Source organism: Cucumis melo, chromosome 11 (assembly GCF_025177605.1).
Source record: "Cucumis melo cultivar AY chromosome 11, USDA_Cmelo_AY_1.0, whole genome shotgun sequence".
Lineage (NCBI taxonomy): Eukaryota > Viridiplantae > Streptophyta > Magnoliopsida > Cucurbitales > Cucurbitaceae > Cucumis > Cucumis melo.
This window is the reverse complement of record NC_066867.1, coordinates 9,710,723-9,776,016: the sequence shown is the minus strand read 5'-3', so window position 1 is coordinate 9,776,016 and position 65,294 is coordinate 9,710,723. Positions and strand designations below refer to the sequence as shown.

The 65,294-nt window shown below is 36.3% G+C and overlaps 2 protein-coding genes and 1 long non-coding RNA gene across 3 annotated transcripts; all 3 read left to right on the top strand.

The window, feature by feature from the left end:
- Nucleotides 1-4,690: 4,690 nt before the first annotated feature.
- On the top strand, nucleotides 4,691-11,376 carry LOC127143910 (uncharacterized). The gene is made up of 4 exons (XM_051079204.1): nucleotides 4,691-5,015; nucleotides 5,097-5,168; nucleotides 6,467-7,953; nucleotides 11,320-11,376. The coding sequence occupies exons 3-4, from the start codon at nucleotides 6,472-6,474 to the stop codon at nucleotides 11,374-11,376; spliced, it is 1,539 nt and encodes a 512-aa protein (XP_050935161.1). The 5' UTR covers nucleotides 4,691-5,015; nucleotides 5,097-5,168; nucleotides 6,467-6,471.
- Nucleotides 11,377-11,792: 416 nt separating this feature from the next.
- On the top strand, nucleotides 11,793-13,270 carry LOC127151682 (uncharacterized). The gene is made up of 2 exons (XR_007824764.1): nucleotides 11,793-12,270; nucleotides 13,019-13,270. It is a non-coding gene; the product is annotated as an uncharacterized LOC127151682 (long non-coding RNA).
- A 6,746-nt stretch (nucleotides 13,271-20,016) lies between these two features.
- LOC103495933 (zinc finger protein CONSTANS-LIKE 12) lies at nucleotides 20,017-25,340 on the top strand. Its single transcript, XM_017046357.2, has 7 exons — nucleotides 20,017-20,149; nucleotides 21,718-22,337; nucleotides 22,424-22,690; nucleotides 22,794-23,146; nucleotides 23,407-23,588; nucleotides 24,065-24,172; nucleotides 24,292-25,340. The coding sequence occupies exons 2-5, from the start codon at nucleotides 21,729-21,731 to the stop codon at nucleotides 23,531-23,533; spliced, it is 1,356 nt and encodes a 451-aa protein (XP_016901846.2). The 5' UTR covers nucleotides 20,017-20,149; nucleotides 21,718-21,728; the 3' UTR covers nucleotides 23,534-23,588; nucleotides 24,065-24,172; nucleotides 24,292-25,340.
- Nucleotides 25,341-65,294: the final 39,954 nt, after the last annotated feature.

The following is a 65,294-nucleotide window of genomic DNA, read 5'->3' as shown; positions in this document are numbered from 1 at the left end:
GAGTTTTGGATGCATTAATGAGAGTGTAGTTATGGAACAACAACAATAATCAATTAGGTAATTGATCCTTTTCAGAGCAAAACATGGGATAGACCTATACAAAACACCTAATATCTATAAATTAAGTTGTGGGTTTCCTAATCTTATGGATCAATTTCGCCACTTTTAGGTATATATTTTTTCTTTTTTTTTTCTGGGATGGAATATTTGGAATATAAGTCCAACTCTATTATTGTCTTTTGATTTAATTATATTGAATTGGATACTTTAACACTTTTTTTAGCCTAATTCATTGAACATATAACAATACTTTAGAATAAGGCACGTTTGCAAAAATAGTAAACTTTTTTTTTTTTTTTTTTTTTTTTATAATAAGGTTCATGTTACTATATTTTCTAAAATTACAAAAGTAGTAAATTTAAAAGTGGATAATCCTCCAATAGCCCTATGATAACCCAATGATAGTCCTTCGATAGCCGTATGATATCATTAATTAGTTGTCATATTTGTTATATTCGCAATATGCAAAAATGAGGTGTTATGTGCTGTTTTTTCTAAATTTTTTTGTCATCTGATACAATTCCCTTAAAAAATTAATTGTAAACATTTATTTAGAATGTGTTATTTGTACTAGCGTAGGGGAATTTAAGTTCTATTTGTAAGAATTTATTATTTCATTTTCTAGTTTTGTTATTTTTACGAAGTAAACTTGAAATTTTGCCATTTATCTCATCACTGTATCAGGTACCCATCAAAAGCTTACCACGTCATAATATATCACCGCCACACAATATTGAGAAACATTTTTTTCTCTCAACACACCATAACTAACAATCATCTATGAATTATCCATAAATCTGAAAACCACAACCACAATCTAAACAAACCTGACGATGAAGGGATAACACAATCCTCAACCAGCCAAAACAAACTCAATAGTCCAATCGAAGCTAAAGAAAAATATAATAAATAAATATAATAAAGGAAGTGGGACCATTTAACTAATAAACTCCCTTTGAGAAGTACTTCCTTTATTTGAGCAACCAAAGCACAAAAAGAACCAACAAACCAAGCAATCAACAAACTACCAATAACCATAAACGACCAAGAGATATATATTGAATTTCAAATCAGTAGTCACAGGAAGAGTAGATCACCAATAGCCATATAAAAAAAAACAGATCTAGAACCAACAAAATAATCAAAATAACAAAACAAATCCATATTTAAATACCATTCACAAGAGCAGAACCAACCAACAAAATAACCCATTACAGTTTCAAATATATACTCTCCCTTCTTTCTTGACAAATAAAGCTAGGAATGAGGCACAAAAGAAGTAGCAGAAGCAGACAACACCAACTGTTGAAGATCTTTTAGTAATGAATCCATAGCAAACCGATGGGCAGATGAATCTCTTATAGTACTAGCAAGCGCACGTGACTCATCAGAAAGCACTTGAAGAACCCAAGATAGTGGAGGTAAGAAGTAACAAACTAGTCGGGGGAACAGGAACATCAAAGAGTGAGGAGCTGAACCCACTAGAAGCAGGGAAATAGTCTGAAACTCAGGGCCATAGTCTTTAATTCTAGGTCGACCACATCAATAGCAGATAGGATGGAAGGGTGCTGAGCCAACAGAAAAGTAGATAGGAGACAGGAAAAATAGATAGGACTTATGTGACATCCGATTTAGCTTATTTGTTCTATTCCAACTTTTTTTTAAAGAAAAATAGATAAGCAAGTCATCTAATATTTTTAAACTGAAGAATAAACTACTCCTCGTTTAAAACTAAAAGAAAAATAAATATATAAAAGACAAAATCTTAGAAAATTTTGATTTTTTTTTAGATTCAAGATTTTGACAAAAAAAAAATGGAACCTATTGTTAAGGCCAGAATAGATCGATTATATAATACCTAATTGTATCCCTATGCATGTATATATTTATTATTTTCATATTTTGTTAGAGATTATGAAACTTACTCATGAACAACGCAACAAAAACCAGCTAAACGAAGCTCAAACAAAGAAAAATGGGTAAATTGAAGATTGATGGTAAAATCTTAATTAATTTGAACTTTTCAAACTTTTACACCTCCATCTCTGTTTGAAAATCCATACAATCCACCTCGACGTCTCGAGTATGAATCTCAGCCGCAACACAAATTTTTTCCAAGTTTTTGAGTTCAAGCGCACCGGTTCGAACCTCAGCACCTGTGAAACAATTATTCAAGCATATTTTCTACGGCATTATCATAAATAAACCAAAACTTTTCGTAAAGTTGCATCAAACTTTTACGAGTGTGCCTTTTTAACATCGTGGATTCAAATCCCAACTGTCGTCATATGTTCGAGATGATGTGGATCGGCCAACGTCCTCAAAATGGTTAGTTTTAAAACAAAATAGAAGTTGACAAAATTTTTTTACGGTGTGATTGGACATCACAATTTTAAATAAATCATAAAAAATATGGTTTCCAAAAACTAGAGTTGAGTTTGGAAGTCATCTGTGTATGAGAAATGTGTTAGCACCCCACAATACCAGTTTAGAAAACGATGGCCAAATTTTAAATTTTGAATTAAAAATATTCTTTAATTTCTTTTACAAAACAATGTCTTATTTTAGACCTTGTTATTCTAATATTTGAAATAATGATCTCATAAAATAATTGGAAAGCTTTCTATCAATTAGACTATATTGAAGAAAATATTCTCACCTAAAAAAAAAGTGAGAAATTAGTACAATTTCTCAAAATCTGTTATATGAATCGCCTTCTAATAAAGAGATGTTTTTTTTAAAAAAATTAATTAAAACTATTTTTTCTTACGATCAAATCTTGGATTCCCAAAGATGTGATCCCCACCTTAAGGAACCTAGGAAATTTGAGAGCAATTTTCTAGATTCCGTTATAGGATTTTGTTTAAGAAAAATGATATAAGTTATTAGAAAATGTTGATTAGGAAACCTTATGAAATCATATATTAAACTAGTAAAAGACACATGCATGACACGTATAATGCGTAGCTTTAGATTATACTAAACATTGCATGTATATGTTTAGGTTGTGCTAAATTTAAAGGTATGAAATTCAAAATGTAATAGAATTATATGTATGTGGGAAGAAGTTACAATAATTAGATTAAAATATAAAATTTTAAATATAAGATTTGCATATATCAAAAAATGATTTCTTTACAAACAATATTTTTTGTTCTATTTGAAGATAACTTATTGTCATATGTGGTCTTAATCCAAACTTGTGTCTTCATTGAAATTCCTCTAGATAGTGCAATATAAAGTTGTTCATTAAAAAACATATTTTTCAGGAAGATATATTCCAACATTGTGAATTGTTTGTCATTATGCTTTGTTATTGCAAAGCATAAATGAATGAGGAATTGTTTTCTCTTGAACTTGAATAGATATCCATTTTCATTTGGTGGGCTTAATGGTATTCGTGGAAGAAAAACTTGTTTTCCTACATGATCACTCATTGCTATTTCAACATGTATAATATTTTTGCTAAATGATGACATACCAATCTTATCCCATTACACAATCCATTGAATGGATCCAAATTTCTCAATAACAACGTTGGTAGATAAAATCAAGGAAGTTTTTTATATATTAGAAAAAAATGTTACAAAAACTTTTCAACTTTCAAGTCTTTAAATTTGTATTATTAATTAGAATTAATCAAATATTTAATTTTTAATTAATCTCTAAAATGTAAATGAAAAACTTTTTGCATTCTAACTCTTCACATCCTACATATTTTAATTCCACCAAAATTAAAGTATAATTAATTCAAAAAATAGTAGGTAAATGAAAAACTATTTGCATTCAACTTTCACATTGTGCATACTTTAATTCCACTAAACTTAAGTATAATTAATTCAAAAAGTAGTGGGAGAGAGTGTGTCTTTTATAATTATATATATTACAAAAAAAAAATTAAAATGAATTTACCGTAAAACCAAAGAGTAATTTGGAATATATAACTAAACTCAAGGCTAGTGTAACACCCCAATGATCTCATGTTGTTCATTTTTTTTTTAAATTCGATTATTTATTTTTATTTTATTCATTTATTTGTTTATAATTAAATAATGAAACTTATGTCATCAAGATGTGAATTTTCCCCTTTTAAAATATTAAGCAAATTTCAACTTTAATTATACTTGGTAATTAAAGATTTAATTGGTATTTGGAAGTTGAGGGAAAGGAGGAATTTGGTGAAGATATTGGAGAAATTTGAGAGAGAAGGGTGAAATTTGGAATTTAACAAAGAAGAGAAAAGAAGGGAAATTATTTTATAAAAGGAAAAGAAAAGGAAAAAGAAAAGGAAAAGAAAAGGAAAAGAAAAGAGAAGAGGGAGAGAAGGGGAAACCCTAGCCGCCGCCGCCAATCTCCACCGCCGCCGCCGCCGTCGCACGCCGCCGCAAGCCAGCCATCGTAGAAGCCGCGTCGTACCGCGTCCGCCAGCCGAAGGAGCCGCGCCGCTTCGATCTGAGGCAGGTCAGCCGAAACCCGTCGCGTCCCGAAGCCGAATCCACCTCTGCGCCGAACGCGTCGCGAAGCCGAGATCCGTCTCCACGTCGAAGCCGCGTCGCCAGCCATCGTCGTCTGCATCCGAGCCGCGAACGCGTCTGCAAATCCGAGCCGCGAACGCGCCTACACCCGAGCCGTATCGAAGCCGCGAACGCGCCCGCCTCCAGCCGACGAACGAACCCGAACCCGGAACCGCCCGCGCGCTCGAACCTGGAACCGCCCGCGCGCCCGAACCCGGAACCGAACCCGCGCCCGTGCCACACGTGCCTGACTCTCCCGCGTGCAAGCGCGCCGCGCCGTGTGTTCCGCGTAGCCGAGCCGCGTCCCCTCCCTGTAGCAAGCCGAGCCGCACGCGAAGTCCCCATACCGAGCCGAGCCGCGTCTGCACCAAGCCGAGCCGGTCCTGCCTTCTTCCAGCCGAGCCGCCAAGCCTGTTTTGGCTCCTTCCACCTAAATTTTTGGTAATTTCCAAATTCCCTAGCCTGCCCAGTAATTAAATGAGTTAATTTGGAAATTTAATTAATTTAATTACTTTCCTCAAGAAGCAAATTGGACCAAATAGCTGCTGCAGCTTAGGACTTCCTCAGTAGGAACTCATCTAGCAACATCTCGAGGTAAGAGATTTCTACTACTAGCCCCATGTGAGAATTTGATGTTGCATGTTCCTTCAGTGACATACGATGATGGTTGGGCTTACGATGTATGATAATATTTTATCATGATCTGACGAATGACATGGCCATACTTTGGCATAATATTATGGTAATGAGAACCCTCGAACCATATGTGACTGTATGGGAAGACTGATGGACTTATGATGTATGTGACTGTATGATAAGACTGATGGACTTATGATGTATGAGACTGTATGATAAGACTGATGGACTTACGACGTATGTGACTGTATAATGAGAACTATTAGTGACTGTTTGATGATAGCTGTAGTGGGGGATGAGATGGTGGTTATTTTCTGATGATAATTTGATGACGTATGCATATGTATGTTGGGATTGGGGTATCTGTTAACTTCTCCTATCTGAGTCGTACCTGCATGGGTGTCCTTCGGGATCACCACCTATTTAGGACTGTTAGGCTCGACGGGGCGCCAGTCCAGCATGACTATAGATATGACTCGAGCGACTCGACGGGGTCCTCGCATCCCGACGGTCCTAAGTGTCCCCTGGACACCGAAGACCAGAGTTAAGTCCCCACGGGGCGCATGTTGCACGTGTTCGGGAGCGTGCCAGAGATTGGGTACTAGTTTCAGGACTCGATAGGAATGTTAACAGGCACCTAGTGGGACTAGTAGTGGGTCCCTTACTGAGTATTTTTATACTCATTCTCTTCGTTTTATGTTTTCAGGTAGAGGACGAGGCAAGGGCAAGGGCAAGCTGGCGAGCGACGTGAAGTGACCGTGGCGAGCCATAGGGGTTTTCCTGCTTCCGCACATGTTTTACTTTACAGTTAAATTCATGTTTCGGCTTTCTGCATGTTTACTTTGGTTATTTTTGTAGATAGGGCCCGCTTAGGGATTTTAAACTTAACTCGTATTTCTACATGTTACTTTAACTATCTTTCATAAATACATTTGCTAGATTTCTTTGCATTTATTTACACCGGATTTTATGACTTAAACACTGATCCTAGATTCAGTAACCACTTCGATTCAGCATAAAGAGTCGGGTCGTTACAGTTGGTATCAGAGCGCAGTGTTTTAGGTCCTGTAGACTGACTTATGATGTAAGTCATTTTGTTTTGATTTTTACCTCACCCTATGGCTATACGGTCCTTCGTCACTCGCCAGGTATGCCTAAAGCTTTACAAATATTAAGATTATAATGTTGCCTGATTAGATTAGACTTAGAGTGAGAATATTGAGCTCTAGTGGTGAAAAATTTGTTGGTGAATTTAGGAAGAATGCCGCCACGTAGAGGTGCACGCCGAGGGGGTGGCAGGGGAGGCAGAGGAGCCGGTCGTGGCCAACCGGCGGAGCAACCTGCCGCGCCGCCAGTCAACCCCGACGTACCAGTCAACCCTAATGCACCGGTCACTCAGGCGGATCTCGCCGCAATGGAGCAGCGTTACCAGGCCATGCTGCAAGCTGCTCTAGCGCCGTTCCTCGCTGCTCAGCAGAACCAGGCCGCCCCTGTTCAGGACCAGCCTGTAGTCCCTCCAGCCCCTGTTCAGGACCAGCCCGTCATCCCTCCAGCCCCGGTGGAAGCTCAGCCGGTGCCAGTACAACTGTCAGCTGAGGCCAAGCACTTGAGGGATTTTAGGAAGTACAACCCGAAGACTTTCGACGGATCCTTGGACAACCCCTTTAGAGCCCAGCTGTGGTTGACATCCATAGAGACGATCTTCAGGTACATGAAGTGCCCAGAAGACCAGAAGGTGCAGTGTGCAGCTTTCTGTTTGGAGGATAGGGGGACTGCCTGGTGGGAGACTGCTGAGAGGGCGCTGGGAGGAGATGCCAGCAAGATCACATGGGAGCAATTCAGGGAGAGCTTTTATGCTAAGTTCTTCTCTGCCAACGTGAAGCACGCCAAGCTCCAAGAATTCCTAAACTTGGAGCAAGGCAAACTGAGCGTGGAACAGTATGATGCCGAGTTCGACCTGTTGTCCCGTTTTGCCCCTGATGTGGTAAGGGATGAGGCCGCCAGGACTGAGAGATTTGTTAATGGCCTCAGGTTAGACCTCCAGGGTTTTGTACGAGCTCTTCGACCAACCACTCATGCGGATGCTCTACGCATAGCACTGGATCTGAGCCTGCATGAGAGAGCTGGTCAATCTAAGGTTGTCGGCACAGGGTCAGCCTCGGGACAGAAGAGGAAGGCGGAGGCGCAGCCCGACGTAGTACCACAGCAGACTCCGAGGTCAGGAGGTGTCTTCCAGAGACACCGTCGGGAGCTGGCAGCAGCTGGGAGAACTTTGAGAGAGCTACCCACTTGTACTACCTGTGGGAAGGTCCATGGAGGACAATGTTTAGCTGGGAGTGGAGTCTGCTTCAGGTGCAGGCAGCCGGGGCACACTGCTGATGCGTGTCCTCGGAAACCCTTAGAGGCGACGCCACGTCAGCCTTCTGCTCCCCAGCAGGGGAGAGTCTTTGCCACGAACCGGCAGGAGGCCGAGCGAGCTAGTACGGTGGTGACAGGTACGCTCCCAATCTTGGGGCATTATGCTTTGGTACTATTTGACTCGGGGTCATCGCATTCATTTATATCCTCTATTTTTGTCAAGCATGCGGGTTTAGAAGTAGAACCGTTGGGTAGTGCCTTGTCTGTCTCTACTCCTTCGGGAGAGGCCCTTTTGTCTAAGGAAAAAATAAGGGCATGTTGGGTAGAAATAGCAAACCATACCTTGAACGTAACTTTACTGGTGCTAGATATGCAAGATTTCGATGTAATTTTAGGCATGGATTGGTTGTCAACTAACCATGCAACCATAGACTGTTTTAATAAGGAAGTAGTCTTTAACCCTCCTTCCGGGGATAAGTTTAAGTTTAGAGGAGCAGGCATGGTAGGTATACCCAAGGTCATCTCAGCAATGAAGGCGAGTAAGCTACTTAGCCAGGGTACTTGGGGTATCTTGGCGAACGTAGTAGATATGGCAGAACCAGAAGTTTCCCTATCTTCCGAACCAGTAGTAAGGGAGTACCCTGACGTTTTCCCCGACGAACTCCCAGGACTTCCGCCTCCCAGGGAGGTAGACTTCGCCATTGAGTTAGAGCCCGGCACCGCCCCTATCTCTAGAGCTCCTTACAGAATGGCTCCAGCTGAGCTAAAGGAGTTGAAGGTCCAGTTACAGGAGTTGCTGGACAAAGGCTTCATCCGGCCCAGTGTATCACCTTGGGGAGCCCCAGTGTTGTTCGTGAAGAAGAAGGATGGGTCGATGCGCCTTTGCATTGACTACCGAGAATTGAACAAGGTGACAGTTAAGAACCGCTACCCCTTACCCAGAATCGAGGACCTGTTCGACCAGTTACAGGGGGCCACCGTCTTTTCCAAGATCGACCTGCGATCAGGCTATCACCAGTTGAGGATTAGGGACGGTGATATTCCCAAGACGGCCTTTCGTTCGAGGTACGGACACTACGAATTCATAGTGATGTCCTTTGGTTTAACTAATGCCCCTGCAGTGTTCATGGATTTGATGAACAGGGTGTTTAAGGACTTTCTAGACCAATTCGTCATAGTCTTCATTGACGATATCTTGATCTATTCCAAGACTGAGGCCGAACACGAAGAGCACTTGCACCAAGTCTTGGAGACCCTTCGAGCTCATAAGCTATACGCCAAGTTCTCCAAGTGTGAGTTCTGGTTAAAGAAGGTGACATTTTTAGGGCACGTGGTTTCCAGTGAGGGAGTCTCGGTGGACCCAGCTAAGGTCGAAGCGGTGACCAACTGGCCTCGACCGTCTACAGTCAGTGAGATTCGCAGTTTTCTGGGTCTGGCAGGATACTACAGGAGGTTTGTAGAAGACTTCTCACGCATAGCCAGCCCATTGACCCAGTTGACCAGGAAGGGAACCCCTTTTGTCTGGAGCCCAGCATGTGAGAGTAGTTTCCAAGAGCTTAAGCAGAAGCTAGTGACGGCACCAGTCCTGACAGTGCCTGATGGGTCGGGAAGTTTTGTGATCTATAGTGATGCCTCTAAGAAAGGACTGGGATGTGTCCTGATGCAGCAAGGTAAGGTAGTTGCGTATGCCTCACGCCAGTTGAAGAATCATGAGCAGAACTACCCTACCCACGACTTGGAGTTGGCAGCTGTAGTCTTTGCACTGAAGATATGGAGGCACTATCTGTACGGTGAGAAGATTCAGATTTACACCGACCACAAGAGCCTGAAGTATTTCTTCACTCAGAAGGAGTTGAACATGAGGCAGAGGAGGTGGCTCGAGTTGGTGAAAGACTACGACTGCGAGATCCTGTACCATCCAGGTAAAGCAAATGTAGTGGCTGACGCGCTGAGTAGGAAGGTTGCACATTCAGCAGCGCTAGTCACGAAGCAGACCCCCTTACTCAGGGATTTGGAGAGAGCCGAGATTGCAGTCTCAGTAGGTGAGGTTGCCGCACAGTTGGCTCAGTTGACAGTTCAGCCAACCTTGAGGCAAAAGATCATTGCTGCTCAGCTGAGTGATCCTTACTTGGCAGAGAAACGTCGTATGGTAGAGACGGAGCAAGGTGAAGAGTTCTCTATATCCTCTGATGATGGCCTTATGTTTGAGGGACGCCTGTGTGTGCCGGAAGACAGCGCAGTTAAGACAGAGCTTTTGACTGAGGCTCACAGTTCCCCGTTTACCATGCACCCTGGGAGTACGAAGATGTACCAGGACTTAAGGAGTGTCTATTGGTGGAGGGGCATGAAGAGGGATGTAGCAGAGTTCGTCAGTAGGTGCTTGGTGTGCCAGCAGGTGAAGGCACCTAGGCAGCATCCAGCAGGGTTGTTGCAACCCTTGAGTGTGCCAGGGTGGAAGTGGGAGAGTGTGTCGATGGACTTTATCACGGGACTGCCCAAGACCTTGAAGGGCTACACGGTGATCTGGGTTGTGGTCGACAGACTCACGAAGACAGCCCACTTCGTGCCAGGGAAATCCACGTACACTGCCAGCAAGTGGGGGCAGTTATACATGACGGAAATAGTAAGACTGCACGGAGTACCAGTATCCATCGTTTCAGACAGGGATGCCCGTTTCACTTCGAAATTTTGGCAAGGGCTCCAACTTGCATTAGGTACGAGGCTGGACTTCAGCACGGCATTCCACCCTCAGACTGATGGTCAGACAGAGAGACTGAACCAGATTTTGGAGGATATGCTGCGGGCCTGTGTGCTAGAGTTTTCAGGAAGTTGGGACTCCCACCTGCATCTAATGGAGTTCGCCTATAATAACAGTTACCAGGCTACCATTGGTATGGCTCCGTTTGAGGCTCTGTATGGCAAGTGCTGTAGATCCCCTGTCTGCTGGGGCGAGGTTGGAGAGCAGAGGATGCTAGGCCCCGAGTTAGTGCAGACTACCAATGCAGCCATACAGAAGATCCGAGCTCGTATGCTGACCGCACAGAGCAGACAGAAGAGTTACGCTGATGTACGACGTAAGGACCTCGAGTTTGAAGTGGGAGATATGGTCTTTTTGAAGGTAGCACCGATGAAGGGCGTTCTGAGGTTCGAGAAGAAGGGGAAGTTGAGTCCACGTTTCGTGGGGCCATTTGAGATACTGGAACGGATTGGCCCTGTGGCTTATCGTTTGGCCTTGCCCCCATCCCTCTCAGCAGTGCATGACGTATTCCATGTCTCCATGTTGAGGAGGTATGTCGCAGACCCGACGCACATCGTGGACTTCGAGCCCCTACAGGTCAGTAAGAACTTGAGCTACGAGGAGCAGCCTGTCGAGATCTTGGCAAGAGAGGTCAAGAAGCTTCGTAGTCGAGATATTCCACTAGTCAAAGTCCTCTGGCAGAACCATGGAGTTGAAGAGGCCACGTGGGAGAGAGAAGAGGACATAAAGGCCCAGTACCCAGAAATGTTCGAGGATTAGAGCTTTCGAGGACGAAAGCTTTCTAAGGGGGGAAGTTTGTAACACCCCAATGATCTCATGTTGTTCATTTTTTTTTTAAATTCGATTATTTATTTTTATTTTATTCATTTATTTGTTTATAATTAAATAATGAAACTTATGTCATCAAGATGTGAATTTTCCCCTTTTAAAATATTAAGCAAATTTCAACTTTAATTATACTTGGTAATTAAAGATTTAATTGGTATTTGGAAGTTGAGGGAAAGGAGGAATTTGGTGAAGATATTGGAGAAATTTGAGAGAGAAGGGTGAAATTTGGAATTTAACAAAGAAGAGAAAAGAAGGGAAATTATTTTATAAAAGGAAAAGAAAAGGAAAAAGAAAAGGAAAAGAAAAGGAAAAGAAAAGAGAAGAGGGAGAGAAGGGGAAACCCTAGCCGCCGCCGCCAATCTCCACCGCCGCCGCCGCCGTCGCACGCCGCCGCAAGCCAGCCATCGTAGAAGCCGCGTCGTACCGCGTCCGCCAGCCGAAGGAGCCGCGCCGCTTCGATCTGAGGCAGGTCAGCCGAAACCCGTCGCGTCCCGAAGCCGAATCCACCTCTGCGCCGAACGCGTCGCGAAGCCGAGATCCGTCTCCACGTCGAAGCCGCGTCGCCAGCCATCGTCGTCTGCATCCGAGCCGCGAACGCGTCTGCAAATCCGAGCCGCGAACGCGCCTACACCCGAGCCGTATCGAAGCCGCGAACGCGCCCGCCTCCAGCCGACGAACGAACCCGAACCCGGAACCGCCCGCGCGCTCGAACCTGGAACCGCCCGCGCGCCCGAACCCGGAACCGAACCCGCGCCCGTGCCACACGTGCCTGACTCTCCCGCGTGCAAGCGCGCCGCGCCGTGTGTTCCGCGTAGCCGAGCCGCGTCCCCTCCCTGTAGCAAGCCGAGCCGCACGCGAAGTCCCCATACCGAGCCGAGCCGCGTCTGCACCAAGCCGAGCCGGTCCTGCCTTCTTCCAGCCGAGCCGCCAAGCCTGTTTTGGCTCCTTCCACCTAAATTTTTGGTAATTTCCAAATTCCCTAGCCTGCCCAGTAATTAAATGAGTTAATTTGGAAATTTAATTAATTTAATTACTTTCCTCAAGAAGCAAATTGGACCAAATAGCTGCTGCAGCTTAGGACTTCCTCAGTAGGAACTCATCTAGCAACATCTCGAGGTAAGAGATTTCTACTACTAGCCCCATGTGAGAATTTGATGTTGCATGTTCCTTCAGTGACATACGATGATGGTTGGGCTTACGATGTATGATAATATTTTATCATGATCTGACGAATGACATGGCCATACTTTGGCATAATATTATGGTAATGAGAACCCTCGAACCATATGTGACTGTATGGGAAGACTGATGGACTTATGATGTATGTGACTGTATGATAAGACTGATGGACTTATGATGTATGAGACTGTATGATAAGACTGATGGACTTACGACGTATGTGACTGTATAATGAGAACTATTAGTGACTGTTTGATGATAGCTGTAGTGGGGGATGAGATGGTGGTTATTTTCTGATGATAATTTGATGACGTATGCATATGTATGTTGGGATTGGGGTATCTGTTAACTTCTCCTATCTGAGTCGTACCTGCATGGGTGTCCTTCGGGATCACCACCTATTTAGGACTGTTAGGCTCGACGGGGCGCCAGTCCAGCATGACTATAGATATGACTCGAGCGACTCGACGGGGTCCTCGCATCCCGACGGTCCTAAGTGTCCCCTGGACACCGAAGACCAGAGTTAAGTCCCCACGGGGCGCATGTTGCACGTGTTCGGGAGCGTGCCAGAGATTGGGTACTAGTTTCAGGACTCGATAGGAATGTTAACAGGCACCTAGTGGGACTAGTAGTGGGTCCCTTACTGAGTATTTTTATACTCATTCTCTTCGTTTTATGTTTTCAGGTAGAGGACGAGGCAAGGGCAAGGGCAAGCTGGCGAGCGACGTGAAGTGACCGTGGCGAGCCATAGGGGTTTTCCTGCTTCCGCACATGTTTTACTTTACAGTTAAATTCATGTTTCGGCTTTCTGCATGTTTACTTTGGTTATTTTTGTAGATAGGGCCCGCTTAGGGATTTTAAACTTAACTCGTATTTCTACATGTTACTTTAACTATCTTTCATAAATACATTTGCTAGATTTCTTTGCATTTATTTACACCGGATTTTATGACTTAAACACTGATCCTAGATTCAGTAACCACTTCGATTCAGCATAAAGAGTCGGGTCGTTACAGCTAGGATCGAGAGAAAAAGTTTCTCCACATTGAGACTTTTATATATACTATAACTTTTTAACATTTGAAAAACATAATAAAAAGTTATAACTTTAAAAGAAAAGGATTCTAAATGATTAAAAAAAAATAGTTTTGTGAAAGATTTTAAATCTTAGAAAAATTTAAATTATAAAGATTTTAAAACATTGGAAATTTTAATTAGAAACATTTATAAATTTTAAATAGAAATCAAAATGAGCCTTAATAGGAAAATCAGATAAAGAATAAATTAAGCAACATAAAATAACATAGTGGGATTTTAATAAAAACATATAGGAGATAGATCTTAGATTTCCAACGAATCGATTTACTCGCCTCAAGAATTCTAAAAAATTGGACTCCCAAATTTCCTAGATTTCGTTGTCGGAATGTTTTCTTTAAAGAAAGTTAATTGAAAATATTAAAAAAAAAATTAAACAACTATTAACAAGAATATATTAAATTGACCACAAAAGAAGGGGAAAAAATAAAATATTAAATAACAAATAAAAGATGAGAACATATTAAAGAAGCAAATTAATATCATTTCTTCAAATGACCAAAATGATTAGTTTTTTTTTATTTGAAAATAATACTAAAAAATGAATTTCAAAAAATTAAAGTTACCCTATTTAATATTTCTCCACCTACTTTAAACTAACTAATTGATTTAGTTACTCTAAGAAAACTACCCAAAACTTTAAAAGTAAATAAATAATATTTTATTTTTTACAAAAGGTTGTTAATCACAAAATTAAAAAAATCACAAAAACTAATCTAGTAATTAAAATAATTTTAAATAAGGTCGGATAAAATTAAGTGGCTACACCAGCTTCTGCAAAATGAATTATAAGTGATTTTATTCTATAACACCCCGAAAATTTAGATAATTTTTGGAATTTATTATGTTAGTTTTGTTTAATTAGGTTCAAAATAGTAGACTTTACTTTAATGGTTTATTAACTCTTCTTTAGAAATTGAAGTTAACTAAATAGTTTTGGGTGCTTATTTAATTAATTTGGAGAAGTGGTCTTTCTTAGAGATTTGAAAATTTTATGTATATATGGTTTTATATACATATAACTATTATGGAAAATGAAAAGGATAATTATATTTGTTAAAATATAATTTGTGAAGGAAAAGATATGGTATTTTGGAAAGAAGAAGATTAAGATAATTATAATTGTTGAGATATAATTATATTGTATTGTTGAAAGAAGATAAAGAGATTTATTTGAAGAGTAATATTTTGGAGAAAGATAATGTGAAGAGAGAAAAAGAAGTTTAAAGTAATAATTATTTAATGGAAAATATAATTATTATGTAATAAGAGATAATTACGAGGAGAAAGAAAAGGTTGATTGGATGAGAGTTTTAAATGAAGCGAGAGAAGATTTAAATGTATTCGAAAAAAAAAGATTTAAAAGTAGAAAAAGAGATATTATTAATAATAATGATAATTATATTATTATTATTAATGATATTTAAACTCTCGCATTACGTGCCATCTTTAACCTTTATTCACAAAGAATTCTAAACGCCGTCGTCGCCTCCTTCACCATTCTTCGCTGCTGACAGTAGGTTGTTCACTCCGTTGACGTTCAACTACCGCTCCCATTCGATGAATCTAGTTGTTCGTTAGCATCCGTCCACCGCACCAGTCGTTTTCTGCCACGAAGTTCATCTCTTCACGTCGAGCCGCACGCGAACCCCATGCCGTCTGCAAGCCGCTACATCTTTCAGCCGTCATCGAGTTAAAACACCGAGTTGGTCCTCCCTTTGCCACACGTCGTTTTTCACCCGTCTCCAGCCACCGTTCGAAGAGACGCGCCTTAGCCGAGCCAACCCAGCTGCAGGCGACTTCTTCCAAGCCGCAAGCGTCAGCCAAGCACTCGAGCCGCCCCCTACATGAGCAATCCTATCCGCAAGCCGCCTTCCTTCTAACCCAAGCTAAGTTTGAGCTGCACTCTTTAGCCGAGCCGCCCAGCAACTTTTTACACTTATTTTGACCTATTTGGAGCTATTTTTGTATGTTTTAATGGGATTTGGGTAATACCCATTCAATAGAAATTTTTAGACTCTAATTAATTTAATTTGGATTTTTTCCCTTTAAGGTTCATTTGGATAATACTTTAGAAAAAGAATAATAATCTGTGGAATTCTCCCAATATGGTTTCAACCTCAACTTTGGGATTTTTCTATTAGAAAGCTTCAACTGTGCTAGATAGGGAAAAAAACGTTTAACAAATCTCGAGATAAAAGATTCTACTATTGGACCTTCAAACTGAATTTAAGAGACTGTATGTATTACAACTATACATTGAGGGTACCTAAGATGCATAATGCGATGGTATAAATAATGATTGATGTTAAGTTGATGGTGATGACTGATGTTATGTTGTTAATGATGAGTGATCTGTTTATGATTATTATGATACATGATATATTAATCACCTGTTTGAGGACGTTACGATTAATATTCAAGTTATGTTATGATGTTTATGATGATGTCATGTGTGTCTATTAACTTTATATAATAAGTTTCTTATGCCACCTATATTGTGATCTTATCTATGGGGCCACTCACACGATTATGGGTGTTCTTATGGGATCACTCGCATGATTAGGGGTGTACCTACGGATCACGTGCACGATTAGGGGATAGTTATATTATGTATACGGGGTCACTCGCACGACTAGGTGTGTTCCGACGGAACCACTCGCACGATTAGGGGTGTACCTACGTATTACATATATGTTTATGGAGTGTGTACTTGCGATCACTCACACGACTAGGGGTATTCCCATGGGATCGCTCGCACGATTTAGGGGTGTTCGTACGGTCTCACTCACTCAGGTGCGCTCCGTTGGACACACGATGTTACGTTTATGTTTCTAATGAAAAGTTAACAGATCATCTAGCGGGATTAGTAGTGGATCCTTTACTGATTATATTTATACTCTCACTCTTTCATATGTTTAATATTTCAGACTAAGGTAGAGAACTTAAGTAGCTGGCGAACGATAGAAAGGGATCTGTGGCATGCCATATTGGGACACAGTTCAGCTTCCGCACTTATTTATATGTTTTTCAGTATTTTAAATTTTAACCATTTTACTTAAGATTTTGTCATGTTTAATTGTTTTTATTGTTAGAACCCGCAGGTCACGTCTTCAAATTATTTTTGTTGGTTTTGATAATCTTATATTTCATGAATATCTTGATTTTATAAGAATTTTAGTCGTCTGTCTCTTCAAAGAAAGTGTAATTTGTTATTCGTCCTTTTGAGTAATGACCTTAACTTAGTTTAAAAGTTTGAGTTGTTACATATTCGATGGCAAACTTCGTAATTAGTTTGCAAATATCCGAAGACCTTCACCTTTCTCACATTTTCTTCATGTTTTCTAGCCTTCATTGGTTTGAGTCCTACCAATAGTTGTTTTGAATATTTTCTAGAACAACAAAATATATGATGTTACTAACTGTTTTAAAAGAATATATGTTTTTAATATATATAAAATAAAGTTTAGTAGTAATCGTGTCTTGATATGTACACTTTTTAACGTAAAAAAATATCAAATAAGTTATTTAAATAAGTTATCAAACAAGTATAATAAAATAAATTAAAATATTTATAAATATAGTAAAATATTGATAGACTACTCTAATCATCATCTATGACTTTATCATTATCGATGATTAATGAACAAAGAAATTTTGATATATTTGGAAGAGTTACTAAATATTATCTATGGTCCATTTGGTTGAGGTAAAGTCTCTGATAGGTCTAAAAACTCATGTGTGCATCTTTATTGAAACTTTCAAATAGTTTAATTTAATTAACTTTTTTTTCTATAACCAGAAAAGAAAAAAGAAACCATGTAGTTATACCAAAAATATCTAGAAATAAAGAGACATTTATAGAATAGAGAGTGAATGTCACATCAATATTCATGAGTCAAAGAAGTTCGAGTAAAACATTAATCAATAAAAGATGGCATATTTTGTATATGATTAAATTTAAAAAACCACGTTGAAAGTTTAATGATATAATTACCATTATGACCATATTTTATAATTGATCATTTTTGTAATTTCTTATAATTTTTTTGAAAAATAGATGAAAGTAAAAATTTGATGATAGTGATACTTCCAAATATTTTAATGTTCACTCAACTAACATTCGATTAGCCATATCTATTGTTATCTGGACTTTATGTGACATGTGATTTGGCTCGTTTGTTCTATTTCGATCTTTTTCTAAAAAAAAAAGAAAATTAGATAACTAATCATCTAATATTTTCAAACTAAAAAATAAACTACCTATTTAAAATGCACGTTCCCTTGTCCAAAACCAAAGGATAAATAGATAAATAAAAATTAAATCATAGAAAATTTTGACCAAAAAATTGGATGTTTGAATGTCAGCTCCTGCACAATGAACTAGTGATTTTTTTATGGCATTTTTGTAATTAATTTGCAAATATTTGAAAACATTACTCCCTCACATTTTCTTACTATTTTTTGGCGTTCAGGTCATCTGTTTGAGTCCTACCAACAATTTTGGACATTTTCTTTAAATGCCCATTTTTGCCTCCAATTTTCATATCAATTCATCCATTTTTCATTCTTTCATCAATTTCTACGGATAAAATAATTCTTTCATCCACTACCAAAATTTTTATGTAATGATGCCAATTTGTTGGAGACTAGAGTGAAAATGTGATTTAAAACAATTTTAAGAATCAACAACAATTTCTCATCAACCACTAAATGGTTAGATTTTGTCACCATTCTATTCGACATTTAAACGATTCAAGTAATTGTTCATGATATTTGTTTAATATTCTAAAGTCGGCTTGGTTTGAGGCTCAAATCGAGTCGAGTAGTCATTATGTAGACTTTCCAATGTTAGAATAAAATTTCAAATCTGTATAATAGATTAACTTAAGATCATTTATGTCAAATTGTCGAAAATAAATTACATGTCAAATTCCAATATTGTCAAGAATAAGTTGCATACCATATTCCATCTCGATGGCTGTAAGGGCGAGTGAGACCTTTCTCTTATGGAATACAAGAAAGACGAAGTACTTATTATTTTGGTATATTGGGAACCATAGCCCTAAGTTTCTCTATATATTAGTTCAATCTAAAAATAGATTTCTACCCATTTAATCCATACTTAATTAAGAATAGTAAACCTTAATTAAATAGATGACATAATAAGCTTAATTAAATAAAATAACTCAATGTGATAAATTATTAATTTACGTACATGGTTACACTTTAATAACCATACATATTATTTAAATGCGTCTAATATCCAAATTTTGTATTTTTTAAAATTTTAATTTAAAATAAAATGTTAATTAAAATTTATTATGAACTCTTATTTGGTAAAAAATGGTAAAGTGAAAAAACCCTTGAAAAAAATATACAAAAATGTAAATTCTTCGTCCACCTTTTAAATTAGTAACCTTGAAAACTTTATTATTGATCGAGAAGAATGGTAATTAGAGTAGTGGACACTTTTAATGTCTCGGATATAAATTTAAAAGATTCATAAAAGTGGTAAAATTAAAAGGTTAAGAAGGTGTCTAACATACCTTACCCTTCCCTGCCCTGTCCTACCCTACCCTAAAGTTTGTTACTTAGATCATTTAAATGTGCTAAATGTTCTAAAACTACATTTAGATTTCTCAATTTTTTAACTATCCTCTCAATTTTTTAATTATAGAGAGATTTACTATTTTACTATGAGAAACATGATAATTAAATTTTAATGTCAAATTTTAGTTAATAACAAAAATAATATTTTTTAAAAAAATTATATATTATATTTTATATTTAGCATTATAATTAAAAAAATTTATATAAATCAGTAAAGGTTTTAGTTTATGCTATTAACATGTAGTTTATAAAAAAGTAACTTTTACAACCATATTGGATCTGTTTTACATGACTTTTCTCTCCTTATGCATTTTTACCAATTACATAAAGATAGGCTTGATAAAAATACTAGGTTCTATAGTATCATAATATCTCCGGAGGTCTTGGGTTTAAAGTCGATCTCTTTCCAAAACTTTTCCCAATTTCGTGTTTTTTAAAGAGTAAAAAAAAAAAATTTATAAATTTTTTTTTGTAGAAAAAAACACTAACAATCCTTTAGATTTCTCCATTTTATGTTAAAAGAGATTTTCTATTTGAATGCAAAGAAATGACAATTAAAATTCAATTACATAATTTTGTTAATAGGAAAAACAATATTTTATTTTGAATAATATTTTATATTTAGCATTAAGTCAAAAATAATTTGTCAATATAAAGGCAGCAAAGAGAAATTGGCACAATCGGAAACAAGAGAAGCCAAAGTTCCACGTGTACTACATGATATGGAGTTTCCAAGGTCATCTTTCCTAAAAATTGCATATATATATTTGCTGATGTGTCAATCACATTGTGGCCCATTCTTTATCCAATGCCTCCACATCATCATCTATCAATATTCAGGTCCAAACATAGCCATGTGTCAAAGTCAAGCAATCCTCAATCCCAAATGTTAATAAATAACCAAAATTTCCTAAATCTAATAGTGAATCCAAACCTTGAACAAAATTTCCTAAACCAAAATCTTAGTTTTTCTTCTTCTACACCAAACATAACCTCTAACGTCTTTCCATTCAGATTTTGGCTTTAATCTTGTTCAACGATGAGTATAGTTACTCTCATCACGAATTCTAACTTTTCTGATTGGACTTCGAAATCTCATTCAAAAAAGGTAAATTTTAGAAGAATCATATGCCATTTATCCTATGAGTCTTTTCATTTCTGGCTACATTTTTATTTAAGGTTTTTTTTTTTTCATTTGACGAACTGCATTTTTGTGTTTTGTAATGATAGAAAATAGTTATTTTATTTTTTTCTTTTCTTGTAAAGGAAACTTTCTGATCACAATCTTTAAAATAATTATTAATATTATAATATTTAAACGGATGTGTAAAATGGTTTAATACTATCTGGAAATTCTATCTAATCTTCTTTTTTTCTCTTTCTTAAAATTTTAAGTTCTTTATTTAGTATCTAGAACTCAAATACTTTTTGTTCAGAAGAAAACCTCAATTGTTTTGTTAAACTTTTTTTTTTTTTTTTAAAATATGTGGCTAATTTTAAATGAATTTTGTTTAATTCAAATTTAAATTATTTTTTAAATTTCATATTTCATCTACTATCTTGTGATAATGTATTTACAAATTTTTACTATAGTAACGAACTTTTATTTAAATAATTAAACAAAATGTAGAGTCATGTGTCGATTTCTAGAACAACAAATATTTGATGTTCCTGGCTGGTTTAAAAAAGTATTATGTATTTTTTTTTTATAAAATAAAGTTTAGTAGTAATGTCTTTATAGGTACGTTTCTAAGCGTCAAAAATATCAAATAAGTTATTTAATCTTTAAATTTATATATAATATTGAATTTTATGTCCAGTAGTCTTGTAAATTTTTAAATTGTCAAACATACAAAGACTTAACTATTAGCCATGAACTTAAAATTTCATGGACTTTAAAAATATAAAATAAAAGCTTTGAAGAGTTATTAAATAATATTTTTAAAAAAATTAAAGGACAAATTAGACACAAATGAAAAATTAAGAGTTAAGAGCTAAAAATTGAAGTACTAAACCTGATTAAACATCAACTAAATTAAAAAAGTTTTTAAGATATGATATATCAAGCAGAGTGTTTTCTGTATACTATTTTTAAGGAGTAGTTGAAGAGTTATTTTCTATCTATAAACAATTTTATTTAGGAATTATTTTTAAGTATAATAAAATAAATAAAAATATTTATAAATATAACAAAATATTATTAGATAGATATTCATAATCTATTCCTATCTTCATGGTCATGGAACAGTGAAGTTTTATGAAGAGTTAGTTATTATGTACAGTCTTTTTTGGTTGAGATAAAGGTCTCTAATAGGTCTAAAACTTGAAAATTTCAATAGTTTAGTTTAATTAACTTGTTTTTCTCTAACAGAAAAAAACCCCCTATAATTATATCAGAAATATAAAGAAATGAGAAGGGATATTTATCGAATAGAGAGCGAAAAATGTGTGCCACGTCAACATTCCATGAGTAAAAAACCTCGAGTAAAACATTACATCAACAAAAGTTGGCATATTTTGTATATGTTTAAAATACGGTTGAATTGCAAAAACACGTTGAAAGGGATAATTACAATTATGACCCTATTTTAGAAATGAGTTTTTTTGGATAGTTTATCGTAAATTATTTGAAGAAATAGATTAAAGTAAAGTTTGACTGATTATATTATTGTTTAGGGTTACTTTAAATGGTGAAGGGATTAGCACGTTTTCTGTTGGAGGATTACAACAAGAAAGCCGAATTCCCGCCACGAGGTTATATCCGGAAATTTAAGGAAGAAAAAAAAGAAAAGAAATTGCTTCTTCTTTTTTTTTTTTTTTTTTTTTTTTTTTTGTCAATTTGGATTGAAACGGAAGTAGAGTTTATTATGGAACCTCTATGCGAGTTCTGTGGAGTGGTGAGAGCGGTTGTTTATTGTAAATCTGATTCAGCCCGACTGTGTTTACACTGCGATGGCCGCGTTCACTCCGCTAATTCGTTATCCCGACGCCATCTTCGCTCTTTACTTTGTGATAACTGTAATGCTCAACCAGCCATTGTTCGTTGCATGGATGATAAACTCTCTCTCTGTCAATCCTGTGATTGGAACAACAACCCCAACCCCAATCCCAATGCCCCTCCTCCTTCTCACATTCTTCACTCTTACTCCGGTTGTCCTTCCATGCCTGATTTCTCCCGTTTTTGGTCTTCCGATCCCTCTTCCCTTCCTCCTCCCCATTCCTGGTTTCCCCCTCCTCCTCCCCCTCATTTCCCTTTCTCAACCCCCCCTTTTCATCTTTCCGATCCTCATTCCAAGGTATCTTCTTCCCATCTCCTCCTCCTTTCATTAATTAATTCCCTTCGAATCTCATTTGGGTTTCCTTTGTTTTTTCCCATTTCTAGGGTTGTTCTGATTTTAAAGATGTTACTACCACTACCACCGCTGCCGATGCTACTCATGATCATGATGATTTATGTGAGGCTTTGAATCTTGGTGATGTTTCACTTCATTTGGATAACAATGAGAATGAGTTGTTTGGCTGTCCTCAAGGTACTACTATCAAATGTCAATTTGAGGATGGAGAATTGGATTCTCTTTTAATGGAAAAAAATTTCTTCGAGGTTACTGATTCTAATGCTCCTCCTCCTCCTCTTGACAATACAATTGAGGTATATAATAATGCGATTGGATTAATTTTTTTCTTCTGTTTTTCAAGACATTGAGGTATATGAAATGACCCTTTTTTTATTTTTATTTTTATTTTTTATTTAGGATATATCATCTGTACAACAGGATTTTATGGGATTTCAATCGTCTCAAGAGGGGGTTTCCATTAACATGATTCAAAATGGCAATTCCAATTGTATGCTTATGAATCCTAGTTGTAATGGAAATATCAACATTGGATTTCCTCCTACTACTCAGGTTCATTCTAGCATTTCGCTTTCTCTCTCGAATATGACCGGCGAAAGTAGTGTCGCTGATTATCAAGACTGTGGGTTATCGCCGGCGTTTTTGACAGAAGCTTCGTGGGATCCTAGTATGGAAGGTATTGGTCCACAAGCTAAGGATCGGAATAGGGATAAAGCTAAGATGAGATACAATGAAAAGAAAAAAACAAGAACGTAGGTATCATTTTTTTGCACGAATAGCTCATTCTCCTCTAATTGTCATCATTCATCTATTTAGATAACATGTTTACTAAGATAGAATAACTTCATTCATGTTAGTGATTTTTGACTTTGAGATAAAAAGATTCTGATTTTGCTATGTCATTATCTGGCATTTTATTGTTGAAAACCGAAAACGAAAATGGCCAATCTTGAGAAGAGAGGAGGCTATTTGATCATTTCAATTATGATATTTGCACTTTCTTTGTATTCAGATTTGGGAAGCAAATAAGATATGCATCTCGCAAAGCCAGAGCTGATACTAGAAAAAGAGTTAAGGGTCGATTTGTGAAAGCAGGTGAAGCCTATGACTATGATCCTCTTGTGACGAGAAACTTTTGAGCCATGATAAAGAGTTTCAATTCCTGATTTACAGACAAATGCCATATTGAACAAGGTATGCTTTGCTCTGCAACATCAGGAGATTTATGTCATGGTATTTGTATCTCTCTGGTTTATAATTCAATCAAAAAGCAAAATGTCTATTAGCCATCTAAATGTTGGTTGACATCATATTATATGTTCAAAGCCAACATTCAAACATGATCCTAGGTCCTCTACCTCATATCAAAATATATCTATATATGTAAGAAAATCCCTTCCTTTTGGTACATGAATCAAGAATAAGAACTCTCTTCTTGTCAATCAACTACTTATTTTTCATATTTCTATACATAAAAATACTTCTCTTGGAAAAGGGTGTTTCTTGTTCATCATACAGACATAGAAGAAGGTTTTTATTTTAGATGTAAATGAATGAGTAGAAAGTAATTAAAACCGAACCAATGATATCTTACACTGTTCATCTTGTTGCTACATGACAGCATATTTCAATACATGTGATTCCGCCATTAACGATTACATACTTCACAGGTTGTAGATAAAGATGTAGCCCTAGCCGCTGGTAGAAGCTTCATTTATCGGCAGATAGTGTCAACAATAATTGTCCATACAAGAGTGGTTCTAAATTTCCCTGAAGAGGTTGGTATTTTCATTACTCTTCTAGTCAAATCGGCTTATTAGATTTCTTAATGAAATGAGTTGCTTCCTCGTTTGTTTACTTTAAAAATGTTCTGTTTTATCCTTCATTTCCATTGCAGCAATGGTGAAAGATTTTCCAGATAGAGGTGGAAACAAAGTGATAAAGAGACCTTCAAGGGACAATATCAGTACATCATTTTTAGCCTCTTGCCTTTTCACCCACGCAATTCATCGGTTATTAGGCAAAGAAGCAACTCATTTTTTCATTAGTACATAAATAAGATTATTCTTTCTTTCACTCCCACGTAATCTTTTTTTGGTCACTTTTTGGCAGAGTTGATAGTCTCTGAGAGTATAATAAAAACAATTTTGATCATAATGATAATAATACAACTTCCAATCTCCTCTTTTCAGGTACTAATTTTTGCATTTTTTTCCCAGAAAACAACAGCCTCTGATAGCGATTTCGTCTTTTTTTTTTTCGTGTCTGTTTTTAAAATCCTTCTTCTCTAATCTAACTCAAAAAAAAAAAAAAAAAAAAAAAAACTTAGATAAACCAGCAACTTGGGGATGCAACAAACGAACAAATATACAAGAATTTCACCCCTGTTTCTTTGCAGTATGATTTAAAATCCATTTTTGCTAGACTAAAGAAAGAAAGATTGGAAGACAGAGATTGACGAAGAACACGAACGATTTACAAAAAGAGAAAAGGCCTTTTGAGCATTACTGAACAACATGTGTTAAGATTGCCATTGTTGTTACAGTCATTAGCTTTGGTGCAAGCGATGATGGTAGGGAGAAGAACCTCTGTTGAAGTTCCCATGAGGTATTTTTGTGTAAGGTTTTGGCAAACATCACACAGAATGCACCTAATATGCCTTAGGGCTAAGAAATTTGCACCATGAACCCATTTGTCACATTTCCTACATAAATATGCATCATCTGCTTGGCAATATAATGAAGCTTTCGAGTTGCACAGCTCGCACATCAACACACCCGCCGCCGACACATCGCCCTTCTGAATTACCGGAGACTGCCGGCAACCACCGCGACCGTGACCGTGACTGTGACCGTGACGGTGCCCGTGGTTTCCCTCCTCCACACCTCTACACATTTTTGTGTTTTCCTTCACAAAAACTCAAGTCTAAATGTAAATGTGGCTGCTCCCCGTACCTCAAGGCTTAGAGGTCTATATATATATATGATATATATAGGCAACCACAAATTGTAGTTGTTTAAAATTTAAATGGGAAATTGATGGAGGACCAACTTTGTCCTGGATTTACAGCATAATGACATATTTGCCACTATCTGGCAAACCCATGTAATCAACACCATTTATTTCCACACACTTGTATAGATCAAGCAATCTATTTCCTTTCACAAAAAGGGTAATTGAGAAACAAAAGGTTAAAAAGTAAATGAAAGATTAAAAAAAAAAAAAAAAACAATAATAAATAACAAAATGTGGAGGAAATTGAATTGATGAGAAGAAGTGAATAATGGCGTGAAGAGAGAAGAAAGGAAAAAAAAAGAAAAGAGGGTGAGTGGTTTAGAATGAAAGCTCCATAAAGCTAAAGGACCCCACAGAAAATAAGAAGATTTGAGTGAGGGGTAAGATGGGAAAATGATAATGATAAATAATAATAGTAATGATAATATAAGAATAATAATGTAGTATATTGGATTGGAAGGAAGGTCGTTGTCCACAAATTGATTTAGTGTTGAAATGAAAAGCCACATGTGTGGATGAGACATAGAAAGAAAGAAGGGTTGAATCGGAAGATATATATAAAAAAGAAAAATAAATTAATTAAAAGGGTTATTAGCTTGTAACGCTAACATGTTTATGGGTACTCTCACATTGTTGGCTTTTTAACTTTTGAAAAAAATATATAGAAATCAATGGACCATATGATTCCTCATTATCTTTCTCTCTTTCATTGTTTGGTTAGCGTGTCCATGTTACTGAGAAGACATGTGGAAAAAATTATGACCTTATGTGCTTGAGGCATTCATAAAATATCTTTGAAACCACCATATGCTCCATTTCTCTAAAATATGGACACAATCTTCCACATCAAAACCAACACATTAAAAAGCATACTAGGTTTATTCTCCACTTTACCCTCCCAACTATTGCCATAATTTCTTTTTTTATTTTCTAAATATTAAATATATGTTTTCTCAGCTTTAATTTTGTGGACTTAAATTGAAATTTATCCCTTTTTTTTTTCCAGAAATCGGTGGAAATAGCAAAAAAATTGGCCCCTTTGATTTGTACACAGAAAAATGAAAATAATAAAATTTTGGCCTATATCATGCTGGTATGGACGAGTAACTACTTGTTTGGATATAATATAATTCATATGGTTGTGAGATTCCAACTTAATGAAATCAAGAGATAAAAAAACTAAATTATTGAACTATAGTGATGTTGAATAAGATATTTTGGAACCAATTACAAATTGACGTTGAATAAAAATTTTTGGAATATATTACAAATTTCCACGTCATCTACTAAAATAACTGTATTTAGGATTAACTAAAAGTTGGATGTATCCCAATTTAAATTTAAAGACAAATTGGACAATTCAAATGATGTCACATGTCTTTTGACAATTGGATCAAATTAACTATTTTGGTTCAATTAAATATTATTTACTTGGTTAAATTCAATAAAAACAAAAAAATAAGCTTAATTTAACTCAAAATTAAATATGACTCAAATCATGTGATTGAGGCCATGAGTATGGTCCATGGACCAGTCCAGGCCCAAGTCCATAAAAGCCCATCAGGAAACTCTACAAATAGAGGATTTCTCTTCATTTATGGAGGTGGGAAACTTTTTACTACACAAGCCTTAGAGAGAATTCTCACATGGAGCTAGAAGACCCCCCAACTCCTGAAGTCGACCACCCTCGAAGATTGAAGCTCTTTTGAATATACAAACTTTCTTCCAAGGCTCGCTTCCTCAAATCAAGCATAAGCATCCAGCTGAGAGAGAATCAAAGGATCAAATTCTAGAGATCGAACCACATCGCATCAAATCAATATAAATACAATATCAACACAAGTTCAACTCCACGAATCAAATTTCTTTGAAACTCTCGTGTGAACAAATTGACACGTCCAGTGGGACATCTCTACCTCTCATCTCTCTCTTGTTATCCAAATCTACAGATAAGCTAATGACACCAAGAAAAGTTGCATCCAAAGTTACAGTCACAAACGACTCTTACACTAGACTTGCCACTCAAAGAGAAGCATGCAAGAACAAGAACAAAGTTCTGTCCTCAAGAAGAAAAGTTGGGAACAACTGATAGAATCTCCTAAAGGCGGGATCACCATCATAGAGAATCCTTTGTTCAATGACTCTACGCCTGCTTCTAATCTATCAGACAAAGAATCACACCTTGAAGTAGTGTCTGTCATGATGGCAACTGTGATAGCTGAAACAACCATGAAAGAGATGGAGAGAAAAATAAATTTCCTAATGAAAGCTGTCGAGGAGCGAGATCATGAAATCGCCGCCTCAAAAGATCAAATGAAGGCTTGTGAAACTGCTGAGTCAAGTAAAACTCCTACTGTCAAAGCTGACGATAAAGGAAAAGCTGCGTTGCAGGTCTATCTCTGTCGCCTCCTTGTCAGTCCAACAGCTGCAAGATATGATCACAAGTTCCGTAAGAGCTCAGTATGGAGGACCACAACAAACTTCTTTCATGTACTCCAAGCCATACACCAAGAGAATCAATGACTTACGAATGCCTGTTGGGTACCAACCTCCAAGGTTCCAACAATTTGACGGAAAGGGCAATCCAAAGCAACACATTGCTCACTTTGTTGAAACATGCAAAAACGCAAGATCAAGAGAAGACCAACTAGTCAGGCAGTTCGTTCGAAGCTTAAAAGAAAATACTTTCGAGTGGTATACTAATCTAGAGCCGAAAATAATTGACAGTTTGGAACAACTGGAAACAGAGTTTCTCAACTGCTTCTATAGTACTAGGTGTGTCATCAGCATGATGGAGTTGACGAACACCAAATAGTGGAAAGGAGAGCCAGTCATTGACTACATAAACCGATGGAGAGCTTTAAGCCTCGATTGCAAAGACAAGCTCACAGAACTGTCTGCAGTGGCGATGTGCACCCAAGGTATGCATTAGGAACTTCTCTATATTTTACAAGGAATAAAATCTCATATGTTTGAAGAATTGACAACTCACGCCATGATATGGAGCTGAGTATTGCCAATAGAGGAGAAAAAGATTTCTTAGTTCAAAGAACGAGGAGTGACAAGAGTGAAATCAATGACACTAAAAAAATTGCAAATACTATCCTAAACGAGTCTATGGTTGTTCAAGAGACTCCATTCAAATCTCTCTTTAAAAGAAAATAAACAAAACTTGAAAGAAATCATAATGGCGATGAAAAGCAACGCCCAACTCTTAGAGAAAGACAGAAAAAAGTTTATCCCTTTCCCGACTTTGATATTGCAGACATGTTGGAGCAATTGATAGAGAAACAACTTATTCAGTTGCCAGAATGTAAACGACCAGAGCAAGCAAAAAAAGTAGATGATTCTAACTACTGCAAGTATCATTGGGTTATTAGTCACCCTGTTGAAAAGTGCTTCGTGTTGAAGGAGCTAATTCTAAAGTTGGCTCGTGAAAATAAGATTGAGCTGGATATTGATGAAGTAGCTCAAACGAATAATGTTATAGTCAAAATGACTTCAAGTGTTATGCCATCAATGTTGCTTTATGATAAAGGGAAAGTTTGATTCAATTTGGAACTTTCGAACCTATACTTGTTCAATTCCATCAAAAGATCATGATGACAAACTTTAAAAATAAAGAAGAGCCTATTGAGGATGATGGCAAAGAATGGATAATCATGGCTCGTCAAAAAGGGACACAAACAAATTCTATTCAAATGAAGTCGCACTTCCATCAAAAGCATTCAAAATGAAGCATCTCTCATAAAAATAAGGGAAAAAGAAACGAGATGTCGAAGCCTAGGCCTATCAAAGGAAAAGACGAGGACTTCCTCCAACCTTGACGGTCGATAACTTTGATAGAATTCTTTCCAAGAAGCTTCCTTGAAAATGATCCAAAAGAAATATTAGAAGTCACTGCATGTCATGTTGTCAGTGTAGTAGAAGTCGACAATAGCTATGCGTCTTCTGAAGAAGTCGAGAATTCGAATGAAATTAAGCAAATGACTTTTGTCTTTGATCGTATCAAACCTTCAACTATTCGATCATCAGTCTTTCAAAGATTGAGTATGGCCACGAAAGAAGAAGAAAACCAATGTCCAACGTCTACTTCCACTCGAGCTTCAGCTTTCAAAAGCTAAGTATCTCCACATCGAAGAAAGATCAACCTTCAACATTTTCTTTTGATCGTCTAAAGATGACAAACGATCAACAAAAAAGAGAGATTAAATTTTTTAAGAAAAAGCTATTTCATGAAGAAAACAATGATGACGGTAAGATTCACAATCGTGTCCCATCACGCATGAAAAGAAAGGTATCTGTTGACATAAGTACAGAAGGCTCCTTGACAGTGAAGCCAAGACTTATTATATTCACCAATTCTACAAACAAAGAGAGTGAAAAAATCCTTGATAAAAATATAGGCTACTAAACATGTAAAACTCCTTATTGCAAGAGCCTAAATTGCATAGTGCTTCTAGCCCACAAGAACTTAAAAGGTGAATGACAAAAAAAAAAAAAAAAGTTAAACTACGTTATGATATGATCCCTATGTTATAAAAAGGGTACGTAGGCAGCTTAAAGTTCACTTTAAGTTCAGTCGCATGCAAAAAAAAAAAAAAAAAACAAAATTATGCATTGTGATGATGTAGGCTCATAGTAAAGGATGCATAAACAACACAAAATGAAATTCAGGAGTAGTCACACCAGAATAAGAACATTTTTATTACCATAAAACAAAATCTTGCATTTACAAGAATACAAAAAGAAAAAAAAACGGGGGCAAAGGAGGCAAAATTAATGCTTCCCCTTCAAATTCTTAAATTCTTCGCGTGCGCCTCCAGGCTCTTATGAACCGTAGCTAGGGCCTCAGTGGCTTCTTTGGTAACAACATGGATGTTTAATTGTCCACCTTCTTAAGATAGCTAGCTTTGTCTTCCTCAAGAAACTTCGTCGTTGCTTCTTCAAGTTCAAGTTCAAAGGCTCTAAATTTCATCGTTTCAGGTGCAGCTTCGCTTCTTCTCCAAAATGTCGACCATCGAAATCTACTCCTCTCCAATATGTTGCAGCTGAGGATCTTCCCATGTGTTGCTACCGAGAGGATCTTCATCTTCATCTTCTCACATGTGTTGCAGTCGGGAGGATCTACATTTTCATCTTCTCACATGTGTTGCGTTTGGGAGGATCTATATCTTTATCTTCTCACATGTGTTGCAGTTGAGAATTTCATCGTCTCAAATATATTGCAACCGAGAAGGTCGTTGTCTCAAATATGTTGCAGCCGAGAATGTTGTTGTCTCAAATATGTTACCGTCGAGAAGGTCTTCATCTCAAATATGTTGCCGTCGAGAAGGTCGTCGTCTTAAATATGTTACAATCGAGAAGATTGTCATCTCAAATATGTTGTAGCCAAGAAGATCATCTTTCTTAAATATGTTGTAGTAGAGAAGATTGTCGTCTTAAATATGTTGCAGCCGAGAATGTCGTTGTCTCATATATGTTGTAGTAAAAAATGTTGTCGTCTCATATATGTTGCAATCAAGAAAGGCCTCGTCTCAAATACATTGCCATAAAGAAGGTCGTCATCTCAAATATGTTACAACCGAGAATGTCGTTGTCTTAAATATGTTGCAGTCGAGAAGGACATCATCTCAAATATGTTGCAATCGAGAAAGACGTCGTCTCAAATATGTTGCAGTCAAGAAGAGCATCGTCTTAAATACGTTGCAGTCGAGAAGAGCATCGTCTTCATTTTCTCTCATGTGTTGTAGCCGAGGTGATCAACATCTTCATCTTCATGTGACACAGGCAATCATCATCTTCAATATAGCACGACGCAGACAATCATCATCTTTAATGCAGCACAGACGATTATCCTCTTCAATGTAGTACACACGATGATTATCTTCAAAGTGGCGCAGCCGAGACGATCATCATCTTCATCTATAATGGGTATAGTAGAAACGATCATCATCTTCATGGATCATCATTTCTATCTTCAATACGGGCGCAGCAGAAACGATAATCATCTTCATCTTAAATGTGGTCGTCATCCTCATCTTCAATACGGTGCAACAGAGGTGGTCGTCATCTTCATCTTCAATGCGACGCAGATGATCATCATCTTCAATGCGATGCAGACAATCATCCTCTTCAATGCGGCATGCACGATGATCATCTTCAATGCGACGCAGTTGGGTCCATCTTCTTTTGGTTGATTTCTATCAGAAAGTACTACGAGGTGTCGAGCTTTGAACAAGCATCGTTCTGTAAATGAAGATCACCAGAAGAAAGTTAGTGCTGATGACATAGTCTTGGAACAAAGAACATATGAAAGCAAAGTGGACGAAGAAGCAGCAGGGCGTCATGATAGAGTTGCATCATCTATCATGAATAAACCCTAAGAAGCAGCAGGGCGTCATGATAGAGTTGCATCGTTTATCATGAAAAAACCCTAGGAAGCAGTAGGACGTCATGATAGAGTTGCATCGTCTATCATGAACAAACCTGAAGAAGCAGTAGGGCGTTATGATAGAGTTGCATCGCCTATCATGAACAAATCTCATACGTCGACGGAGGCGTCCGATCGCTCCTACCAAGGTAGTGGATCTGATGGCAAAAGCCCGATCGTTCCCCAATAGAAGTTGGATTGCTGACAGTGGAGTCACCTCTCCAAACGACGAAGGCATCCGATCGCTCCTACTAGGACGATGGATCTAACGGCAAATGCCCGATCGTCTACCAGTAGAAGTTGGATCGCTGACGGCAGAGTCACCTCTCCAAACAATGAAGGCGTCCGATCGTTCCTACCAGGACGATGGATCTGATGGCAGAAGTCTAATCGTCCCTTAGTAGAAGTTAGATCGCTGACGGCGGAGTCACATCTCCAAATGATTATTGTCGCCACGTACCCGAGACGACGCGGAGCGGACAACATCCTTTTAAAGAGTTTTATTTTAAAAACGAAAAAAGAGGAGTCGCCACCAATCTTTTTTACGGTGTGATTGGACACCGAAATAAAGTGAATCATTTTAAATAAAATAAAAACTGGTCTACGAAAAAATTAGAGTTGAGTTCGGGAGTCATTTGTGTACGGGGAAGGTGTTAGCACCCCATAACACCCGTTTTAGAAAACGGTGGCCAAATTTAATGTCTTGGATAAAATTTATTTTTTTTTAAAAAACTATGTCTTATTTCATTGCTCACCACTCCAATATTTGGAGCAATGATCCCATAAAATAAGTGGGATACACCCATTAATTAGACTATATTGGGGGAAAATTTCTCACCTTAAGAGAATGAGACATTGTTACAATTTCTCAAATTCTATCATAGGCTAGTCTTCGAATAAAGTTTTTTTTTTATTATTTTAAACATTGATTAAATATATTTTCTCTTGGGATCAAATCTCGGACTCCCTAAGATATTGATCCCTCACCTCAAGAATCTAGAAATAACGGACTCCCAGAAATTTCTAGATTCCATCGTAGGTTTTTTTTTTTATCGAAATCGGCGTGGTTATTATAAAAAAAATGTAGATTAGGAAACCTTATGAAATATCTATTTAATTTTGAGTTTTAAAATAAATAATTTTAAAGCAAAAAAAAAATTCTAAATGGTTTAAAGAGAAAAAAAATTTTAGAAAAAGATTTCAAAATTAAATACAATTATGATTAAAAGTATCTTAAAATTTTCAAGAAAGTTTTAATGAAAGTCAAATAGAAATAAAAAATATACCACACAATAAATTAGACAAATAATTTAGGATATCAATGTATGCATATACTAAATATAACAATAATAATAAAAAATAAATTAAAAAAAAGGGAAAGAAAAGATACATAATAACGATAAAGAAAATAAGAAAAAAAATGAAAAAAAGAACTAAATGAAATAATAAACAAATGAATATGTAAAAAAGAAATTAAATAAATAAATGAAGAAAAGAGGACATAGGGATGATAATAAGTTAAAAGAGATAAAAAAAAATTATGAAAGGAAATAACGATAATGGTATAAGAATAAAAATAGCAAAAACTTTTTCTAAAAAAATCATAAATATAAAAACACTAAATAAATAAATAAAGTTATATATAAAAAACATTAAAAAACATAAAAAAAACAGAAGGTTAAATATATATATATATATAATAATAATAATAATAATAAAATAATATTAATAAAATTACAAATAAAATTAAATTTAAATTAGTAAATAAATAAATTAAAAAAAGAAAGAAAAAAAAAAGGAAACAGAGGGTGACGGCAAGGTTTGCCGCCACCCTAAAAGAGAGAAAATATATATATATATATATATATATAATAATAATAATAATAATAATAAAAAGAAAAATGATAATAATAGAAATTTTCTTTTGTTTATAACTTTTCTTTTTCTTTATTGTTTTAGAGAGAAGAAAAATGTTAAAAGATCTTTTTTTTTTCTTTTAGCATGATGATAAAAAGGTAGTAAAAATAAAAAAGAAATTTTTCTTATATATTTTTTTTCTTTCTCTTTACATTTGAAAAGAGAAGAAAAAAGATAAGGATTCAATCCCGAAGAAAATTACTTGTTGTATAAGGTGCGGATCATTGGGAGTAAACCCTACCTAATGCAACCTCCAACTAAGTTTTTTCATCCTTATGGGATTAGAATTAGGATAAAAAAAAGACGATATGAAGATAAAAATAAAAACAACAAAGCGAAAAAGCTAATGACCCACATTTATGCAGAGGAATACGTTTCTTCAAATTCTCTATAAACACTTTTTTTCGTAGAGATTCTCTCTAAAACAATTTTTTCTCAAGACTTTCTCTAAAACAATTTCTTCTCCCCAGACTTTCTCTAAAACAATTTCTTCTCCCCCGACTTTCCAAATGACAAAGGATCCTATTTATAGACCCGGGGTGTGCCACAAATTAGGAAAATTTAATAAGTATAAAATCAAATTAGATATTATGTAATTTTATTAATTTTCTTTTTTCTAAAATAGTAAAAATATGATATTGAAAGATTTTGTCAAAAATAAATTTTTTGTTTTTTTTTCCTAAAGTGATAAAGATAAGTCAAATATGGTATTAAAATTTTTTTGTATAAAATAAATTATCTTGCTTTTCCTAATATGATAATCAAAAGAGATTTTGTATAAATAAATTAATTTGTTTTTTTTCCTAAAGTGATAAGTCAAAAAAAATGATTTGAAATTTTTTTTTAAATAATAGATATTCTCATTAATGACTTTATTTTCCATTTTAATAAAAAGATAAGAAAAAACATAAGATTTCATATTATTACAAAAAGATTTTACCTTTTTCTTTTTTTAACAAAATAAATTAATGAAATATCTTAACCGTTGCTACAATTAATAATTTAAAGAATAATAAAAAAATGTAGGATAAAATTAGGTGGCTACAGCATGCCCCCCTTCGTGCATCCTTATAGAATTAGAAGGTGGACGAAGGTGTAGCCACTAACTCATCAAACTAAGATATTTAAAATAAATTATCGGCGTCAAGGGCCAGGGATAAAACAAGTGCCTCATTACAAAAGAATGAATAAGCTGGAGGCCAGGGATAAACCAAACGCCATCTCACTAACATGGTGTCAAGGGCCAGGGATAAAACAAGCGCCTCATGACAAATGAATAAATAAACTGGAGGCCAAGGATAAAACAAGCGTCATCACAATAACATGGTGTTAAGAGCCAGGGATAAAACAAGTGCCTCATGACAAAAGAATGAATAAGCTGGAGGTCAGGGATAAAACAAGCGTCATCGCAGCAATATGGTGTCAAGGGCCAGGGATAAAACAAGCGCCTCATGACAAATGAATAAATAAATTGGAGGCCAGGGATAAGTGTCATCTCAGTAACATGGTGTCAAGGGCCAGGGATAAAACAAGCGCCTCATGACAAAAGAATAAATAAGCTGGAGGTCAGGGATAAAACAAACGTCATCGCAGCAACATGGTGTCAAGGGCCAGGGATAAAACAAGCGCCTTATGACAAAAGAATAAATAAGCTGGAGGCCTGGGATAAAACAAGCGCCATCGCAGCAACATGGTGTCAAGGGCCAGGGATAAAATAAACGCCTCATGACAAATGAATAAATAAGCTGGAGGCCAGGGATAAAACAAGTGTCATCGCAGTAACATGATGTCAAGGGCCAGGGATAAAACAAGTGCCTCTTGACAAATGAATAAATAAACTGGAGGCCAGGGATAAAACAAGCGCCATCTCAGTAACATGGTGTCAAGGGTCAGGGATAAAACAAGCGCCTCATGACAAATGAATAAATAAACTGAAGGCCAGGGATAAAACAAGCGCCATCGCAGCAACATGGTGTCAAGGGCCAGGGATAAAACAAGCACCTCATGACAAAAGAATAAATTAGCTGGAGGCCAGGGATAAAACAAGCGCCATCGCAGCAATATGGTGTCAAGGGCCAGGGATAAAACAAGCGCCTCATGACAAATGAATAAATAAACTGGAGGCCAGGGATAAAACAAGCGTCATCTCAGTAACATGGTGTCAAGGGTCAGGGATAAAACAAGCGCCTCATGATAAATGAATAAATAAACTGAAGGCCCGGGATAAAACAAGCGCCATCGCAGCAACATGGTGTCAAGGGCCAGGGATAAAACAAGCGCCTCATGACAAAAGAATAAATTAGCTGGAGGCCAGGGATAAAACAAGCGCCATCGCAGCAACATGGTGTCAAGGGCCAGAGATAAAACAAGCGCCTCATGACAAATGAATAAATAAACTGGAGGTCAGGGATAAAACAAGCACCATCTCAGTAACACGGTGCCAAGGGCTAGGGATAAAACAAGCGCCTCATGAAAAAAGAATGAATAGTCAAACTAAAGGTCATGTATTAAATTATCATATCAATAATGTATACCATGTCACCTATGGAAATGCAGACAATGTGAAAAGTCATGTATGCATGAACAATGTTAAAAAAATTGAATCATTGTTTACTTTTCTCAAGAAATAAAACCAAAAACATGCGTAATAGCCCAATAACGTTCATGAGTACTAAAACCTCAAGTACAAACCCATATCCTTGAGATATTAGGGACTTTACGAGAAAATGCTAGAACCAAAAGTTAATCGTCGCTCCATGCATAGTATTTCTTCACATAGTTTGCACTTATCGGGTTAGGCAAGTCGTCTCCGTCCATATTTGTCAAAATTAAAGCTCCTCCTGAGAAAGCCTTTTTTACTATATGTGGTCCCTCGTAGTTAGGAGTCCATTTTCCTCTGTGATCCTTTTGAAAAGGCAGGATCCTTTTTAACACTAGATCTTCTTCTTGGAAATGGTGATACGCTCATGCTATTTTCTTTTGGTACAACTGTCCTTTACATAGTGCAGTCAGTCTCCTTTCTTCTATGAAATTCAGTTGCTTGTACCTTACTTGAGCCCACTTTGCTTCATCTAGTTCTACCTCTTGGATTACCCTAAGGGATGACACCTCAACTTCAACAGGTAAAACTGCTTCCAAACCATACACTAGTGAAAGAGGAGTTGCCCCTGATATTCTATATCCATATAATGCAAAAGGCAACATTTCATGTCAATCTTTATAAGTGACAGACATTTTCTCGAGAATCTTTTTGATATTTTTGTTTGCTGCTTACACTACCCCATTCATCTTAGGGCAATAAGGAGTGGAATTATAGTGTTTAACCTTGAACTGACTGCATAACTCCTCCATTAATTTATTATTTAGGTTTTTTCCATTATCGGTGATGATGCGCTCAGGTAAACCATACCGACATATAATGTTCTTTCGTATGAACTTGACAACAGCATGCTTGGTGACACCTTTGTATGAAGCAGCCTCTACCCATTTCGTGATATAATCTATGGCTACCAAAATGAATCGATGGCCATTTGATACCTTTAGCTCAACTTACGAAGCTTTTGTCGTATAGGTTTACATTCTAGTTTAAGTGGTAATCAATGTGTTACAATCTCTGTATCAAAACCAGGCATATTTCGATGGGACCATGCAAAATATTTTTGAACTCGTGAAGCAGGATCACCAGATCTGATTGATCCTGCTCTAGAGCTAAAGTGTCAATTCACACTTCTTTCACTTCCTCTGGTATTCCCAAATTGGTAACCTTCAAAGTCTCTTGATATGACATAGTATTTTTTTCTTGCTCTATCAATCTTAGTAATTCAGGAGATATATCATATTCATCCTCTTCGATATTCTGCTTAAGATTATAGATTGAAACCTCAAAATCAATAACGTCATCGATGTCACCTTCAACTTTGGTGCCCCTTATTCTTGAACTCCCAACAATCCTCAATGAAATGGTCATCTATCTCGGGGTGGAATAAACACTGCTTCTCGTTGATGCATCCAAACTTCTCCCCCTCCTCATTGCTAAACCTTGGTGACAAATTGAAGTAGTCACATCACACACCTTATTCTTGTATCTTTCCGTAAATGTGTCAACAACATTTATGGCCGGACCCTCATGATTTGGTAAAGGGTTCTTGTTAACGTTGTAATCTTCTTCTGTCTTCTTGAATTTCAACCATCCGACCTTGACTAGACTTTGCACTTCAGTTTTCAAAGGAAAACAGTTACCCCCAACTTAAGACTTGTTCGTCCCGAGCAAGAAAATTAAAAATGTGCTAACATTCAGTCATTCATCATGCAAGGGATTCAACATTACTTTGCAAGAATTAAACTCAAACAATCATGCAAAAATTTTGTTGATGTTTTCAAACAAATATGCAAAGGATGTTACTCATGCCTTAACAATTCAACAAAGTAATTTTTTATTAAATATTCAAGAGAAGCAAGTAGTCAATTTGAGGTTGATTTTTAATAAAGTTCATTTATTGAAATCATGTTTAGATAAAACATCTAAGTCTTGCTATTTCGACTCATTAGACATGCTTCGAAAGAATTAAAAAATGCCCTAGGTTTGTTTTCCCTCTACTCTGAAGCGGGAAGGATCCCTCCTTAAACTCGGCCCTCGGTCAAAACATTGAAACTATCTAGAAAATTCTAAGATAGAATTGTATGGGTTTTACTAAGGCAAAGGATAGGCTTTTTCCGTAGGGATTCGTACCTCACTAACATCGAGTAATCCTAACTGATCACGGAAAAATCCTAATGTTCGACTTAATCGTACTCTTTCTTTCTTTCTTTCTTTCTTTCTTTCTTTCTTTTCTTTTCTTTTTTTTTTTGATAAAAGTATTTTGCTAAAAGTATGCATTTTGCTACTATTTTTTTATTGGGATTCTATTTTTGGTAGCAAGCTTTTTTCTTAGCTCCGACTTGGCTAATTCTAATCTTGGATTTAATCTATTAGGTTCTATGATTGACCGTTCTTTCGAGGTTACAACAAGAGAATTTAAGCATTCTATCCTTTTCTAAAGACTTCTAGGTTCGTCATGGCTCGACAAAGGGTTTTTTTTTTCTAATTCATGAGTCAAAAAGATGAAAAGTTTAAAAATTAACCTCAATTTCATAAATGGTTCTTTATCCTATTTAAAATACAAACAAAAATTGCTGAGAGAGGTGTATCATAGGCAATCATCATAAGAAACTTTGCAAAAACGTTAACATCTATGCATTTTCTTTTGCAAGCATTCATTCAAGCAAACAACATTCATTTCATTCCTGCATTCAGAATAATAAAAAAAAAATTAGTCAATTTTAATCTACCCAAGTTATGCAAATGCTTAAACGAAGAAAAAAAAAAATTAGCACCCACTCCCAACTTAAAAACTTTTCATTGTCCTCAAAGCATATTTATGTAAAAGAAATGTATGAAAGTACCGAGGAAAAGCTTGCTTCAAAGCGAAATTCTTTGATTTCTTTTCCATCCTTTGAAGATCCAAACGATCGGGTGCCATATCAATGTTGTACTTATATTGTTTTAAGAATGAATCGACAAGATCCTTCCACCTATGCTCTTGTGAACCATCCAACTGCATGTACTATCGAGAAGTGGGGCCAACCAAGCTGTATTGGAAGCAATGAATCAACAATTTATCATCATGAGCGTAAGCTGACATTTTCCGACAGTACATAACTAGATGACTTTTTTTGGACACGTGGTTCCATTGTACTTCTCAAAATCTGGAATCTTGAATTTGGGAGGGATTACCACATCTGATATCAAACATTGTTGTGCTGTGTCGATACTCTAGTACATGTCTGCACCTTCAATGGCGCGTAATTTTTCTTCTAGAAATTCTAGTCTTTTTCTACTACCCTACACTTCTGAAATTTTCTTACCACTTTCCGTAATTGGAGTAGATGTGGGATCGCTGACCTGGGCTGCCTATTGGGTGGTTGTGTTTAGGATTTTGCGCGGGAAAGGATGTAGGATATGTCATCCATTATTTTCTTCTTGTCCAATATGGATGTTGATGAGGTGAACTTAGAGCTATTTTGCAAGTTTTGGCTTTTTATCTTTTTAAAAAGAGAATAATGATTCGGTTAGGATGAGTCTAGATGTAAATGCTAAATGTGAGAAAGAAAACCATCAGATAATGCAAGGGCTCAAACAAACTTAGTGAAGTTAATGCTAGTATCCTATCTGACACAGGCCCTCAAAATGGTGTATAGTCACACTTGATCATACAACCAAATTGAGTGAGAATTTTTCGTGTGCCTGCACGGGAGCAACAACTCCTCGAAGGTCAAACACTACTACATCCTCGAATCTAATCCTATAGGTACAACCCGGATAGAGGGCTTGTGCTAGTGTGTGAGAATAATATAATTAATAAGACAAAAAAATTAAAATTCTAAAATATACGAATTAACATGATATGAGAATCATAATGAGTGAAGCTGAATATAAGTCCTAAAAGATAAAAGGTCCTCAATTTGATCACAACCGTCACATGTGATTGTATGACTAAATTGAGTGAGAATTTTTCGTGTGCCTGCATGGAAGCATAAGCTCCTCGAAGGTCGACACTACTCTATCCTCGTTTCTAATTCTATATGGTAGAGCCCGGACAGGAGGCTTATGATTGTGTGTGAAACAACAATAAACAACACACTAAAAAGAAAATAAAACAACAAAAAAAAAAATGTACAAGATCAAGACAAAGAAAAGGCCAAACTCTCAAGGTGGAACCTCATGTCCCCAGTGGAGTCGCCAAGCTGTCGCCACGTACCCGAGACGACGCGGAGTGGCCGACATCCTTTTAAAGAGTTTTATTTTAAAAACGAAAAAAGAGGAGTCGCCACCAATCTTTTTTACGGTGTGATTGGACACCGAAATAAAGTGAATCATTTTAAATAAAATAAAAACTGGTCTACGAAAAAATTAGAGTTGAGTTCGGGAGTCATTTGTGTACGGGGAAGGTGTTAGCACCCCATAACACCCGTTTTAGAAAACGGTGGCCAAATTTAATGTCTTGAATAAAATTTATTTTTTTTAAAAAAACTATGTCTTATTTCATTGCTCACCACTCCAATATTTGGAGCAATGATCCCATAAAATAAGTGGGATACACCCATTAATTAGACTATATTGGGGGAAAATTCCTCACCTTAAGAGAATGAGACATTGTTACAATTTCTCAAATTCTATCATAGGCTAGTCTTCGAATAAAGTTTTTTTTTTATTATTTTAAACATTGATTAAATATATTTTCTCTTGGGATCAAATCTCGGACTCCCTAAGATATTGATCCCTCACCTCAAGAATCTAGAAATAACGGACTCCCAGAAATTTCTAGATTCCATCGTAGGTTTTTTTTTTTATCGAAATCGGCGTGGTTATTATAAAAAAAATGTAGATTAGGAAACCTTATGAAATATCTATTTAATTTTGAGTTTTAAAATAAATAATTTTAAAGCAAAAAAAAAAAAAATTCTAAATGATTTAAAGAGAAAAAAAATTTAAAAAAAAGATTTCAAAATTAAATACAATTATGATTAAAAGTATCTTAAAATTTTCAAGAAAGTTTTAATGAAAGTCAAATAGAAATAAAAAATATACCACACAATAAATTAGACAAATAATTTAGGATATCAATGTATGCATATACTAAATATAACAATAATAATAAAAAATAAATTAAAAAAAAGGGAAAGAAAAGATACATAATAACCATAAAGAAAATAAGAAAAAAAATGAAAAAAAGAACTAAATGAAATAATAAACAAATGAATATGTAAAAAAGAAATTAAATAAATAAATGAAGAAAAGAGGACATAGGGATGATAATAAGTTAAAAGAGATAAAAAAAAATTATGAAAGGAAATAACGATAATGGTATAAGAATAAAAATAGCAAAAACTTTTTCTAAAAAAATCATAAATATAAAAACACTAAATAAATAAATAAAGTTATATATAAAAAACATTAAAAAACATAAAAAAAAACAGAAGGTTAAATATATATATATATATATATATAATAATAATAATAATAAAATAATATTAATAAAATTACAAATAAAATTAAATTTAAATAAGTAAATAAATAAATTAGAAAAAGAAAAAAAAAAAAAAAGAAACAGAGGGTGACGGCAAGGTTTGCCGCCACCCTAAAAGAGAAAAAAAAAATATAATAATAATAATAATAATAATAATAATAATAATAATAAAAAGAAAAATGATAATAATAGAAATTTTCTTTTGTTTATAACTTTTCTTTTTCTCTATTGTTTTAGAGAGAAGAAAAATGTTAAAAGATCTTTTTTTTTCTTTTAGCATGATGATAAAAAGGTAGTAAAAATAAAAAAGAAATTTTCCTTATATATTTTTTTTCTTTCTCTTTACATTTGAAAAGAGAAGAAAAAAGATAAGGATTCAATCCCGAAGAAAATTACTTGTTGTATGAGGTGCGGATCATTGGGAGTAAACCCTACCTAATGCAACCTCCAACTAAGTTTTTTCTTCCTTATGGGATTAGAATTAGGATAAAAAAAAAGACGATATGAAGATAAAAATAAAAACAACAAAGCGAAAAAGCTAATGACCCACCTTTATGCAGAGGAATACGTTTCTTCAAATTCTCTATAAACACTTTTTTTCGTAGAGATTCTCTCTAAAACAATTTTTTCTCAAGACTTTCTCTAAAACAATTTCTTCTCCCCAGACTTTCTCTAAAACAATTTCTTCTCCCCCGACTTTCCAAATGACAAAGGATCCTATTTATAGACCCGGGGTGTGCCACAAATTAGAAAAATTTAATAAGTATAAAATAAAATTAGATATTATGTAATTTTATTAATTTTCTTTTTTCTAAAATAGTAAAAATATGATATTGAAAGATTTTGTCCAAAATAAATTTTTTGTTTTTTTCCTAAAGTGATAAAGATAAGTCAAATATGGTATTAAAATTTTTTTGTATAATATAAATTATCTTGCTTTTCCTAATATGATAAATCAAAAGAGATTTTGTATAAATAAATTAATTTGTTTTTTTTCCTAAAGTGATAAGTCAAAAAAAATTATTTTAAAGTCATTAATGAGAATATCTATTATTTAAAAAAAAATTATTTGAATTTTTTTTAAATAATAGATATTCTCATTAATGACTTTATTTTCCATTTTAATAAAAAGATAAGAAAAAACATAAGATTTCATATTATTACAAAAAGATTTTACCTTTTTCTTTTTTTAACAAAATAAATTAATGAAATATCTTAACCGTTGCTACAATTAATAATTTAAAGAATAATAAAAAAATGTAGGATAAAATTAGGTGGCTACAATTATGAAAAAAAGAAAAAAGAAAAAATCCTAACCTTTTGAAGATACGTTTGGAAACAAAAAGAGGCACGACAACTTTAGTTCCTAAAAAAAGAAAAAGGGACAAAAAGTTAAAAAATTATTAGAAAAGAAGAAAAAAAAAGAGAAAAAAGAGGGAGAAGAAGTTTTTTTTCTCTCTCATACCTTTGTTCTACTTGATGAGAAAAGAATAATGAAGGTATAAGTATTTATAAGGCTTGTCAGGAATTGAAATGATTTTAAAATTTTCAAATAATAAAATAAAATTAAAATTCAATTATCTTATGTTATTTTATTTTGGAATAAAATCTCGGATTTCACTTTTAAGATATTCAAACATATTTCAAAATAAAATAAAATAAAATTTTGAAGTCACTTGTTGAGATAATTAAGCGTAATTAAATATTTCAAAATTTAGATTTTACCTTCATTTTTATCTCAAATTTAAATTGGAGCCATAAATCTGACTATACTCCTAGATTAAGTTCTTGTATTTATCTCAAAAATTAAATCTGGTCATTTTATTTCAAAATTAAAATTGGTCATTCCTTTTTGTGCATCCTCAACACAAATTAGGGTATGGTAGAAACCTAATCCTTATCTTAAATTAAAATATAGTTTCAAATTTTATAAAAAAAATCATTATCAAATTTAAATTTTTATCCTTGAATCAAAGTAAGCCGAGGATAAAACCTTAAACTTTTCTCAAATTAAGGATTGACCATATTCCAACCATTATTTTTTTTAAAACCAAACTCATACTAAATTCATAGTTTGATTAATTTGATACGTCAAATTGAGAAAAAAAAGTTCGTATTTAGACTTTAAATTTATCTTTTCGGGACTCACACACCCATACACGTGCATAAATCTTGAAAGGGCCATTTGTTGAATAAGAAATTTTGGAAGCAATTACAAATTGCCACGTCATTTACTAAAATAATTGTATTTGGGATTAACTAAAAGTTGGCCCTTTTTTATGACGATTGAATCAAATTAATTGTTTTGGTTCAATTAAATATTATTTACTTGGGTTAAAATTCAGCTTAATTTAGCGAAATATGACTCAAATTCATGTGATTAAGCCCATGGGTATGGTCCAAGCTTAAGTCCATAAAAGCCCACTAGAGAACTCTATAAATAGAGGAGTCCTCTTCATTTGTGGAGGTGTAAAATTTTTGACTTTAGAAGGTCTAAAGAGAATTCGAAGATTGAAGCTCGTTTGAAGATACAAGCTTTCTTCCAAGGCTCCATCAAATTCTAGAGATCGACCCACATCGCATCAAATCAACATAAATACAATATTAACAAGTTCAACTCTACGAATCAAATTTCTCTGAAAATCTCGTGTGAACAAGTGTAATTCAAGACGTATCTTGTGAGATTTCAACCTAACATAATCAAGAGATAAAATAGTCGGATTTTTCTCCCATTTTGAAATTTAAGTTGGCGGATTTATATCGGATTAACGATCTTTAGTTTGTTTATTGCCATTTTCATTTTATTTTAATCTTTAAATCTTTTATTATCTTATTCGTTTTTTGTTATTTTAAATTTGGATTGAACTTTTTAATTTTGATTAAGATTTTACTTACTATTTTATACCTATTAACGTGTAACAAACTATATATTTGATTTAAACGTTGTTAAAGATGATCATATGCAAGCAATATCTTATATTGTTGTTGAGAGTAGAAAGTCCTTTTTTAAGAATGAATGACAAGTTTCCATGTTATCCATGTGATGTTATGAATTGTATGAAAAAATATCATGGTGCGAATGTAAGTCACCATAAGACTTGGAGAGGCCATGGGATTGCTTTGAATTCTATTAGGGGTATTTTATAATTCTCATGTGTATTTGTGGGTTTTAAGGAATTTATGATAAAAAAATTATAAATTTCAACAGAAAAGAAGATATTCTTCTTCTTCACCACATTGTCGACCCCCCTTACGACATAGCCACTTCTTGCCCAGCTACTATCATGCTTGTAGCCTGCTACTGATCACATTGTCTTTGCTCACTGATCAATCCTTCACAATCGTCAACTACCATTGGGTGATCCTCTCTATCTTTGCGTGTGACTCTCCCTTTCATCGCTTCTTTCTTTAACTTGTGCAATCTCCTAGTCGTGCCTTGCAATTGTTGTCACCTACCGCTCACCTAGCAGATTGTCAACTACTAGCAATGACCCAACTATCATTAAGTTGTTGTTGATTTTCTTTCCTCTCTAGATCTCACTTTCTCTCTCTAGTTCTCTCACAATTTTGTCTCTTAAAGGGATTTTTGGTTGGGATTTTTGTTCTAAATCTTGTGCTTTGTAATGATGAATATATTATTTGTTTAATCAAATAAAAAGATATTTTATTTGACATTTAAGTTAACTCATGAAAAGATATTTTATTTGACATTTAAGTTAATCAAATTCAACTAAAATTCAAGGTCGTTTAATGTAATTTGAACAATACAGACATACGAGTGGCACTACAAGAATTTTTGTCTTTGTCGACACAAAAAAACGTAGCTAGTTCTTACGAAAAACACAAGCAAAGCTTCTGTCGACGTTTCTTTTGCGTGAGTACGTTGTGTGGCCGAAACGTCGTCGTCTTTTCCTTTGTCCACATTGTTGACGTTGCGTCGGTAGAAATGCCCACGCAGATTAAAATCGTGGACAAAAAAATATATTTCTAGCCATGAAAAAATGTCGACAGAAAGGTATTTTTGCTTATAATCATCATTGGTCAGCAAAAATAGATTTTCTGGCCACGAAAAAAACGTTGACAGAAAAGTATTTTTACCCAGATCATCATCTCGTTGGCAAAAATAAACTTTTTGGTCACGTTTGTTTCGTAGGCAGAAACTACTTCTGCCAACGAGAAGATTTCTGTCGGCAAAAAGAAAATTTCTCCCCATGCTAAATTTGTCGGTAAATAATATTTGTTTCTTTTTTTCCCATGCACAGAACGTCACTAGAACTTTTTGATTGCAACATATTTCTAGCAAAGAAGGTGGCAAGACCAATTTTAATTTTTTTTCACATTCATTATTAATATTGTATGCTTCTAAATTAATTTTCAAATATAGAATGAATTTTCTGCCTATAACAAAATATATCGAACACTGCAACCAATAATTTTAAAATGAAAATATTCCAACAATTAATATTTTGTCAAAATATGACAAACCATAATTTAATACTTTGTCAAGATATGACAACCATAATTCTTTAATGTGTCAAGGTACATGAGCTATATTAATTTTAAATAAAAAAATGATTAGCTTAGTCAGAAAGTCTATAAAAAAAAATCATTATGCGCTCCTTCAAACTACATAAACTTGAAAAATGCAAACTTAAATGAATAAGGACATGCTAAATCCCTAAGTATGATCATAAAACACAAAACCAACTACAATGTGCTAAAAAATGAATAAGAACATGCTAAATCTCATGCTTCTTCAAATTAAAGTCCAACTAAAAATGTGCTAAAACCATCAATTCTCAAAGCCGATCTACAAAACAAGTTTCAAATGCCTAAGTGTGATCACAAAACACAAAAAACCAATTACAATAAATCTAAAAAGTGTCTAAGTGATACTTTTACAAACCATCCAAAAAGCTACAAAAGTGTCACATGCTTTAAAGTGTCATGTATGTTCCAAAACATCCAAAGACCTAAAAATGTCATAGTTTTCAATCAAAATGGCAAACTTAAAGTCTTAGAAAAAGTGAAGGTTCAAACAAGATACATATGACCTAAGTGTCTAAGTGTTTGAATGATTCTTTTACAAACCATCCTAACTCAAAACCAACCCCAAAAGCTCTAAAAATAGTTGAAGTGCTCTATAACTCTCAAAACAAGTTAAAACTAACTCAAAACAATAAAATGGATCATGTGATATCATATTGAAATCATCTTTGATATGAAAATCTAACTATTAAACCAAGGTGATCCATGAGGATAACTTGCTAAGGTAAAATAACAGGTGTCATCATCTTACCAGACGATCTATTCTGCTCCTTGGGGTGAAACATGCTGTTGTCAATGAAGACAAAGTGATCCACTCCATCTACATACGTTTGGAAATATGAAACTTGGTAGTCCTGAAAGACTAAAAATTCTTACGTAGGAGATAAAATACCGGAAAAACTGAACTTAACATTACATTACAACTCAAAGTAAAAGTTCTTGGAGGCCGCCATAATTTGCATATCGAGGTACTATAACCTACAAAGAAGAAATGAAATATAAATAGGGACCAGAGCTGAGACTAACATATATAATTAAAGTAATTCCTTTAATTAAAAAACAATTACAACTAATATTGGCATTTGTAGTAGGATTGTTAAATGCATCTTTTTCTCTTTTTTGTTTAAAGAGCCTAAAAGAATTGGCTGACCAAAACGTTGATGTATGCAAGAGGAATTTTTTTTTTTTTTTTATGTATGTGAAAGGTACTACCATAAACCTATGCCCACGACGAGCAAAAGCCTTCAGTACAGAGCCAACAACATCTCCAAGGCCATCCGTAAGCCTTTATAAATTGTTGTTTATATAGAGACATGCAAGTAGGGTATCCTATACAAAGAATTTGTATAAGATCGAACCACAAAATATATATAATATCTCTTTATATCTCCGTTAAATAAAGAGATTAATATTTCAAATTGATAGCATATGTAACTCAATCTCAATCATAATTGAGTCTTTGATTTTTCTGAGCTAGAGTAGGCCTAGTATCGACTTAATAAATCTACGGACAAAATCGAATAGAAATCTGAAAACATATCTACAAAAATAAAATCCACTCTCTTCTTGTTGTTAAGGAAAAGAATATTTCTATTTTGTGACGTATCTTTCTTTTGTGGATTCCATCACCCCTTTCCCCTCCCATTTATTTACTTTGTCTTTTGTCTTTCCATTCCAATAAGTTTCTTCCTCTGTTTATGTTTTTCCTCTTTTGTTAACGTAGTTCCATTAATGGTGTAATTATGGCTCAAGCTGTTGAAGAAGAGATGGTAGTAATTGGGATTCAATTTTAAAACTCAACTTCTTAGTTTCTGTCAACAAAAACGTTCACATTGACCCAATTGATTTTTAATTTCTCATTCTCATAAAACTTTATGGACTTGACTGACTATTGGTCTCAATTTTCCTGAATTACCGTTTATTGTTATATTCCAGCTGATACATGAACAAGCTCAATTAGAAAATAATAAGAATAATAATATGTTTTTTGTTTTTGAAAATTTTTATAAATATAACAAGCTACTGAAATATTTACAATTCCTGTAACAAGCCCATAAAGTTAGTCATTTTTCAAATATTTCAGGTTTGTCCTTTCGTCTTTCTTTCTCCTCTTCACTACGGTTTCTTTCTAAACGATCGTGTACCAAAAGAATATTGAAAAAGATCGTTTATCCAAATCTAAACGCTCATGTACCAAATTTTGAAAAAAAAATCGTTTACCAAATCTAAACGATCGTGTAATCAAATCTAAATGATCGTGTAACAAAATGAAACGATAGAATTGAAAAATTAAATCATTTAGATTTGGCCAAATCTAAACGACCAAATCTAAATGATCGTGTAACAAATATATTATGCATGTTGTTGATGGCGTGGTTGATGAGACATTTTTGGTATTTTTCATTGTGGGCGTGTGAGCTTTTTCCGTTTTCGAAATTGTTCTATACAATGTTAATATTTTGCCGCTTTGTTATAATTTTTAAAAGACTGTTTTTTTTTTTCTTCTAGTGATTATTAGAAAAATATTATTTGCAATCAAATGAGAGAAAAACCTGTCAAAAAAAAAAAAAAACAAAAGAAGTTAAACGTTGCGTGATATATATGATTAAAACTCAAAAATATATTGTTAGAATTAGTACTTTTGGAAAAAATAAAATATAAGATTTTATTTCCTAAATATTTCCTAAATCTTTTCCTTTCTTATTCCTATTGTACTCTATTTATACTCCCTTTGTACCTATTGTTTTTGTTCATAAGAAAAATAATAAAAACTAAAGTATCGTGGTTTTTCTCCCGGTTCTCGGGTTTCCACGTAAGTCTCGGGTTGTTGTTAATTGCTTTCAATATGGTATCAGAGCAAAGCAATAACGAAACCCTAGAAAATAACCTAGGAGAAACCCAGATCGAAACTGAACCCGTCACCGCCGCCGCCGCCGCCGCCGCCGGAATCGCCGCCGCCGTGGACGCCGCCGTCTCCGCCGCCATGGAGAAACTGCTCCAGAACCTACAGAAACCGCCGATCTACCCAACGGGAGTGGTTCCGCAGCCGTACGCGCCGCCGTCTGACCAGAAGTTGATTCACGCGCCGCTCGTGTCCGGCGCGTGGGCCCACGCGCCGCCGCCGTTTCACGTCACCGCCCATCCCGTTCCCTTCTACGCGCCGTCGGATGTCCAGCCGTCAAACCCTTCCGGCCATCCGCATCCTCATGCGCCATCTACGAGCTCCGGACAGCATCCCTCAATCGTAAATCTGTCAAATCAGTACAGTAAGCAGCAGCTGTACGTTGACCCTTTACAGCAACCGCTGTTTTCTGGTAACGGAATTGATCAACCCCAAAACAGATCGGACATTGAAGCGGGCGAATCTTCAACGCATTCCAAACCAACCGAGTTGCCGATGTATTCCAAGAACCCGGTAACTTCGTTCCCTAATTCACAGTCAAATTATATAACTGGCTCTTTGGGTTCGTCTACAGGGAATTTTTCAGGCGAAAAATTAAATGGTCAAAATTATTTTTCTTGGTCACAATCAATAAAGATGTTCCTCGAAGGTCGATACCAGTTCGGATTCTTAACTGGAGAGACTGTACGTCCTCCACCAGGAGACGCCTTGGAACGACTCTGGAAAGGAGAGGACTCACTTATTCGGTCCATGCTGATTAATAGTATGGAACCACAGATCGGCAAGCCTTTACTATATGCAGCCACAGCAAAAGATTTGTGGGATACAACTCAGACCCTTTACTCGAAACGACAGAATGCCTCTCGGTTATATACACTGCGAAAACAGGTCCATAATTGCAAACAAGGGACCCTGGACGTAACTACCTATTTTAACAAGCTCTCTCTCCTCTGGCAAGAGATGGATTTGTGCAGAGAGACAGTTTGGGACACACCAAATGACAGTACACAATATGCTAAACTTGAAGAGGCTGACCGTGTTTATGACTTCCTTGCAGGACTTAATCCCAAATTTGATAATGTTTGTGGTCGTATACTCGGACAAAGACCTCTTCCCTCCCTAATGGAAGTTTGTTTTGAAGTCCGCCTGGAAGAGGATCGCACTAATGCCATGGGTGTATTGACTACCCCTACCATCGACTCCGCAGCCTTTAGCGCTCGGTCCTCAAATCATGACAGTGACAAGAATAATGGGAAGTCAATTCCTGTGTGTGAGCACTGCAAGAAACAATGGCACACCAAGGATCAGTGTTGGAAACTCCACGGTCGTCCCCCAGGAGGTAAGAAACGGTCCTCCAACGAGAAACAGAACTCAGGACGTGCCTACATTAGTGAGACTACACCTGCTAGCACTTCTCAATCAACTGATCCTACTGTGAGCCAGACCAAGACTCCGACTCTGGGTGCCATTGCTCAGTCAGGTATGCCTCAGTCCCTTGGGCTTATTAGCGTTGATGGGAAGAATCCCTGGATCTTAGACTCGGGGGCTACAGATCACTTGACAGGTTCTTCAGAACACTTTATCTCATATGCCCCGTGTGCCGGTAATGAAAAAATCCGAATAGCCGATGGCTCTCTAGCTCCGATCGCTGGCAAAGGACAAATAGTTCCCTTTGACGGTTTTGCTCTCCAGAATGTTTTGCATGTCCCTAAACTGTCTTACAATTTGTTATCTATAAGCAAGATCACTCGTGAGTTGCATTGTAAAGCTATCTTCTTACCTGAATCGGTTTATTTTCAGGACATGAGCTCGGGGAGGACGATTGGCACTGCCCGGCATAGCAGGGGACTTTACATCCTTGATGATGATACCTCATGTAGTAGTTTGTCTAGGGTTAGTTTACTGTCATCCTACTTTAGCACTTCTGAACAAGACTGTATGTTGTGGCATTTTCGACTGGGCCACCCAAACTTTACATATATGCAACATTTATTTCCCCACCTTTTTTCTAAAGTTGATGTCTCTTCTCTATCTTGTGATGTGTGTATCCGGGCAAAACAACATCGAGTCTCTTTTCCCTCACAACCATATAAACCTACACAACCGTTTAACCTCATCCATAGTGACGTTTGGGGTCCTTCCAAGGTCACCACCTCCTCGGGAAAGCGGTGGTTTGTAACTTTCATTGATGACCATACCCGTCTCACCTGGGTCTACCTTATCTCAGATAAATCCGAGGTTCCATCCATTTTCCAAAACTTCTATCATACTATCAAAACACAATTTCATACAAAAATTGCAATTCTTCGAAGTGATAATGGTCGGGAATTCCAAAACCATAACCTTAGTGAATTTCTAGCCTCCAAGGGGATTGTTCACCAAACCTCATGTGCCTACACTCCTCAACAAAATGGAGTGGCCGAACGAAAAAACCGACACCTTGTGGAAGTAGCCCGTTCACTTATGCTTTCCACTTCCCTTCCATCATACCTGTGGGGAGATGCTATTCTTACAGCTGCTCACTTAATCAATAGAATGCCTTCTCGTATCCTCCACCTTCAGACTCCCTTAGATTGTCTTAAGGAGTCTTACCCCTCTACTCGTCTTGTTTCTGAGGTTCCTCTTCGTGTGTTTGGGTGCACCGCCTATGTCCATAATTTCGGCCCTAATCAGACCAAATTTACCCCTCGGGCTCAGGCCTGTGTGTTTGTTGGGTATCCCCTTCACCAACACGGTTATAAATGTTTTCACCCGCCGTCTAGGAAATATTTTGTCACTATGGACGTTACTTTCTGTGAAAACCGACCCTACTTTCCTGTTAGCCATCTTCAGGGGGAGAATGTGAGTGAAGAGTCTAACAACACCTTTGAATTTGTTGAACCTACTCTTATTACCGTGTCTGACATTGATCCTCATCCCATAATCTTACCCACAAACCAAGTTCCCTGGAAAACATATTACAGGAGGAATCTCAGAAAGGAAGTTGGGTCCCCTACTAGTCAACCGCCGGCTCCAGTCCAAAATTTCGAACCTCCTCGAGACCAAGGTATGGAAAACCCTACAAAACCTTGTACTAATAATACAATGAGTGAGAATGACAAGTCTGATATTGCTGTTCTTGAAAATATGGAAGAAAAGAACTGTGATGATGAGACTGAGGTTAGAATAGAAACCAGTAACGATGAAGCTGAACAGGGTCATACAAGAAAACTTGATGAGTATGATCCCTCTCTTGACATTCCAATTGCATTGAGAAAAGGTACCAGATCATGCACTAAACATCCCATTTGCAACTATGTTTCCTATGATAATCTCTCTCCACAGTTTAGAGCGTTTACAGCAAACCTTGACTCTACCATAATACCGAAAAATATCTACACTGCTCTAGAGTGTCCTGAATGGAAGAATGCTGTTATGGAAGAGATGAAGGCTCTCGAAAAGAATAGAACTTGGGAGATCTGTGCTCTACCCAAGGGACATAAAACTGTAGGATGCAAATGGGTATTCTCTCTCAAATACAAAGCAGATGGTACGCTTGATAGACACAAGGCAAGGTTAGTTGCAAAGGGGTTCACTCAAACCTATGGTATTGACTATTCGGAAACCTTTTCTCCAGTTGCTAAATTGAATACTGTTAGAGTCCTGCTATCTGTTGCTGTGAACAAAGATTGGCCTCTATACCAGCTGGATGTTAAGAATGCTTTTTTGAATGGAGACCTTGTGGAGGAAGTCTACATGAGCCCCCCACCAGGATTTGAAGCCCAATTTGGTCAGGAGGTGTGTAAACTCCAAAAATCTCTATATGGTCTGAAACAGTCTCCGAGAGCATGGTTTGACAGATTCACTACCTTTGTCAAGTCCCAAGGGTACAGTCAAGGGCACTCTGACCATACTTTATTTACAAAGGCTTCCAAAACAGGAAAGATAGCTATTCTAATTGTTTATGTGGATGACATTGTTTTGACTGGAGATGATCAAACAGAAATCAGTCAACTAAAGCAGAGAATGGGTGATGAATTTGAAATCAAAGACTTGGGCAATCTGAAATATTTCCTTGGAATGGAGGTGGCTAGATCAAAAGAAGGTATTTCCGTGTCTCAGAGAAAATACACCCTTGATTTGCTAACCGAGACAGGTATGTTGGGATGTCGTCCTGCTGATACTCCTATTGAATTCAACTGTAAACTAGGAAACTCTGATGATCAAGTTCCAGTTGATAAAGAACAATATCAGCGCCTTGTAGGTAAATTAATTTACTTATCCCATACTCGTCCGGATATTTCCTTTGCTGTGAGTGTTGTCAGCCAGTTTATGCAGGCTCCCTATGAGAAACATATGGAAGCTGTTAACAGAATCCTGAGATACTTGAAAAATACACCTGGTAAAGGGTTGATGTTTAGAAAAACAAATAGAAAGACCATTGAGGCATATACTGACTCAGATTGGGCAGGATCTGTTATTGATAGAAAGTCTACATCCGGTTATTGTACCTTTGTTTGGGGCAATCTTGTAACTTGGAGGAGTAAGAAGCAAAGTGTTGTGGCCAGGAGCAGTGCTGAGGCTGAATACAGAGCTATGAGTCTGGGAATATGTGAGGAAATTTGGCTCCAGAAAGTCTTGTCAGATCTTCATCAGGAATGTGAGACACCATTGAAGCTTTTTTGTGATAATAAAGCCGCTATTAGTATTGCTAACAACCCAGTGCAACATGATAGAACTAAACATGTTGAGATTGATCGGCATTTCATCAAAGAAAGACTTGACAGTGGAAGCATATGCATTCCGTACATTCCTTCAAGCCAACAGATTGCTGATGTTCTTACCAAGGGGCTTCTCCGACCACACTTCGACCTTTGCGTTAGCAAGTTGGGACTCATTGATATTTACCTCCCAACTTGAGGGGGAGTGTTAGAATTAGTACTTTTGGAAAAAATAAAATATAAGATTTTATTTCCTAAATATTTCCTAAATCTTTTCCTTTCTTATTCCTATTGTACTCTATTTATACTCCCTTTGTACCTATTGTTTTTGTTCATAAGAAAAATAATAAAAACTAAAGTATCGTGGTTTTTCTCCCGGTTCTCGGGTTTCCACGTAAGTCTCGGGTTGTTGTTAATTGCTTTCAATATATATAAGTAATTGTTAGGACAACAAACCCCCAAAATATCTCTACAATGGTATGATATTGTTCACTTTGGGTACACCCTCAACCACGCCGTCAACAACGCGTGTGTAATATATTTGGTACACGATCATTTAGATTTGGTCGTTTAGATTTGACTATTTATTTTTCAATTCTATCGTTTCATTTTGTTAAACGATCGTTTAATTTGGTTACGTTTAAATTTTGGTTACACGATCGTTTAGATTTGTCTACACGATGATTTATTTTTTTACATGATCGTTTACTTTTTTTTTACACGATCATTTACATTTGGTTACTCCAATCTAAATGTCTTTTTCAAGATTCAATTATATACGATCTTTTAGACTTTGCCATTTTTTGTACACGGTCGTTTAGATTTGGTTACTCAAATTTAAACGACGTGAAACAAGAAGAGGAAAAGAAGATTTTTTGTACACAATCTTTTAGGTTTTGCTATTTTTTTGTACACGGTCGTCTAGATTTGGTTACTCAAATTTAAATGATGTAAAAAAAAGAAGGGCAAAAGAAGATTCTTTGTATACGATCTTTTAGATTTTTCTATTTTTTGTACACGGTCGTTTAGATTTGGTTACCCAAATTTAAAGGACGTAAAAAAAGAAGAGGAAAAGAAGAAAGACATGGAAAGAAATCGTAGCGAAAAAAAAAACAAGGAGGAAGACATGGATCAAAGAAATCACAACAGGAACAAAAAAGAAGGAGGAAGACAATGAAAGAAATTGCATCGAAGAGGAGAAGAAATACGGAAAGACAAATCTGGAAGATTTTAGAAATGACTAACTTTATGGATTTTGTTACACGGGCCGTAAATAGTTTGGTGTTTTAATACATTTATGAAAATTTCCTCTTTTTTATTCAATACTGTTGGAACTTTATCAAAATTAAAGAATTAATGAGATTCTTTTGTTATTTAATTTTAAAAAGATAAACGATTTTTAGGAATTTTTTATAAATATCTTTTTGAGATTTTCTTTGAATATATATATATATATATATATATATATATATATTACTTATAAGGTTGAATTTTTCATGGATGCAGAAAAACGATTCGTGCTGCTAGTCGAAAAAACTGTTGTAGAGTTGTGAGCAAAAGAAGGTAGTACAATTAACTAACTATGGTCTCAACACGTAGATTTGTGATGAGATTAATGATGAATAATATGAAAGAAGAAGTGATGATCAAGAGATCACCTTGAACTTAGAGGGAGTGTGAAGTTATCTTTAAGAAGATTTACTCATACATTCAGGGGAGCCTGAATTCTTAAGTTGTCTTGTATTTTAAAAAAGTCATACACATGAGAAGATTGTTCCTTATTGTATTGATCTATATTGACTAATGCGAATCTTAATAATATTACTCATCTGAGCTATATGTAGCTTCTCAGACGTAGGTGGTATTTGCCGAACTGATTAACAAAGCTATCTGTCTAATTTACTTCTGCTATTCTTCTAGCTATTATAACAGTTAATTATTTTAGAATTTACTAAAGATTTGATTGATTATCTCATAACTTTTTCAAATGCAGAATTACATACAAATAAATGTCTAGTAAGTTTTAATTGTTTTAACTAGCTATTGACAATAAGGAACTAAGAAAACATGTTTTAAAAATTTATTGTTGAAAACTAAAATCATATTTGATTACGAGAAAAAAAAGTTTTAACTATGGAAGTAAACAAACTTTAGAAAATTAAAGCCATCAAGTATATGCACATTAATCATAACAACCAACAGCAGCCAAACTCAATACATGTGGTTGGTCTTAAAATGCATATTCATAACCACAACAACAACAACAAGTAGGGAACCAAAATAATATTTTGTCCTTTTTCTTCTAATTTGCGCCAAAGAAAATTTTACGATAATATTCTTTAATTTAAATTAAAAAAAAAAAACATTTCAAAATAATTATTAAAAAAAAAGAAGAATGTGTAGATAATGTGGGATTTTCTAAAATAAATATTACTATGATTCCATCTATTTGTTTCTAAAAGACCATATCAATTCCAAATGCTATTATGGTGCACAAGTACTCCGACCTCTTAGGATAAGGATTCCAAATCCATCTGGAACACATTTATTTTATGATTTATAGAAATAGGTAGGGATTCCACATTCATTCAGCTTGAATTCAACTCAGATCAAGGTCGAGCAGGGCTGGAGGTATGATCCAACCCGTTCCTTCTTCTTAAATTATAATGGTCCAAGTGGTGCGAATAAGATAATTCTCGAGAGATTTGCTATTGCTAGGTAAGGAGCTCAAAATGGGCTACTCCTACCCTTTCCTTTCTCTTTTTCCTAGGCCATGTCATCGGATCTTATGTGTTGTCTTAGGCTCTAATTATCTTTTTTGGATTATATTAATTTAATATTAACCAAGCCGATTATAATATTGATTTAGTTTTATTACTGGTACACAATTACCCACAACAATTATAATTATAATTAGATTAAGATAAGGCCATTTATTAATTAAAGCTATTCGTGATAATATTCATCAAACCCATTCTAACATTGATTTAACGTACGACGTTATTTTCAAATATATGGCTTGAGATTTGAAGTGAAATCAATCCTCATTAATTAGATTAGATTAAAAGTTTGGTCTAATAGGTAGTTATTTGATCAGAAATTGTTTGATAAATTTGGTGATGTTTCACGAGTGTTTGTAATATGCTTTAGGAGAGGACCTCTCAGTTTTGTAAATCTAGCGTCTTTAGTTACTTGTTGTTATCATAAGGCCATATGAAGATGTCTCTATGTTAACTTTTATTTTTTATTAAAAATAGTTTTTAAAATTAATATGACAGAAAATTTGAAAGTCCATAATTTTTGTTGTTAAATAAAATTGAACCAAAAAAACAAAAACATTTTGTTTAAAATATTATAATTGTGAACTTCCAAAATGGAAAAACTGCCTAATAGATATTTGAATTTTGAATTTTGTTTCGAAAAAGTCTCAAAATTTAGTACGGTGTAAATTGGGATATTTTAATTCGTATTTGAACAAAAAGTTTAATAGTAAAAAAAAAAAAAAAAAAAAAAAAAAAAAAAAAAAGAAAAAAAGAAAAAAAGAAAAAAGAATGAGGATGGGAAAGTTGTGGTTGCCATTGTTTTATAGTCTTTGCCCCAACGACAACGGCTATTATTCAAATTGAAAATTAATTTCTCTTTTTTCTTTTTGGGTAGAGCCCCAAAATTTTAATTGCAACACCAAATAAGTTGTATAATTAGACCCATCATCTATAATTTCTGTTCATTAATTGTCAATCTGATCTTTCTTTCCTTTTCTTTTTTAGAATTATAAATTGAGAAAAATAATCTTCCCCAGTTTCCATTCACATGACAATAAAAACAAAAATTGTTTAAAACAAAATTTGAGATTAATGTTTTTAAAAGTTATCTTGAATGGTTGTTGCGAAACATTTCGATTTTTTTAAAATATTTATTTGTTTTTAAAATTAAACATTTGAAAAATTAAGCCTGATGATCATATCTTTACTTTACATTAACAAGTAGTCACGGAGAAAGATTGAATATTCATATTACTAAACTAGAAGATCCTAAGACTACACATTCAAAAATGTCATAAGCAGTAGCATCCAACTTTATTATGCAATCTACATACGTATAAGAAAGCTTGAATCTTCGTAATTGAAACTCAAAAAATCACGGCGATTGTTAATATAATATTTTTTATGCTCAAAAGATCTTCCTCTTTGGATATAAAAGCCAATAGCTTCAAAGTTATGAATGACATGTTTAAGAATAGTTTTGTAATCGTCAAAATCACTTTTATGGATCATTTTCAAAAACATGTTTTCTTAATTTGACTGATATACAAAATTAAATTAAAGAAAAAAAAGTTAAATATATAAAATTGAGTTTAGTGTTAGGAGTAATTTGGAAGATGAAAATAGTGAATTTAATAATGAATAAGGAGCGAGAGGATATGGTCTCCTCTATAGAAGAAATTCGTTGAAGAATAACTATATACCAGATTTGGTTTCGTCCCAATTATAAATTATGAATGGTATGGTCACAAAAGCCCCAACCTGTAAGTTTGATTGACCACTAGATTTCTGTGAATTTAATTTCAATTGTTTGATATAATATAATCTTATATTCATTCGTATGTTACACGTGCTTTTTTTTTTCTTTTACATTGTTACATGTGACATACAATTATATTTCAACCAACCTATGGATTATAATTTATTACTTACAAAAATATATACTTTATTTATAAATATAAACATATATTTTGAGTAAAGTTGAATCGAAAAAACAAAGAAGCAAAATGAAAAAAAAGAAAAAAAAAAAAACCAAAGTCAACCTTTGAATAAAAAAGGGTCTTTTAAAAAATATAACAATATGTAAAAATATTTACATTGTATAGAACAATTTCGAAAATGAAAAAAATCCACAGATCCATAATAAAAAATACAAAAAATGCTCCATCAACCACGCCGTCAACAACGTGCCTAATATACTAAAAATATACTAAAATAATTGGTACATGATCGTTTAGATTTGGTTATTGTTTGGTGTACGATCGTTTATATTTGGTTATTATTTCATATATGATCATTTAGATTTCGTCATTTAGATTTGGATAGCCAAATCTAAACTATTTATTTTTTTAATTCTATTGTTTAATTTGGTTACATGATCGTTTAGATTTGATCGTTGAAATTTGGATAGCCAGATCTAAACGATTTTTTTTCCAAAATTTGGTACACGAACGTTTAGATTTTGATAAACAAATTTTTTCAAGAGTCTTTTGGTACACGATCGTTTAGATTTAGCTAAACAACTTTTTTTTTCCTTTATTACACGACCATTTATAAATTTATCTGCACGATTGTTTATTTTTTTACACGATCGTTTAAATTTGGCTACCTCAATCTAAATGATTTTTTTCAAGATTTCATATATACGATCTTTTAGATTTGACTATTTTTTTACATGATTGTTTAGATTTGGTTACCAAATCTAAATGACGTTTTTTTTTCAAGTCTACATTGTGACGACCCAACTTTTCCGGACTAAGCTGAGGTCACTACCAAATATCGAAACTCGACCATTCAACATAAAATTTAAAACGGACCAGATACGATTCATTAAAACATTATAAACCTTACAAAAGACAGTTTCGGGCCCTATTTTTTAAATAATTCAAAAAAAATCACAAAATAAAATGTCAAGTCACCAGTCCAAAATCACAGTCAAAATATTCTGACAAAATACATAGCGGAAGCGAAAGAAAATCAGACGCGTCCATATGGCCTTCACGCGTCCTTCCTGCCTCTCGTCGGTCTGCCCCTCGCTGTACCCCTACCTGAAAAGTTAAAGAAGAGAAAGGGTGAGTATAAACATACCCAGTAAGGGACCCACTACTGGGCCCGTTAGGGGACAACAGTTAACTTCCTATTCGGGGGTACCCTACATATCAGTCTAGTGCTCCCGAAGGACGCACCTATCAGTCTAGTGCTCCCGAAGGATGCACATATCAGTCTAGTGCTCCCGAAGGACGCACATATCAGTCTAGTGCTCCCGAAGGACGCACATATCAGTCTAGTGCTCCCGAAGGACGCACATATCAGTCTAGTGCTCCCGAAGGATGCACATATCAGTCTCGTGCTCCCGAAGGATGCACATATCAGTCTAGTGCTCCCGAAGGATGCACATATCCGTAAGGCACACTACCCCATAGATGAAGCTAACCGTTACCCCTCAGTCCGAACTAAACTGTCTACATCAATCACATCCCAACGACATTCATATCACAGTTCCGCCATAGGCTTTATCAGTCAGATAGTATAAGTTTAAACATCTACACCCTCAGTTGCTATATGCATTACCGATTCGCACACCAGTAGGGAAAAACCCTAGGTCCAATCAACTAACCAACCAAAACCGGACTCACGGTCCATCCCCGTCCAAATTCCATGAACCACATCCAGACCGGTGTTTACTACATACTGAACCATAACTTCAAAGTCCATCAACATAAAATCTCAATCCACAATTATCAGTCACAGTATATTTACATCAGACAGAATATAATATCAGTACTTAACAGCCAACACGTATACAGTTATTCAGTACAGTCACTAACGTGTAATTCCCTGTGAACTACTACGTTTTCAACCTGGACTCGGGGTCCAGTAGTAGGAAAACCCTTACCTGATACTCGGTTATGCCCCTCGATTGAATCCACGCTCAACAGATCAACCTAAACGAAAACACAACGGTTTTAGTTGATGACGTTAGTAGCAGTTGTTTTAAAAGGTTATCCGTTGACTTACCCAAGGAAAGGAAACTATCTCCAATCAGGTCTGCCGCGGAACCCGAGAACTTAAGCGTCAACTCTATACTACCTTCAAGGGAGAAAAGTAGGGCCACATCTTAATCCAACATTCAAACTCGAATCGGACGAGGTAACATTAGGGAATTCATCAAAACAATCCTTACCGAAGACTCACCGTGAACCGAAGTGGAGGAAAGAAGGCTTAGGTGGCTCGGCTCGGCTCGGCTCGGCTCGGCTTGGTTCGGCTCGCGGCTCGGCTCACTCGGCTCGCGGCTCAGCTTGGTTCGGCTCGCGACTCGGCTCACTCGGCTCGCGGCTCGGCTTGGTTCGGCTCGCGGCTCGGCTTGGTTCGGCTGGCGGCTCGGCTCACTCGGCTCGCGGCTCGGCTTGGTTCGGCTCGCGGCTCGGCTCACTCGGCTCGCGGCTCGGCTTGGTTCGGCTGGCGGCTCGGCCCACTCGGCTCGCGGCTCGGCTTGGTTCACGCGGCTCGCTCGGCTCGGCTGGAAACGGTTTCGGGTCGGGTCAGCTTGGAGCCGGGTCGGGTTGGCTTGGAACCGGGTCGGGTTGGCTTGGAACCGATTTAATCTTCACACTCCCGGCGGCGGAACGCGGCGGCGATGACAGAGATGTTTTGCCCGGTTTCTTTCGTCGACGACGGTAATACGACGGCTGACGTTTTACCACCAAGGCAGAAACGGCCGACGGCTGGCCGTGCACGCGGAACTGAGAAGAAGGGTAGTCGGGGGACGGCCGTCGCTGATGCCTCCCGCCGGTGATGTGCGAACACCGAAGTGGACGGCCGACGAAAACGCGCGGGGCGACGTCTGAGTGCCGGATGAAGAAGCCGAAGAGAAGAAGAAGGCGAAGGAGAAGAGAAGATGGATGGCTCGGGTGGCGGTGGCGCGGCGTGAGGAAGGAGAAGGCGGAAGAGAAAGGAAAAATTTTGACGGGGGGGGGGGGGGGGGGGGGTAGGCGGCGCGCACGGTAAGTTAGGGTTTTCTTTTTTTTTTCTTATATATATATATATTAAATTAAATAATAATAATAATAATAATATTCAATAATAAATATTAATAATAATAATATAATTAATGTTATATTATTATTATATCACTTGCACTTTACATAAAACGAGAAAAATTTTACCTTAAATTTTCGGAGCGTTACATTCTTCCCTCCTTAGGAAACTTTCGTCCTCGAAAGTTTTATTTCTCGAACAGTTCGGGATAACGGGATCTCATGTCGTCTTCACGCTCCCATGTAGCCTCTTCTACCCGGTGATTCCGCCATAAGACTTTAACTAGGGGAATTTGTTTATTTCTCAACGTCTTCACCTCTCTAGCAAGCACCTCAACAGGTTGTTCAACATAGCTCAAGTTTTCATCAATCTCTAGTGGCTCGTAATCCACTACATGGGATGGATCTGGCACGTACTTCCTCAACATAGAAACGTGAAACACATCATGGACTGTCGAGAGTGATGGAGGCAACGCCAAGCGATAAGCTACAGGGCCAATCCGCTCCAGAATCTCAAACGGCCCAACAAAACGGGGACTCAGCTTTCCCCTCCTTTCAAAACGCACGACACCTTTCATAGGTGCTACCTTTAAGAACACCTTATCCCCTATCTCAAACTCAAGGTCCTTCCGCCTCACATCTGCATAACTCTTCTGTCTACTCTGAGCGGTATGCATGCGTGATCTAATCTTCTGAATCGCTTCGTTAGTAGACTGAACTAACTCAGGACCCATCAATCTCTGCTCACCTACCTCATCCCAGCAAACCGGGGATCTACAACATTTGCCGTACAGGGCCTCAAACGGTGCCATGCCAATAGTAGCCTGATAACTGTTATTATAAGCAAATTCCATCAAATGTAAGTGGGAGTCCCAGCTACCTGGAAATTCCAATGCACACGCTCGCAACATATCCTCTAAAACCTGGTTCAGACGCTCAGTCTGACCGTCAGTCTGTGGATGGAAAGCCGTACTAAAGTCCAATCTCGTGCCCATAGCAGTCTGCAAACCCTTCCAAAATTTGGAAGTGAAACGGGCATCTCTATCAGAAACAATCGACACTGGCACTCCGTGTAACCTCACTATCTCAGACATGTACAACTGTGCCCACTTACTAGCAGTATAGGTGGATTTACCCGGAACAAAGTGCGCTGATTTGGTAAGTCTGTCCACCACAACCCAAATCACTGTAAATCCCCTCAGAGTTCTCGGTAGCCCTGTAATGAAATCCATGGACACGTTCTCCCACTTCCATTCCGGTATGCTCAAGGGTTGTAATAAACCCGCTGGTTTCTGCCTTGGTGCCTTAACCTGCTGACACACCAAGCATTTACTAACAAATTCTGCTACTTCTCTCTTCATGTTACGCCACCAATAAACCCGCTTTAAGTCCTGATACATCTTCGTACTACCTGGATGCATGGAAAATGGGGAACTGTGCGCCTCAGATAGTAATTCTGTCTTAACCGCACTATCTGACGGAACACAGAGGCGTCTCTCAAACAACAGTCCACCATCAGAGGATAACGAGAACTCAGCCGTTTGCCCTGCCTCTGCTAGGCCACGTTTCTCAACCAGATAAGGATCGTTACTCTGAGCATCAATGATCTTCTGCCTCAAGGTCGGCTGTACCGTCAACTGGGCTAACTGCATAGTAACTGCCCCCACTGACACTGCAATCTCAGCCCGCTCGAGATCCCGATGCAATGGGGCCTGCCGGGTAATAAGTGCTGCTGAATGTGATACCTTCCTACTAAGAGCGTCCGCTACCACATTTGCCTTGCCTGGATGATACAGTATCTCACAATCGTAATCCTTCACTAACTCAAGCCACCTTCGCTGTCTCATATTCAATTCTTTCTGAGTAAAGAAGTACTTCAGGCTCTTATGATCTGTGAATATCTGTATCTTTTCACCGTATAAATAATGCCTCCATATTTTCAAAGCAAAAACCACTGCTGCCAACTCTAGATCATGTGTAGGGTAGTTCTGCTCATGACTCTTCAACTGACGAGACGCATAAGCGACCACCTTACCCTGCTGCATCAAAACACAACCCAGACCTTTCTTGGAAGCATCACTATAAATCACGTAACTGCCAGAACCATCAGGTACAGTAAGAACCGGCGCGGTAACTAGCTTTTGTTTAAGGGTCTGGAAACTGTCCTCACATGCCTTGCTCCAAACAAAAGGAGCTCCCTTTCTGGTCAACTGAGTAAGAGGAGTAGCTATACGGGAAAAGTTCTCCACAAACCGTCGATAATAGCCCGCTAAACCCAGAAAGCTACGGACCTCACTGACTGTGGAAGGTCGGGTCCAACCGGTGACTGCCTCTATCTTAGCTGGATCCACAGAGACTCCAGCCTTAGAAACCACGTGACCCAGAAAGGACACCTGCTTCAGCCAAAACTCGCATTTCGAGAACTTTGCATACAACTTATTTTCCCGAAGTGTTTGCAAAACCAAACGTAAATGCTCCTCGTGTTCGGCCTCCATCTTGGAGTATATCAAGATATCGTCGATAAACACAATCACAAAAGTGTCTAGAAACTCCCTAAACACTCTGTTCATCAAGTCCATAAACACTGCCGGAGCATTCGTCAAACCAAAAGACATTACAATAAACTCGTAGTGTCCATATCTGGAACGAAATGCTGTCTTCGGTACATCCTCATCCTTAATTCTCAGCTGATGGTATCCCGACCGAAGATCAATCTTAGAAAACACTGTGGCTCCCTGTAACTGGTCAAATAGATCGTCAATCCTGGGCAAGGGATATCTGTTCTTCACGGTTACCTTATTCAACTCCCTATAGTCAATGCATAGACGCATCGATCCGTCCTTCTTCTTAACGAATAAGACTGGCGCACCCCAAGGTGACACGCTCGGTCGAATGAATCCCTTATCAAGCAATTCCTGTAACTGTACCTTCAGTTCTTTCAATTCTGCGGGGGCCATTCTGTAAGGGGCTCTGGATATAGGAACCGTGCCCGGCTCCAACTCTATGGCAAACTCAACCTCCCTGTGCGGAGGCAACCCCGGAAGTTCCTCAGGAAAGACATCCGGATAGTCCCTCACTACTGGTTCTGATGACAGGGATACATCGGCCTCTCTAGTATCCACCACGCTCGCTAAGATACCCCAAGTACCCTGACTGAGCAGTTTACTGGCCCTGATGGCTGAGATTACCTGAGGCAACGACTTTGACCCTCCTCCCTTAAATTTAAAACTGGCCATCGAGGGAGGGTTAAACGTTACCTCCTTACGTGAACAATCTATACTGGCGTGGTTAACGGCCAACCAATCCATACCCAGGATTACATCAAAGTCCAGCATATCCAGAACTATCAGCGTTACTTCAATCACACGGCCTGATATCTCAATCTGGCATGCCTTCACCTTTTCTTTCGACAACATACATTCCCCGGAAGGAGTAGATACTGATAGAACATGGTGTAAGGGCTCTACCTCTAGGCGGGCATGCGACACAAATGCGGAAGAGATAAAAGAATGCGACGAACC

Coding starts and splice junctions, on each gene's coding strand:
- LOC127143910 (XM_051079204.1), top strand. CDS start 6,472: ATGCCGCCACGTAGAGGTGCACGCCGAGGGGGTGGCAGGGGAGGCAGA. Junction 7,954..11,319: donor TAGATATGCAAGATTTCGAT/GTAATTTTAGGC, acceptor GGTATTTGGAAG/TTGAGGGAAAGGAGGAATTT.
- LOC103495933 (XM_017046357.2), top strand. CDS start 21,729: ATGGTGAAGGGATTAGCACGTTTTCTGTTGGAGGATTACAACAAGAAA. Junction 22,338..22,423: donor TTTCCGATCCTCATTCCAAG/GTATCTTCTTCC, acceptor TCCCATTTCTAG/GGTTGTTCTGATTTTAAAGA. Junction 23,147..23,406: donor GAAAAGAAAAAAACAAGAAC/GTAGGTATCATT, acceptor CTTTGTATTCAG/ATTTGGGAAGCAAATAAGAT.